At 48.0% G+C, this 72,089-nt stretch overlaps 2 protein-coding genes across 3 annotated transcripts; one reads left to right on the forward strand and one right to left on the reverse strand.

The window, feature by feature from the left end:
- Positions 1–7,501: 7,501 nt before the first annotated feature.
- Positions 7,502–25,506, reverse strand: LOC116970181 (UDP-glucuronosyltransferase 3A1-like). The gene is given in 8 exon segments (XM_033016887.1): positions 7,502–8,068; positions 8,070–8,103; positions 11,007–11,226; positions 12,903–13,134; positions 18,287–18,818; positions 20,142–20,262; positions 23,817–23,918; positions 25,246–25,506. Coding segments are annotated over 8 exon segments (1,554 nt in total). The 5' UTR covers positions 25,328–25,506; the 3' UTR covers positions 7,502–7,837.
- A 3,756-nt stretch (positions 25,507–29,262) lies between these two features.
- capsl (calcyphosine like) lies at positions 29,263–44,263 on the forward strand. Of its 2 annotated transcripts, XM_033016888.1 has the most exons (6): positions 29,263–29,367; positions 30,595–30,773; positions 31,420–31,597; positions 33,019–33,228; positions 37,116–37,238; positions 44,054–44,175. In XM_033016888.1, exons 2-5 carry the CDS (start codon positions 30,637–30,639, stop codon positions 37,215–37,217), a joined length of 627 nt encoding a protein of 208 aa, XP_032872779.1. In that variant the 5' UTR covers positions 29,263–29,367; positions 30,595–30,636; the 3' UTR covers positions 37,218–37,238; positions 44,054–44,175. The 2 variants fall into 2 exon arrangements, with proteins under 2 accessions (XP_032872779.1, XP_032872781.1); XM_033016890.1 differs by lacking the exon at positions 37,116–37,238 and having other exon boundaries at positions 44,054–44,263.
- The last annotated feature ends 27,826 nt before the right edge of the window (positions 44,264–72,089 follow it).

The following is a 72,089-nucleotide window of genomic DNA, read 5'->3' on the forward strand; positions in this document are numbered from 1 at the left end:
TCTCCCGCGGTCGGGGCAGTCGAACCAGGGCGATCGAAGCTCCCACAGTTGGCGATCGATGCCCCCGCGTCGGGGCGATTGATGCTCCTGCGGCTTGGAGTTTTCGAAGTCGGTCTCTTAACCAGAGCTCCGCGATGTTAAAGTCCGCAGAGCACCCCCCCATTCCCTGCATAACCATGTGCTTATCTAAAAGCCTCATAAATGCCACCGTTTCATCTGCCTCCACCACCACTCCTGGCAGCATGTGCCAGTCACAACCACCCTCTGTGTAAAAAAAACCTGTCCTGCGCATCTCCTTTAAACTTGCCGTATCTGACCTCAAAGCAATGCCTTCTAGTCTTTGACATCCCCACCGTCGGAAAAATGTTGTGATCGGCTACCCTATCCATGCATTTTATAATTTTATAAACATCTATCAGGTCGCTCCTTAACCTCCAACATCCCAGCGAAAACAATCCAAGTTTGTCCAACCTCTCCTTATCGTTAATACCCAATAATCCAGGCAACATGCTGGTAAACCTCCTCTGCACCCTCTCTATACCCCTCCACAACCTTCCTGTAATGGGGCAACTAGAAACACTACAAATGCGGCCTAAGCACAGCCCTATAAAGCTGCATCAGGGCTATCTGACTGAACCTCAATGCCATCACCGATGAAGCTAAGCACGCCATGTGTGAAGAAGGATCTCGACCCGAAATATCGTCCATTCCTTCTATCCAGAGATGCTGCCTGGCCCGCTGAGTTACTCCAGCATTTTCTGTCTATCTTCAATGTAAACCAGCATCTGCAGTTCCTTCCTACACACCTCATGTCTTCATTATCACTCTACCTACTTGTGTTGCCACTTTCGGGAAGCTGTGGACTTAGACCCCACGAATCTTCTGCATTGTGACGTCCAGGCACAGCCTCTCACCACTTTCACGACAGCACCCTTCCAAGTCCAATCACCTCCGTGCTCTCTGACATACAGTGACTGTTTTTAAGCAATTAATCCGTTCCTAACATCTCCTCCAATCCCTCAGTAGTCTTGTGTAGGAAGGAATTACAGATGCTAGCTTAAACTGAAGATAGATGCAAAAAGCTGGAGTAACTCAGCGGGTCAGACAGCATCTCTGGGGAAAAGGAATAGGTGACGTTTTGGGTCGAGACCCTTCTTCAGACTGAGAGCAACACCTGTCGCTATACCTCCTCCCTCGACTCTGTCCAGGGACCCCGACAGTCCTTTTAGGTTAGGCAGAGATTAACTTGTATCTCCTCCAACCTCATCTACTGTATCTGTTGTTCAAGGTGTGGACTCTTATGCATCGGCGAGACCAAAAGTAAACTGGGCGATCGTTTCGCTGAACACCTTCACTCAGTCAGCCTGGGCCTACCTGATCTCCCAGTTGCCAAGCACTTTAATTCCCCTTCCCATTCCCACACTGACCTTTCTGTCCTAGGCCTCTTCCATTGTCAGAGTGAGGCCAAACACAAATTGTCGGAACAGCACCTGATATTTCGCTTGGGCAGCTTACACCCCAGCGGTATGAATATTGATTTTCTAACTTCAAATAACCCTTACATCCCCTCTCTCTCTGTCCCTATACAATCCAAGTCGTACCAGTTTTAAAGTCATCTTGTTGAGTCTCATGCTTAAGAAAGAACTGCCATTGCTGGAAAAATCGAAGGTAGACAAAAATGCTGGGGAAACTCAGCGGGTGAGGCAGCATCAATAGAGAGAAGGAATAGGTGACGTTTCGGATCGAGACCCTTCTTAGACTGATGTTGAGTCTCATTGTCTGTACTCATTCTCACCTAGCCCACAATAGCCTATTTTCTTTATTATCGTTACTTTTTTTGTATATCTTTCATTCCTTTGTTCTATATCTCCCGATATCACTGTTTATATCTCTCGTTTCCCTTTCCCGTGACTCTCAGTCTGAAGAAGGGTCTCAACCCGATGTCACCTATTCCTTCTCTCCAGAGATGCTGTCTGACCTGCTGAGTTACTCCAGCATTTTGCGTATACCCTCAGTAGTCTTGCTGTGTACTCCAATAGCTCAGTGTGGGCGGCCGTACCTCTCTGGTGAAGGTATCATGTTCTCGTGTAGACAATATACCTGGAAGAGTGTCAGTTTCACAACTGCGCTTCAGATTTCACGCTTGGTAATGACGCCCTGTTGAAGGGACCTCTTCGCCGATCTGTAGCAAGTTTCAACTATGTCTCTGGATCATTAGCCCAACCTTCTGCGAAGGATTAGCTATGAGAAGAGTTTGGACAGGCATGGATTGTTTTCTCTGGAACGTCAGAGGCTGAGGGGAGACCGGATAGAAATATATAAAATTATGAGAGGGTAGACAGTCTGATCTTTTCCCCATGCAATAGGTGCAGGAGGAGGCCATTCAGCCCTTCGAGCCAGCACCGCCATTCAATGTGATCATGGCTGATTATCCTCAATCAGTACCCCGTTCCTGCCTTCTCCCCATATCCCCTGACTCCGCTATCTTTAAGAGCCGTCTCTTGAAAGTATCTAGAGAACTGGCCTAGAGAATTCCACACTCACAACTCTCTGTGAGAAAAAGTGTTTCCTCGTCTCCGTTCTAAATGGCTTTCCTCTTATTCTTAAATTGTAGCCCCTGTTCTGGACTTCCTCAACATCGGGAACATGTTTCCTGCCTCTAGCATGTCCAACCCCTTAACAATCTTATATATTTCAATAAGATTCCCTCTCATCCTTCTAAACTCCAGAGTGTACAAGCCCAGCCGCTCCATTCTCTCAGCCATATGACAGTCCCGCCATCCCTTGTAAACCTACGCTGCACTCCCTCAATAGCAAGAATGTCCTTCCTCAAATTAGGGGACCAAAACCAGAGGGCATAGTGTTAAGGTGAGAGGAACAAAGTTTCAAGGAGATGTGCGGGGCAAGTTTTTTACAATACATGGTGGGTGCCTGCATTGCACTGCCAGGGGTGGTAGTGGAGGCAGATATGAAGGTGGCATTTAAGAGGTTTTTAGACAGGTACTTGGATATGTAGGGAATAGAGGGATATGGATCACATGTAGGTAGAGATTAGTTTACTTGGCACGATTACTGGCACAGACAATGTTCCTGAGCTGTACATGTTCAATTACTATCCGATGCTTCAATCAGTAGTAACTACCGTAACTAGGACGGCACAGTGGTGCAGTGGTAGAGCTGCTGCCTCACTGTGCCAGAGACCCCAGTTTGATCCTGACTACGGGTGCTGGCTGTACGGAGTTTGTACGTTCTCGCCATGACTGCATGTTTTTTCCCCCGGGTGCTCGTTTCCTCCCACACTCCAAAGATGTACCGGTTTGTAGGTTAATTTGGCTTCAGTAAAAATGATAAATTGTCCCCAGTGTGTAAGATGCTGCTAGTGTACGGAGATCGCTGGGCGGCGTGGACACGGTGGGTCGAAGGGCCTGTTTCCGCGCCGTATCTCTAAACTAAACTAAAAACATCCCAAATATGCGCAGGTTTGTCACTTGTCCCCAGTGTGTAGGGAATTGATGAAAAAGTGGGATAACATAGAACTTGGATGAACGGGTGATTGAGGGTCGGCATGCCTCGGTGGGCCGAAGGGCCTGTTTCCACGCTGCATCTATAAACTACCAGTCGCTAACAACGTTGCAGGCTGGTGTGTGGTCGGTTGGATGGATGAATCCTCCGCTGAACCCTCTAACCTCTCGCACTGTCCACACTGTAGCAGGAGCAGGCCACTGGCACAAGCTCCCACACATAGACTTGCCTTGCCAATGCTGACATCTGCTGCTTCACAGCTGCGGAGTGGTAGAGGTCTGTCGGCTTCCATTTGCATCTTCAAGTTGATGGGCCAGCCAGCAGGTGATATAGCAGGCACAACTAACTGTGGATGGCGAGAAAAAAACACATCTCCTAAGCCAAGGATGAATTCCAGATCTTCCAGTCAACCTCATTGTGGTCCTTGCAGTTTTTAATCTGCATTTCTCTGCGGTTGTGTCACTATATTCTGTACTCTGTACATTTGCCAACTGAATCCGCACTAAATGCAGAATATCGTGCCACAGCTAACGAAAAGTACAGATTAAAAGTGCAAGGTCTGCAATGAGGTAGACTGGAAGATCAGGATTTCATCTTTTTTTTCTCCAGCATCCGCAGGTAGTTAGGGGAAAGGGAATGGATACAGGTAGTTCTACACAGATACAGGTGGCGCAGCGGTATCGTTGCTGCCTCACAGCGCCAGAGACCAGGGTTCGATTCTGACTACGGGGCCTGTCTGTACAGAGTTTGTACGCTCTCCCCGTGAACATGTGGCTTTTCTCAAGGTAGACAAAAATGCTGGAGAAACTCAGCAGGTGCGGCAGCATCTATGGAGCGAAGGAAATAGGCAACGTTTCGGGCCGAAACCCTTCTTCTGACCTTTTCTCAAGGTGACTTTAGACTTTAGAAACACAGCGCGGAAACAGACCCTTTTGGCCCACTGGGTCCATGGCAACCAGCAATCACCCGATACACTAATACTATCCTACACACTAAAAACAATTTAATTTTTTTTTACCAAAGCCAATGAACCTACAAACCTTTGGAGTGTGAGAGGAAACTGGAGCACCCGGAGAAAACCCACGTGGTCTTAGAAAGAAACACATACGGCACCTGTAGTCAGGATTGAACCCGGGTCTTTGGCGCTGTAAGGCAGCAACTCTACTGCTGGACCGAAGTGTTGGCACTGAATAACATTGTGAACCAGCCCAGACACAGGCCCAAAATGTACCTCAGCGGGACAGGCAGCATCTCTGGAGAGAAGGAATGGGCAACGTTTTGGGTCGAGATCCTCTTCAGACCCAAAGAGACGTCTCAATCCGAAACGTCACCCATTCCTTCTCTCCAGAGATGGTGCCTGTCCTGCTGAGTTACTCCAGCATTTTGTGTCTATCTTTGATTTAAACCAGCATCTGCAGTTCTTTCCTACACAGCCACAGGTCCACTATGCCACCCATAGTGATGGTCCAGTTTCCTCCTACATGCCACGGTGTATGGGTTTGTAGGTTAATTGCCCTCAGCGGCTTACCACCAGGGGCGCCGTACAATGGCTGCTCCGCCAGCAGTCTGTTCATTTTTTCATATTTTTTCTTATTTTTAGTGTTTGTTAAATGTTTGTTTTAATGTTCCCCGGTTTGTTTTGTGTGGGGGGAGGGGGAGGGGATCAGGGGATACTTTTTTGCAGGTTCTTACCTTACCTTGATTTTTTCATCGCATTTCTCTGGGTGCTCTGCGGCCTACCATCGATGGAGCTGGAGGCCTCCTCCTGGCGTGAGCCCCACCGCGGGGCGCGGACTTACATCGGAGCTGATCCCTGCCTGGGATCGCTCCAACTGTGCCTGTGGACTTTACCATCAAGAGCTCGCAGTCTCGGGAGAAGCCGAGTCGGGAGCTCCAACGTCGCGGAAGGTTTGATGCGAGGTTCGAGTCGCCCGGCGCGGGGGAGCTGACCTCCCTCCGATGCAGGAGCTGATCGCCTCGTCGTGGAGGGCCCAAACGCCGCCGGCTACGGGAGTCAAGATCGTCCCGTCACGGAGGGCTCGAGTCCCCCGACCGCGGGAGAACAAAGGGAAGAGACTTGAACATTATTCGCCTTCCATCACAGTGAGGAATGTGGAGGAGTCACTGTGGTGGATGTTCATGTTAGAATGTGTTTTGGATGATCTGTGAATTTTTATTGTAATGACTGACTTGGCAAATGAAATTCCTCGTATGTTGCAAAACATACTTGGCTAATAAAGTATTCTGATTCTCTGTAAATTGTCCCTAGTGTGTAGGTAGTTAAGGTGGGATAACATAAAAGTAATGTACGGTGATTGATGGCTGGCATGGGCCCAGTGGGCCGAAAGGCCTGGAAATCATTCTATAATAATAATAATAGTGGCAATGAGGGAAAGTGGTTAGGAGCTAGAGGGTTTCAAACGCCCAATAACAAAGTTATTTATCCCACAGCATTTAAAAAAAAAGATCTCTTTAATAATTTTATTTTTGTTTTTGCACAATAAAAAAGCTATAGGCTGCATGTTACATTGTTTAATTACATTGCATTGTAATTTGGCTCAATAGAAACAATTGCAAAGAGGTTGTACATTTGGTCAAAAAGAAAAATAATACAATAGGTTTACGAGGATGGAACCAGACAGGGCCTTCAAGGAATACAGAGAAAAAGTCCTGCCCCACGGTACGAGTTCATTCCAAGAGCTCTCCCGAGTTTAAAAAAACCAAACTCGTGGTAAACACGGAGAATGAACGTAACGGGTACGTTGGAGCTCGGGGACGTCTCTTAACGGCTCATAAAGCTAACGGCAGGTACTCAGGAAGACTCGCTAACGGCAGGTAAGCACGGGAAGACTCGTGAAGATTTTTCAACGTTCAACAAGAGCCCCGAGTACCGACGAGTAGCCATTACGGTAAACCTCCGAGTTCGAATCAGGGCAAACTCGGGAGAGGTTTTGGAATGAACTCGGACCGGGGGACGGGTTAAAGGAGGAAAGAACTCAAGTGAGCGATCAGAAGGGACAAAAGTGGCTACAAAATTACTTTGGCGAGTCAGATTAAAGAAAATCCCCAAGGCTTTTTAAACGTGCATTAAAAACAAGAGAGGTAACCTATGGAGGTGTTAGGGCTGCTCAAAATATAAAGGAGGGAACTTATGCTTGGAGTCTGGGGATGTAGGCGAGGTACTGAACAAGTACTCTTCATCTGTTTTCACCAAGGAGAAGGACATGGTGGACGCAAAACGCTGGAGTAATTCAGCGGGTCAGGCAGCAACTCTGGAGAGAAGGAACGGGTGACGTTTTTCGGGTTGAGACCCTTCTTCAGACTGAAGAACAATGAGATCAGTGTGGAGAATCCAGGGAATTAGAGGCCGGAGAGCTTCACATTAGTGGGAGGGAAACTGTGGAAGAAGATTCCAATGGATAGGATTTGCTTCCATTTGATAGAGAATGGATTATTTAGGGACAGTCAGCATGGCCTTGTACACAACAGGTCTTGGCTTACTAACTTGATTGAGTTTTTTGAGGAAGTGACGAAGGTCCTTGCATATTGCCTGCACATATAAAAGCCTCTAAAACACCAGTGTAGGATCTGCCTCCACCACCACCCTTGGTAGTTTCAGGCCAAACAAAATGCCCTGCACATCTCCTTTAAACTTTCTTCCTCTCACCTTAAAGCTATTCCTTCGAGACTTTGACATTTCCACCCGGGAAAATGGTCCTGACTGTCTACCATGTCCACGCCTCTTATAATTTTGTAAACTTCCATCACGTCTCCCTTCCGCCTCCGACACTCCAGAGAAAACAAGAACCTGCTCCAATGAGCTGTCCAAAAGAATATTTTAACTGAATTCAATCAAGTCAGACAGTAACCAGAAAATCTATGTGTATATATTCCACGATTTAAATGCAATATGGAGCTGGAATGAACTAAAAATGGTGGAGTAACTCGAATGACGCAAAAAGGTGGAGTAACTCGGGCAGCATCTCTGGAGAGAAGAAACCGCTCATATTTCAGGTCAGGACCCTTCCCCAGACTGAGGGCCCGTCTAAAGATGTGTCTCGACCCGAGATGTCACCAATTCCTTCTCTCCGGAGATGCTGCCTGTCCTGGTGAGTCACTCCAGCATTTTTGTGTCTATCTTCAGGTAAACCAGCATCTGCAGTTCCCTCCTACATGTTACTGGTCGTACACACAATATAATCCGAATCCAGTGTAATCTTCAACCCACTCACGGTGGCTTTAACTAAATCACGATGCTCTGGCAAATTGGGCAAGTCCTTGAGACGTGAGCAACACAGTCCTCTTCACTCCGCTTTCACTTTCCCTGCCCGACACAGGCTGCCACACAAGCCCTCAGAATGCTGATCAGGAGGTACGTCAGCACGGACGCCGCGAGCAGTAGGGCGAGGATGACATCCAGCAGGTAGTACTGATACCAGGGCAGCTGCGTGCCGAAGGGCCTCAGGTGCTCCCCTCCCCCGAGCTGCAACAGATGCTCCATCCACTGCACCAGCCGCTGGCGCGGGGGGAAAGGGAAGGAGCGGTGCAATGCGGCTCAGGGTCAGCGCAGAGGCTTTGTACCTGCGGAGAAACACAAACCGCATTCACTCTGGCAGCAGGTTACATGAGGCAACAGTGCTGCTCTATTGCCATGTGTCCCAGAGGCAACAATGACATTCTTACTTGTAGCAGCACAACACAATATGCAGTGGCGGAACTGGCCAGGGTGTCAGCTTGCCCGATGGCAAGTGGGCCCCTGATGAAGTGATAGCAAGTGATGGCAAGTGGGCCCCTGTTAAATGATAGCATTGTAGTTGTGGGTGGGCCCCCTTTGTCTCCTGGCAACCAATATTTTTAGACCCAGTCCGCCACTGACAATATGTAAACATAGTTTAAAGCAGCATCTCCAGCTCCTTCCCACACATGTAAATATAGTTCACTGCAAACTATATAATAAACGAGAAAAAAGTTCAGAATCTATATATACACACACACATATACGTACATGCATACACACCCACACACACACGCATATATATGTACATCCATTCACACACACATGAACACAAACAATAATAGTGCAAAAAGACAAAACCAATGCCCCAAAGTCTATGTCGTCCAGCACTTACTTGGAGGTTGTGGTGTATAATAGCCTAATGGCTGTATGGACTCTGTGTAGGGTACGTTGAACAATCCCTGTACAGCCTCCCATACCTTCTTCCTAATGGCAAGGGTGAAATGAATGTGGGGTCAGGGTGGTGTGGGTCTCTGATGATGCCGGCTGCCTTTTTGAGGCAGCGCTTCCTGTGGATCCCTTCGATGGTGGGGAGGTCAGTACCCGTGATGGACTGGGCAGTGTCCACCACCTTCTCTTTATGGGTCAGGACCAGAGTCGTGGCACAAGTCGTGGCCCAAGAGAAACAATTGCTTGTCAATTTCAATGTACTCCAGTGTCATAGATTCTTACAGTGTGGAAACAGGCCCTTCGGCCCAACTTGCCCACCCGACCAACGTCCCATCCATATTAGTTCCACCTGCCTGCATTTGGCCCATTACCCTCCAAACCTGTCCTATCCATGTACCTGTCTAATTGTTTCTTAAGCATTGCGATAGTCCCAGCCTCAACTACCTCCTCTGGCAGCTTGTTCCATACACCCACTACACTTTGTGTAAAAACGTTACACCTCAGATCCCTATATAATCTATCGCCCCCTTACCTTAATGTCATCTAGTTCTCTATTCCCCCACTCTGGGAAGAGACTATGTGCATCTACCTGATCTATTCCTCTCATGATTTTACACACATCTATAAGATCACCCCTCCTCTTCCTGCGCTCCAAGAAATAGTCCCAGCTTACTCAACCTCTCCCTGTAGCTCAGACCCTCTAGTCCTGGCAACATCCTTGCAAATCTTCTCTGGACCTATTGCAGCTTGACAACATCTTTCCTATACATGGTGCCCAAAGCTGAACACAATACATGTCAAAATAATAATCAGCTGAGAGAATGACAGATTTGGCCTTTGAAATGAGGATTCCCACACACTAGGTGGCACACTCTCCAGAGATGCTGCCTGACCCGCTGAGTTACCCCAGCACCCTGTGAAACATCACCTATCCATGTTCTCCAAAGATGCTGCCTAACCCGCTGAGTTACTCCAGCACTCTGTGAAACGTCACCTATCCATGTTCTCCAGAGATGCTGCCTGACCCGCTGAGTTACTCCAGCACTCTGTGAAAACGTCACCTATCCATGTTCTCCAGGGATGCTGCCTGACCCGCTGAGTTACTCCAGCACTCTGTGAAACGTCACCTATCCATGTTCTCCAGAGATGCTGCCTGACCCGCTGAGTTACTCCAGCACTCTGTGAAACGTCACCTATCCATGTTCTCCAGGGATGCTGCCTGACCTGCTGAGTTACTCCAGCACTTTTGTGAACCAGCATCTGCTTGTGTCTACAAAATATTATGGGCCACCACTTGCACTAATGTTTTCTGACTGTAGATTATTTCACCAATGTCTTGTGTTTTAGCAGTCTTTTGTGCTGTGGAATTTGTGTAATGTGCATATTATTTGTCTGTGTTGTCTAAACCTACCTGCCTGCTGCAAACAAGGTTGTCAGTGTACCAGTAATCTCACCATACTTGTGCGTATGACAATTAACAACTACATCCACACAGTCCAAATCACATGGCAATGCACACATACACACAAAAGCACACCCCTAAACAGATACACACATAAAGATACACACACTCACAGATACACACAAACTGCCACACACAGATTGCTTACACTCTTACACTTGGATGCACACTCAATCAGATGCACACACACACTCAGACACACACATTCTCACACACACACACACACTCAGTCTCACACACACCCTGATACACACTCTCAGACGCACACTATCATAGATGCACACACACTCATAGACGCACACACACATACAGATGCACACACTCACAGACACACACTCACAGACACACGCTCACAGACACACGCAGACACAGACGCACACATGCTCTCTCATAAACACTCTCACAAACACACTCACACGCACTCTCACACACACACTCACACACACACTCTCACACTCTCATACACTTTCACACACTCTCACACATTCACACACGCACTCTCACACACATGCACTCTCACACACGCACTCTCACACACATTCTCACAGACACACACTCTCACAGCCACGCTCACTCTAACACACTCTCAGACATACACAGACACACACTCACACACACAGACGCACACATGCTCTCTCAAACACACACTCTCACAAACACACTTTCACACACGCACTCTCATGCAGACGCACACCCACCCACACCCACACACACACACTCTGACACACATATACTCAGACACACTCACCGACACACACTTACAGTTACACTCTCACACTCACAGACACACTCTCACACACATTTACACTTTCACAGTCAGTGGGACGTTGTACACACCTCGTGTCCCTGATGACAGTGTCCATGCTGTGGCTGAGATGCAGTGCCTGTATCTGGGTGACGTCCACAGTCAGCCCAAGTCCCTTGGCCTCCACCCTCACCATGTTATCGAACTGGTCTCCGAACAGTGGGACCCCGACCACAGGCACCCCATGATAGACGGCCTGCATCAGGCTGTTGTAGCCTCCGTGTGTCACCAGGAGACGAGCCTTCGGGTGACCTGTGGGCCCAGAGTAAGGCAGGGGGCAGAGGTGAATGATCCTGGCTACCCTGCAGAGAATCGCAAGCCCCTCTCATTCCCCAGTAGCCTCCCCCCCCCCCCCCACCTCCCTGCAATGCTCCCTCCCTCACCCTCCCCCCTCCCCACACCTCGCCTTCCCTATCCCCCCCCCTCCCCACACACCTTCGCCCAACCCCCACCTCTCCACAACCCCCTCCCTCCTTATCCCCACCCACCTCCCCATCGTCCCCTTCTCCAGTGCTGCTCTCTCCAGAGATGCCTCCTTCCCACCCCCCCCCCCCGCCCTCACTCTCCACACCTTCACCCCAACCCTTCCCCACACACACCCTCCCCATCCCCACCCCCTCCCTCCCCACTCACTATCCCAATCACCCCCCTCCCCACCACATCTCCCCACACCCCCCTTCCCACGGACCACAGTTATTTGACCAGGAAGAGGAAGAGGAAGGTACACAAAATTGCTGGGGAAACTCAGTGGGTGCAGCAGCATCTATGGAGCGAAGGAAATAGGCGACGTTTCGGGCCGAAACCCTTCTTCAGACTCAAGAGGAAGAGGAAGTTTTGCTAATAGTTTATCCCAAGAGAAAAAGAATGTGGATACGTGCCCTGTGTTTCTCCTCCCATTTCGGATGTCTCAAAAAAAAATTTTAAGCTAGGAAGTCGGAAAGTTTGTCAACATTTTACCAACCCCCACCCTTCCCCACGAGGCACTAGTCCATTTAACCCTTCCTCACCAACTCGCTGGAGTTTAGAAGGACGAGGGGGGACCTCATTGAGACTTACCGAATAGTGAAAGGCTTGGATAGAGTAGATGTGGAGAGGATGTTTCCAATAGAGGGGGAGTCTAGAACTGGAGGTCATAGCCTCAGAATTAAAGGACGTTCCTTTAGGAAGGAGAGGAGGAGGAATTTATTTAGTCAGAGGGTGGTGAATCTGTGGAATTTATTGCCACAGAAGGCTGTGGAGGGCGTCAATGGATATTTTTAAGGCAGAGATAGATTCTTGATTAGTACGGGTGCCAGGGGTTATGGGGAGAAGGCAGGAGAATGGGGTTAAGAGGGAGAGATAGATCAGCCATGATTGAATGGCAGCCGAATGGTCTAATTCTGCCTCTACCACTTATGAACTTATCTGTGTTACAGTATAAGGTTTCATTGTAATCATAGATAGACACAAAAAAGCTTGAGTAACTCAGTGGGTCAGACAGCATCTCTGGAGAAAAGAAATAGGTGACTTTACGGGTCGAGACTCTTCTTCAGACCCGACCCGAAACATCACCTCTTCCTTCTCTCCAGAGATGCTGCCTGATCCGCTGAGTTACTCCAGCTTTTTGTGTCTATCTTGGTTGTTACCCAGCATCTGCAGTTCCTTCCTACACACTTGACTGTAAGCATGTACAGTAAACCCTTGCAATAACAGACCACGGAGGAGGTGAGGGGGGGGGGGGGGGGGGGGGGGGGGGGGGGGGGGGGGGGGGGGGTGGGGGGAGGGGGGGGGGGGGTGTCTGTTGGTGCCGATATCACTTATGAACGTCCTTAACACTGGAGCCCAGAATCTCATTTAACACCATGCCCAGCACAGGCACAGTGGGCCGAAGGGCCTGTTTGACGTGAACCCACAGCAGACGTCCGCTGGAGGGTCAGCCCCGTCCTTACCGAGCAGATCGTTCTGGGGCAGCCAGTCAAACAGCCTGACGTTGGGGGCCGGGTGGAGGTCACTTGGCCAGTGACTGTGAAGGTGTCTCCAGATAACCAGCTGAGGTAGGCGGCTAAAGGCAGCGTTCATCTCCCTCAGCAGCCCCGGCAGATTGACGGAGGAGAGCATAGAACCGAAGCTCACCATCACAAAACCATCCTCCCCGGCGGCCTGCACGAGGTCCTCCAGCTCCTGGTGAGAGTCACACACACTACACATTGGAATACATAGTAGAAACAGGCTCACCGAGTCCGTACCGACCACCGATCACCCCGTAAACTTGCACGATTCTACACGCTCGGAACCATTTACAATGTACAGAAACCAATTAACCCACGAACCTGTATGGCCAGTTTAGTTTAGTCTAGAGATACAGCGCGGAAACAGCCCCTTCGGCCCACCGAGTCCGCGCTGACCAGCGATCCCTGCACACTAACACTATCGGACACACATTAGGGATGATTTTTTTACATTTAACCTACAAACCTGTACATCTTTGGAGTGTGGGAGAAAACCGGAGGAGCCAGAGGAACCCACATGGTCACAGGGAGAACGTACAAACTCTGTACAGACAGCGGCCATTGTCAGGATCGAACCCGGGTCTCAGGCACTGTGAGGCAGCAACTCTGTCACTGCTCAGTGATTCAAGTACAGCCCAACTCCTCTATGCTAGACCCTTCCATCTAAGCTAGACCCAATATAAAGTTCCCCTGCACTGATCACACACCTGAAGTCTCCCGTTTTCAATTCCCTGTAGAGTCACGGAGTTGCCCTTTGGCCCAACTCGTCCATGCTGGTACCATTAGCCTGCACCTGCCCCATATCCCTCTAAATCTTTTCTATCCATCTACCTGTCTAAATACCTTTTAAATGTTGTTTTAGTTTAGTTATAGAGATACAGCGCAGAAACAGGCCCTTTTGCCCACCGAGTCCACACCGACCGGCAATCCCTACACATTAACACTATCCGACACACCCTAGGGACAATTTATACCAAACCAATTAACCTACAAACCTGAAGAAGTCTAAAGAAGGGTTTCGACCCAAAACATTGCCTATTTCCTTCGCTCCGTAGATGCTGCCTCACCCGCTGAGTTTCTCCAGCATTTTTGTCTACCTTCGATTTTCCAGCATCTGCAGTTCCTTCTTAAACCTACAAACCTGTACATCTTTGGAATATGGGAGGAAACCGACGAACTCGGAGAAAACCCACGCAGGTCACGGAAAGATCGTACTGTACAAACTCCGTACAGACAAGCACCCGTAGTCAGGATCTAACCCAAGTCTCTGGCGTTGTAAGGCAGCAACTCTAACTCTGTGCCACCATGCCGCCTAGTGTTATTGTACCTGCCTTAACTACTTCCTCTGGCAGCTCATTCCATACACCCTCCACCGTCTGTGTGAATGGTGTCAAGTTGGGAAAACGGGAAGTACAACAGGATCTGGGGGTCCTTGTTAATCATTCACTGAAAGTAAACATGCAGGTACAGCAGGCAGTGAAGAAAGCAATTGGCATGTTGGCCTTCATAACAAGAGGAGTTGAGTATAGGAGCAAAGAGGTCCTTCTGCAGTTGTACAGGGCCCTGGTGAGACCACACCTGGAGTATTGTGTGCAGTTTTGAGGAAGGACATTCTTGCTATTGAGGGAGTGCAACATAGGTTCACAATGTTAATTCCTGGGATGGTGGGACTGTCGTATGTTGATAGAATGGAGCGACTGGGCTTGTATACTTTGGAATTTAGAAGGATGAGAGGGTATCGTATTGACACATATTAGATTATTCCGTGTTTGGACACGCTCGAGGCAGAAAACATGTTCCTGATGTTGGGGGAGTCCAGAACCAGGGGTCACAGTTTAAGAATAAAGAGTAAGTTATTTAGAACGGAGATGAGGAAATACTTTTTCACACAGAGTTGTGAGTCTGTGGAATTCTCTGCCCCAGAGGGTGGTGGAGGCTGGTTCTCTGGATGCTTTCAAGAGAGAGTAAGATAGAGCTCTTAAAGATAGCGGAGTCAGGGAATATGGGGAGAAGGCAGGAACGGGGTACTGATTGTGGATGATCAGCCATGATCCCATTGAATGGCAGTGCTGGCTCGAAGGGCTGAATGATGTACTCCTGCACCTATTGTCTATTGTCTAAAAAGTTACCCCACAGGTTCCTATTAAATCTTTCCCCTCTCACCTTAAACCTCTGTCCTCTAGTTCTTACTGTAACTCCCCTACACTGGATAAAAGACTGATTTCACTCTCTCTATTCCCCTCATGATTTAATACACCTCTATTGCCCGTTACAAGATTACCTCTCAGCCTCCTGTACTCCAAGGAAAATAAAATGCTAGTCTGTGCAACCTCTCCCTCAAGTCCTGGCAATGTCCTTGCAAATCTTCTCTGCACTCTTTTCCAGCTTAATGACATGTATCCTGCAGCAGGGTGACCAAAGCTGAACACAATACCCTGAGTGTGGCCTCACCGATGTGAAGGCAGCTCAACATCCTAAACCCCAGCGAAACAAAGCAGGCACAAGGCTGAGTGTCACCGTGACCAGAGGCCAAGTATCGCAGCCCATTGACATAAGGAAATGCTGATGACAGCCTGAGCTGTTTGTGAGTTCAGGGTGGTGGGCAAGGATGAAGTAACATAACTGGCGACATTGCTGACTCCGACTACGTTTTATCTCTGTTTGCTTTGTTGTGACATTCTCCCAGCTAACAATGATCTATTCTACATTTTCCTTGAGCCTGTTCTCACACCTTACACTTCCTATCTATGTATCTCTCTCTCTCTCCCCTGACATCAGTCTGAAGAAGGGTCTCGGCCCGATACGTCACCCATTCCTTCTCTCCAGAGATGCTGCCCATCCCACTGAGTTACTCCAGCATTTTGTGTCTCGAACCGGTGATGTTGGTGGGTAGAGGAGGCACAGAGCAAACCCACCCCATTGAAGATGCCTGCTTTGGAGGGTAATTAGCTGCATCAGAGGCTGAGGGGGAGACGGAAGTTTATAAAGTTATGCGAGGCGTAGTGCTTTTCACCCAGGGTGAAATATCAAAGACTGGGAAAGTCGCACTAGCTTCTCATTTTAACCCTACAAACAGCTAAAAATGGCCTGTTTCCTTATCATTGTGACTTTTTTTGCATATCTTTCATTCATTGTTCTTTATCTCACCACATCACCGTCTATAGGAAAGGGGAAGGCAGAGGTTCACTTCTTAGTTTAGTTTAGAGTTACAGCGTGGAAACAGGCCCTTTCGGCCCACCGGATCCGTGCTGTCCCTGCACACTAACACTATCCTATACTCACTAGGGACAAAGCTTTAAGGTGGAACGCGCGGCCACGGGTGGTGGTGGAAGGAGATATGATCGTGGTGTTTAAGAGGCTTCGAAATAGGCACATACATATGCAGGGAATGGAGGGAGATGGATCACGTGCAGACAGGAGATTAATTTAATGGTAGATAAGATAATTAAACATTCTTGACTCTTGACTCGTCACGATTGGCAAAGACCTTGTGGGCCAAATGTCCTGTTCCTGTGCTATATTGTTCTATGTGTAGGCAGCAAATGCAGATGATGGTTTAAACCAAAGATGGACAAAAAAAACTGGAGTAACTCAGCGGGTCACGCAGCATCTCTGGAGAGAAGGAATAGGTGACGCATCGGGTCGAGACCCTTCTTCAGACGACCCGAAATGTCACTAATTACTTCTCCCCAGAGATGCTGCCTGACCCGCTGAGTTACTCCAGTTTTTTTGTGTCTATCATTGTTCTATGATGTGTACCTTACATTTTATTGGTCACAAGCAGTAACTTCTTCAGCTGAAACTTTGCCAGCTAGTAAATTTTAGACAGAGCACAGTTTCTGCCAAATGTGGTACCTTAAAAGGGCCCCTGTAATTGCAACCGTTTAAATCAAAGTCCATAAATATCAGCAGGCTGGCCTTATGTCTACAGGAGACCAGCAGAGAAATGATCAGCTGCTCATATTCATGTTCATAAGTGATAGGAGCAGAATTAGGCCATTCGGCCCTTCAAGTCTATTCCGCTATTCATTAATTTCTGATCTATCTCTCCCTCCTAACCCCATTCTCCCCATAGCCCCTGACACCCGTACTAATCAAGAATCTCTCTATCTCTGCCTCAAAAATATCCATTGATTTGGCCTCCACAGCCATCTGTGGCAATGAATTCCACAGATTCACCACCCTCAGATTAAAGAAATTCCTGCTCCTCTCATTCCTATCTCCATAACCCCTGACACCTGTACAAATCAATGTATTGTGGAGCGTGATCGGAGACGAGGGAGTTTCTAACGGCCTTTCCATAAGTAAAGGTGGGGTCTTCAGATGCAAGTAGATGTAGTTGGGTATCAAGCCTCTTATGGAATTTAAATAAAGGAACAAAGGAAATTCAAAAGAAATCTGTGGGAAATTCAAGGAAATTCTCCTTCCCATTCCTGCACAGACCTTTCTGTTCTCAGTCTCCTCCATTGTCAGAGTGAGGCTAAATACAATTGGAGGAACAGCATCTCATATTTCGCTTGGGCAGCTTATGGCCCAGTGGTATGAATATTGATTTCTCTCACATCAGGTAGCCCTGGCATTCATTCTCTCTCTATCCCTCCCCCACCCAAGTTGCACTAGCTTCTCATTTTCGCCCTACAAACAGCTAAAAATGGCCTGTTTCCTTATCATCGTGACTTTTTTGCGTATCTTTCATTTATTGTTCTTTATCTCACCACATCACCGTCTATATTCTAGTTTAGTTTCGAGTTACAGCGTGGAAACAGGCCCTTTCGGCCCACCGGATCCATGCCGTCCCTGCACATTAACACTATCCTATACTCACTAGGGACAATTTTTACATTTACCAAAGCTAATTAACCTACAAACCTGTACGTCTTTGGAGTGTGGAAGGAACCCGAAGATATCGGGGAAAACCCACGCAGGTCACGGGGTGAACATACAACCTCCGTACAGACAGCACCCGTGGTCAGGATCGAACCCAGGTCACCGGCGCTGCATTCGCTGTAAGGCAGCAACTCTACCGCTGCGCCACCATTTCCCTTATCCCTGACCCGTCTGAAGAAGGGTCATGACTTGAAACATCACCCATTCCTTCTCTCCAGTGATGCTGCCTGTCCCGCTGAGTTACTCCAACTTTTTGTGTCTACCTTTGGTTTAAACCAGCATCTGCAGTTCCTTCTTACACATAGATTGTATTTATGTTCAGTATAATCTGATCTGTTTGGTTTGCTTGCAAAGCAAAGCTTTTCACTGTGCCTCGGTACCCGTGATGCTAATAAACACGACCCTAAACCTGCAAACAGAGTGAGCTCCATGCCTACCTGTGGGAGTGCTTTTGCTGGTTTTGCAAGCAATCCTCCAATACAAACCACGTTGGGGGGCAGTGGTCTGGGGAATTCCAAGGTGAAATCAGTGTTGTAGATAGCCAGCTGGGCCTTCCGGTAGAGTTGGGGGAGACTGACGTTGTCGGCAGGGAAGTGGGTCAGGATGGCTTTCTCAAACCGGGCTTGGATCCTCCTCTCCGCCTCAAAAGAGCCCAGGAACATGAGGACGTTTTTCATCCGTCCCCAGAAGCCCATGCGGTCGGAGAGCTGCGAGCGGTGGACGGGGACATAGGAGAGCGGGATCCTCATCCCTCCCTGGTGCACGTTCCAGAAGTTGCCCCCGTGGACGGTCACCACCTGGAGCCCCAGCTTCTCCGCCACCAGGTAGGAGCAAGGGTTGAAGGTGTCGATCATCGCAATGTCATAGTCCTCGCCCCTCAAAGTGTCCATGAGCTCAACGTCATTCATCATCCACTCGCACTGCTGTGCAAAGTGACCCATTAGATCCAGGAACATGTCGAACGTTTCTCTGAGGAACAGGAAGAAATTATTAGCTCACAAATTCACAAATTGATTGGAGCAGAATTAAGCCATTTTACCCATCAAGTCTACTCCGCCATTCAATCATGGCTGATCTATCTCTCCCTCTCAACCCCATTCTCTTGACTTCTCCCCATAACCCCTGACACCCGTAATAATCAAGAACCTATCTCTGCCTTAAAAATATCTGCTGACTTGTCCTTTTGTGTCAGTGGATTCCACAGATTCACTACCCCATGACTAAAGAAATTCCTCCTCATCTCCGTCATAAAGAGTCCTTTAATTCTGAGGGTATGATCTCTGGTGCTAGACTCTCCCACTAATGGAAACATCCTCTCTAGATCCACTCCAGAGCCCGCCCATAACGCACGCGGTGCGATTATCAACCCATCGACAACTCAACAGCCCAGGAATGAAAGAGGCTACACAGAGTGTGGGACACTGCCCAGTCCATCACGGGTACTGACCTCCCCACCATCAAAGGGATCTACAGGAGACCCTGCCTCAAAAAAGGCAGCCAGCATCATCATCGACCACACCACCCTGGCCACACTCTCATCTCACTGCTCACATCGGGAAGAAGGTACATGAGCCTGAAAACCTTGATTTCCAAGTTCAAGCACAATTTCTATATCCCACTTTGACTATGACAGTCTTCCTCACTGTCTGTGGCTTTAGCAACCTTGGTGTCACAAGCAAACTTACTAATCAACCCGTCTACGTTTACGCCCAAGTTATTTACATATATCACAAACAGCAGAGGTCCCAGTACAGATCCCTGCAGAACTCCACTGGTCACAGACCTCCAGCCTGAATATTGTCCTTCCACCACAACCCTCTGTCTTATGTCAGAAAGCAAGTGTATACAGTAGGAAGGAACAGCAGATGCTGGTTTACACCAAAGATAGACCCAAAGTGTTGGAGTAACTCAGCGGGACAGGCAGTAACTCTGGAGAGAAGGAATGGGTGATATGTTGGCTCATGATCCTTCTTCAGTCTGAATGCTGGAGTAATTCAGTCTGAGCCTTCTTAGTCTCGAAACGTCACCTATTCCTTCTCTCCAGAAATGCTGCCTGTCCCGCTGAGTTACTCCAGTATTTTGTGTCTATTTTAAGTGTATACCGTATGTCCAGTAATAGACCATGTGTACATTCAGGAATAACATGTCTTTGAATATCGAAGATAGACACAAAATGTTGGAGTAACTCAGCGGGACAGGCAGCATCTCTGGAGAGAGGGAATGGGTGACATTTCAGGTTAAGACCCTTCTCCACACTCTTCAGCCTTAGAATATGAAGGGTAACAGCCTTACCTGCCCAGGAAGAACTCTCTCTGCTGCTCCAGGAACCACTGATTGAATCTGGACACATATTGATCACTTGCAGACCACGTGGTCAATCGGTAGCTGTCCTTTCTCCCAGCATAGCTCAAGCCTGCAGTAATGGGAATATGGTGGTGTATCCTTGAGATGGAATGACAGTAGGCCAGAGGAGCAGGTACCAGCCACAGCAAGGTTTGGCCAACACTGGGATGAGGCTCCTTCCACCCCACACCCTTTGGATTGCTTTTCCCTGTACATGGACGCACGTGACAATAAAATAAACTGAACTGAACTGGGTCTTTGACCCCTGTCAATTGCCCAGATTGTGAAGGGAAACCAGGAGGGAATGTTAGGGGGTCTGTGTAGGAAGGTCCTGCAGATGCTGGTTTAAACCGAAGAGAGACACAAAAAAGAGGAAGTAACTCAGCGGGTCAGACAGCATCTCTGGGAAAAAGGAATATGTGACGTTATATCGAGACCCTTCTTCAGACTGAGAGTCAGGAGGAAGGGAACCGAGACATAGAATGGATGAAAGATGTGCAAAAAAGTAACGATCATAAAGGAGACAGGCCATTGTTAGCTGTGGTCTAGGTGCAAATGGGTTGCAGACAATGAGACTCAACAAGACGACTTTGAAGCAAGGATAACCACTCAGGTGGAGGAGGGATGGAGAGAGAGGGTTGCTGGGGTTACCTGAAGTTAGAGAAATCTATATTCATACCGCTGGGGTGCAAGCTGTCCAAGTGAAATATCAGGTGCTGTTCTTTGGAATGATGTTCTTGTGTGGAATGAGCTTCCTGTGCTGCGATTTCCGAGAGAACAGCGCCACCTACGGCCGTCATTTTTGGCCGCCTCGCTCAGAGCCCCCCTCCGCCTTCCGGGACCGGAGGATTTTTCCCATTGATGACAAATCAGAGAGATATTAATGTTTTTTTTTAAATCACCATTCTCTCTGCTGCCCCTGCTGGAGGGAGGGGGAGGGACTATAAAACCAAGAAGTGGTGTGCCTCACTCAGTCTCTGCAAGATGGATGAAGCCAAAGAGTCACGTCTCTCTGAGCTCTGAATAACACTGAACACATGTCTAATCAACTGTGAGTCCCCTTAATGTGGTTTGAAAATGAAAATATGGTTTGTTTGAAGTAAAAAGGCACTGCCTGCAAATGGTGGCTTGGGTGCTTTGGCTTGAAGTTGAAAGGCACTACTTACTGCAAATGGTGGCTTGGGTGCTTTGGCTTAAAGTTGAAAGGCACTACTTACTGGAAATGGTGGCTCGGGTGCTTTGGCTTGAAGTTGAAAGGCACTGCTTACTGCAAATGGTGGCTTGGGTGCTTTGGCTTGAAGTTGAAAGGCACTGCTTACTGCAAATGGTGGCTTGGGTGCTTTGGCTTGAAGTTGAAAGGCACTACTTACTGCAAATGGTGGCTTGGGTGCGTTGGCTTGAATTTGAAAGGCACTACTTACTGCAAATGGTGGCTTGGGTGCTTTGGCTTGAAGTTGAAAGGCACTACTTACTGCAAATGGTGGCTTGGGTGCGTTGGCTTGAGGTTGAAAGGCACTACTTACTGCAAATGGTGACTTGGGTGCTTTGGCTTGAAGTTGAAAGGCACAACTTACTGCAAATGGTGGCTTGGGTGCTTTGGCTTGAAGTTGAAAGGCACTACTTACTGCAAATGGCGGCTTGGGTGCTTTGGCTTGAAGTTGAAAGGCACTACTTGCTGCAAATGGAGGCTTGGGTGCTTTGGCTTGAAATTAAAAGGCACTACTGCAAATGCACTTACTTCCTGTTTGCACTGTATATTGATTTTAGATAAAACGCTACCACTTAAGGCTATGATTTTTGGCCATCTTACTCAGTAGTCTCCCTCCGCTGAGCAGGTGCAGAAAATTCTTCCCATCAATGAAAAATAAAACTGTTATTAGTGTTTAAAAAATGTTGAGAATCTCTCTCCTGTCAATCACGCCATGAAGGCCACACCTTTTCCGGTGGGAGGGGGAGTGGTTATAAAACCCGGAAGTGTGGGTGTGGCTCAGTCTCTGCATGATGAGGGAGGGAGAGGTCACGACTCTGTCTGAGCTGTGAATCAACTGAACACACTGAATGTCTACTGAACTGTAAGTTTGGTGTTATGTGTGGTTTTATGGTGGTTTCACCCTGCATGAAATGGTATCAAGCTGCATTTGAATTTGGTGGCCTTGCACCCTGCTTGAAGTGGAATGAAACTGCACTTGAATTTGGTGGCCTTGCACCCTGCTTGAAGTGGAATGAAACTGCACTTGAATTTGGCAGCCTTGCACCCTACTTGAAGTGGTATGAAACTGCACTGAATTTGGTGGCCTTGCACACTGCTGAAAGAGGTATGAAACTGCACCTGAATTTGGTGGCCTTGGATCCAGCTTGAAGTGGTAGGAAACTGCACTTGAATTTGGTGGCCTTGCACCCTGCTCAAAGTGGTAAGAAACTGCACTTGAATTTGGTGGCCTTGCACCCTGCTTGAAATGGTAGGAAAATTGATTTGAATTTGGTGGCCTTGCACCCTGCTTGAAATGGAATTTCAAAGAATAGCCATGAGTCAACTGCCAGCCCCCCAGCCGTGAGTGAGCTGCCAGCAGATCAGGCTTGATGCCACCCCAAGAACCCATACCAGCGCTCCAGAAAGCCCCCCCACTGGCCACCAATATTGGAATTGGTGGAGAGGTGGAATATTGCATCGGGGGACCAGCCCTCCTGTGTGAACACGGGACCCAACGGGTCCCACTTAGTCTAGTATGGTTATATGGTTCCTCCAATTTGCATTTGGCCTCACTCTGACAATGGAGGATGCCCAGGACAGAAAGGTCAGTGTGGGAATGGGAAGGAGAGTTAGAGTGTTTGGCAACCGGGATATCAGGTAGGTCCGGGCGGTCTGAGCCAATCAAATGGGGTCAGCAGGTGTAGGTGGGCTCCCAGGGTCAGCAGGGACTTGATGGGCCTGTTCCTGTGCTGTCTAAGTTGAACAGTCTGTTCCATGATGTACCACATTTACCGGGGCTGGGGAAAGAGGGCAGCCACAGCTCATTCAGGAGCTCCTGACACCGTCCCCTTTCAAACATTGATCTGTTTTGACTTAGAATGATGGCTGATCTCATTGGAGTTCTGGTCACCCAACTATGGAAGCATACCATTCAGTAGGAACGGGTGCAAAAGAGGTTCACCGCGACCTTACCTAGGTTTGTGGATGAGTTACTGGAAGGGGTTGAATAGGCTGGGATGTTTTAGTTTAGTTTGGTTTTGAGATACTGCACAGAAACAGGCCCTTAGGCCCACCAAGTAGGCACTGACCAGCAATCTCCGCACATTAATACCACCCTACTCACACAAGGGACAATTTTACATTTATACCAAGCCAATTAACCTATATACCTGTACGACTTTGGAGTGTGTAAGGAAACTGAAGATCTCGGAGAAAACCCACGCAGGTCACGGAGAAAACGTACAAACTCCATACAGACAGCACCCGCAGTCGGGACCGAACCCGGGTCCCTAACGCTGTAAGGCAGCAACTCTACCACTGCGCCACCGCGCCCCCCTTTAGCCACATTCAATGTGACGTCATGCTTGGCACAGACTCTGCGGGCCGAATGGCCTGTTGTGCGCCGTAGAGCAGGGATGAAGGAAGAAAGGTACCTGGAATCTGTGGGATGCCGAGTAGCAGCAGCATATTGACCTCCTGCCCACTCTCGTAAAGCACGTGAGAAATCTCATCGAACAGCAGGTAGTGGCTTCCCCCTGTAAACAGAGATGTGACAGGTCAGGGCCACTGAGTCCTCCTCCGGCTCCCGGGGCCAGGCTGAGTACAGAGGAGAGAATGCCCAACACAAGGAAGGCACGGGCAGTCCGTGGAGAGAGAACCCCAGTTAATCATTCAGCTCACCCCTGCCATCAACCCCAAAATCCCCGATGGAGGGAAGCAGGTCTGATTGGTCGAGGACAATGCTGGCAGATATAGTCGAACAATGGGCAGTCCGCAGGATGCAAGACCACAGTGAACTTCCATAGAGTCATAGTGTCTTACAGTGTGAAAACATGCCCTTCGGCCCAACGCCCACGCCGACCAACATGCCCCATCTATACCATTCTCACCAGCCTGCATTTGGCCCATATCCCTCTAAACCTATCCTATCCTGTCCTGGCTAGCATGCAACAACAGCTTTTCACTATACCTCGGTACACGTGACAATAAACTAAACTAACGATGTACCATGTACAATTGTTTCTTAAACGTTGCAATAGTCCCTGCCTCAACTACTTCCTCCAGCAGCTTGTTCCATACACCCACCACCCCTTGTGTGAAAAAGCTACCACTCAGATCCCTATTAAATATTTCCCCCCTGCACCTTACACCAATGACCTCTGGTTCTCAATTCTAGCCTGGGCAAGAGACACCGTTTATTTACCTGATCTATTCCTCTCATGATTTTGTACACCTCTATAAGATCACCCCTCATCATCCTGCGCTCCAGGGAATAGAGTCCCAGCCCACTCAACCTCTCCCCATAGCACAGAACCTTGGGTCCTGGCAACTTTCTCATAAATCTTCTCTGTACCCTTTCCATCTTGACATATTTCCTGCAATACGGTGCCCAGAACTGAACACTATACTCTAAATGTGGTCACACCCACGCCTTATACAACTGCAACATGACCTCCCAACTTCTATACTCAATACTTTAACTGATGAAGGCCAATGTGCCAAAAAAGACCAATGTGCCCACATCCCTCCCCCCCCCCCCCCCCCCCCCCCCTCACCCACTAACTCTGTTACTACATCAGACAACTCTGCCCTCCACCCCACACTGGTCAGGCAACTGAACCATCCTACCAAGTACAACTAGAGAGCAGTCCTGAACTAGTATCTACCTCATCGGAGTCCCTTGGTCTATCTTTGATCTGACTTTATCTTGCACTAAACGTTATGTCCTTATCATGCGGGAGCCTGTTGGACTTAACATCGTGGAGCTGGCGATTTTGAGATGAAAGTGGGTCGAGGAGAGCGAGGCAGGGAGTGGTTGTTGGTGGAAGTTGGGAGTTGTTTGCAGGACTTTCTCTGACTTACCGATCATGACGATGGTGAGGATTTTGGCGGAGTGCGCCGAGGCCAGCAGCAGGAAGGCGCAGAGCAAAGGGAGGGCGGGCATGCCGGCACCGTGCCACAGTCACAGGGTGAAACTGGGGGAGAGCTCGCTCGGCGACTCCGGACCAAACAAGCAAGGGAATCGCATTCCCAATCTCTGTGTGAATAGGGAGGAGGAGCGGCCTCTGCCGGAAAACGCTGCGGCCCCGGGGCGGGTCAGGAGGAAGGAACGGTGGGAAGGGAGAGGGGAAGGGGATTGAGAGAGAGGAGGGGAGGGAGAGAGGACGGGAGAGGGGAGGAGAGGGAAAGGAGCGCAGGGGGAAGAGGAGGAGGAGGAGGGAATGGAGAAGAGGAGGGAGGGGATGGGGAAGAGGAGGGGCGGAGAGAGGGATGTGGGGGGGGGGGGGGGGGGAGGGGGAGGGTGTAGGTGAGTGAGGGGAGAGGGCGGGTACCGGTTAGGACGCTCTGGACCCCACCCCTTCCTTTGGGAATCAGTAGGGGCTCAGTCCCTCGGCCCCACTTGAACACTTCCCAACATCCGACTACCTCTCATTATCCCAGTCTTAATCCATCCATATCCATGTTTCAGATTCATCACTTTGGAATTCCATACTCCTGTTGAAGTGTGAGTGTTGAATGGGTGGGGGGACTTTTGTGAAGCGTACAGAATAGTGAAAGGCTTGGATAGAGTGGATGTGGAGAGGATGTTTCTACCAGTGGGAGAGTCTAGGACTAGAGGGCACAGCCTCAGAATTAAAGGACGTTCTTTCAGGAAGGAGATGAGGAGAAATTTATTTTCTCAGAGTTTGCAGAATCTGTGGAATTCATTGCCACAGAAGGCTGTGGAGGCAAAGTCAGTGGACATATTTAAGGCAGAGTTAGATAGATTATTGATTAGTATGGGTGTCAGGTTATGGGGAGAAGGCAGGAGAATGGGGTTAAGAGGGAGAAATAGATCAGCCATGACTGGACATCGGTGGCGCTGTTACCAGCTGCCTCCGCCCATGGTCTGGTTGTCTTTTTTTATTTTGTTATGTTATAAGTGTTTTTTTCCGTATTTTATGTGTGGGGAAGCGGATAGGGTAAGGGGGGAACCATCCTTCAGTCGCTTCCTGACGAGGATGCTGCTATTATTCGAGTCACGTCCTCGTCCCCCTCCTCGCGGCCTACCAACTGGATTGGCGCTGGCTTTCCTGCCGGAACCAGGCCAGAGCTTCAGGAGTGGCGGTGCTGTGTTTGATACATCGCGGAGCGGGCGAGACCTTACCTGGGATCGCCGTTTGGAGCTCCAGAGTGCTTGTCCGCTGCTCCAACATCGCGGGGCTGTGGGTGCGGAGCTCCCAACGTGGGCGGCGCTGACTTTAACATCGCGGAGTCCTGGGACCCTTTGCCGGGGGTCGCCAGCGCGAATCTCCGCCCAGCGCGGCCTGTGGACATCGGGAGCCGCGGACTCCGGTGGAAGGTGGCCGATTCAGAGATCCAGACCGCTGAGGATGTTCTCCCATTCGACGTCGGGGTTCCATCATTCCAGGCAAGAGGGCCTGAACATCGGGCCGCCCGTGGCGGCGACTACGGGGTGCTCGGGAGGCCCCGACCACGGGTGAACATTGGTGAACATCAGCGAGGAGGTTGACTGGACTTTGGTTCCTTGCCTCACAGTGGGGAACTTTTGTGCCGCTGTGGGGATGTTTGTGTTGTGGACTGCTGTGTTTTGTGTTTTTGTCGTTTTTTTTAATTTTATATTTTTGTATGGCAGTAAGGGAAAAATTATTTTGTTGTCTCTTAATTGAAGACAATGACAATAAATTAAATCAAATCAAATCAAATCGAATGAGGGTGTAAACTTGACGGGCCGAATGGCCTAATTCTATCCTATCACATGATCTTATGAAGTTGGCAGCTCATCCTATTTTCTTCAGGGCAATTGGGGAAAGACAATAAATGTTGGCTTTGCCATCAATCACAGACTCTGTACACTAACGCCTCTACATCCACAGGATGCCATATCGAGAATAATCCTGGGGATGATTGGGTTAACATATGAGGAGTGTTTGTCGGCACTGGGCCTGTACTCGCTGGAGTATAGAAGGGTGAGGAGGAGCCTCATTGAAACTTCCCGAATAATTAAAGGCCTGAATGGAGTGGATGTGGAGAGGATGTTTCCACTAAGTGAGAGAGTCTGGGACTGGAGGGAACAGCCTCAGAATAAAAGGATGTATCTTTAGAAAGGAGATGGGAGGAATTTATTTAGCCAGAAGATGGTGAATCTGTGGAATTCATTGCCACAGATGGCTGTGGGGGCCAAGTCTTTAGGTATTATTAAAGCAGAGATTAATATGTTCTTGATTACGTTCACGTTACAAGTTATAGGAGTAGATTAGGCCATTCTGCCCATCGATTCTACTCCACCATTCAATCGTGGCTAATCCCATTTTCCTGCCTCCTCCCCATAACCCTTGATACCTGTTCGGGTGACTAGTAAGGGTGTCAAAGGTTACAGGGAGAAGGCAGGAGAATGGGGTTGAGAGGGGCAGATAGATCAGCCATGATTGAATGGTGAATTAGACTCGATGGGCCAAATGGTCTAATTCGATTCTTCTTTCTTATTAACATGTCTCCACTGACTCTTACAAACTTCAACAGATATATCACAAACAGCAATCTGTTGCGTTGCATCACATCTTAGTTTGGGAATGCTCTGCCCAGGTCCGTAAAAAATTGAAGAGTTGTGGATGTAGCCCAGTCCATCACACAGACCACACTCCCCACCATTGCTGCGGCGTTGAACTTTACATCCCGGAGCCTGGGATCTCTCGCCGAGATCGCCAGTGTGTGGAGCTCCGTCAAACGCGGTCTGTTGGCTTGGAAGCCGCGGTCTCCGGTAAGAAGGCGGCCGTTCCTGGCACCCCAAGCCGCTGAGGGTTCTCCCGACGCCGGAGCACCATCACCCGGCGAGAACATCGGGCGCCGTGGCGGCGACTGTGGAGGCCTCAATAGGCCCGACTCTGGGTGGACAAGAGGATGGGGACTGGACTTTGTGCCTTCCCCCACAGTGGGAACCACTGTGGGGGGATGTTTTTGTGTTTTGGTGTTGAACTTCTTGAATGCTATGTTGTATTTTTATTAGTGTGCTGCAAGGACATCTGAATTTCCCCTGAATAAGGGGATTAATAAAGTAAATCTAATCTAAGTCTCCATCTACACTTCACGCTGCCTCAGGAGAGCCCAATATCAGTGCAAAAAGCCCAAAATACTTGGTTCAACAAAGACAGCCCACGGTTCATATTTCCCACCCATCCTGCCTTTCCCTTCCAAGCGCTCGCTCCACAAACCCGCCTCCCCCCCCCCCTTCTCCCTCACTGCCCCCCCCCCCCCCCCCCCCCCAGCGCTCCCTCCACCTCCCCGGGCGCTCCCTCACTGCCCCACCCCCCCCCCCCCCCGGCGCTCCCTCAATGCCCCCCTCCCCCCCCCCCCCCCCCCCCCCCGGGCGCACCCTCCACCCCCCGGGCGCTCCCTCACTGCCCCCCCCCCCCCCCCCTCACCGGGCGCTCCCTCTCGGTGTTTATGCTCCACACCTGTAGAACAAGCTCCCTGAACACCTGAGGTACGCACAAACTGTAAGCGCATTTAAATCAGGCCTAAAAACACTGTTGTCTACTATAGCTTTTCCATAACCCGACATGCAGGTAATCTTAACCGTCTAATTTTAACCCTTTTATGTGCTTTTTTAAAATCGTTTTATTGTTTCATTGACGTTGTTTTATTATTCATACATTTGTCGTATTGCTTATTTTGCAATTTTTAATTATTGACTATTTTATTTTTTCTTTCCTGTAAAGCACCTTGAATTGCAGTTTGCACGAATGGTGCTATACAAATAAATTTGCCTTGCCTTGCCTCTCCCCCCCTCCCCGGGACCAACGCTTCCTCGCTGCCCGTTGTCCGTTTCCATGGCAGCGGCGGCGGGGGGGCGGGACCGGGGGAGTGACGGGCGCGGCGACCATTCAGCGGCGGGGTGCGGTGACGAGGCGACGGGGGGAGACCAATAGGACTCGGCGGGGCGGGACCAACGGCAGCTGCAGACACAGAGAGACAGAGACACAGGTGAGTGAAGGACAGAGACACACAGGGACACACACACACCCCACACACACACACACACCCCCCACCCACACACACACCCCACACACACACACACACCCCCCACACACACACACACACACACACACACACACACACACACACACACACACACACACACACACACACACACACACACACACCCCACACACACCCCACACACACACACCCCACACACACACCCCACACACCCCACACACCCCACACACACACACCACTCACACACACCCCACCCACACACACACACACACACACACACACACCACACACACACACACACACACACACACACACACACACCACACACACACACACCACACACACACACACACACAACAAACACACACACAAAACACACACAAACACACACACACACACACACACACACAGACACACACACACACACACACACACAGTCCATAGAGACACACAGAGACACAGGATCCACAGGTGAGTGAAGGATAGAGACACACAGAGACAGAGAGACACACACAGACACACAGAGACATGCTCGCACACACACACACACAGACACAGGAAGACACAGAGACACAGAGAGAGAGAGAGAGCGAGAGAGACGCACAGAGAGGGATGAGATTGAGTCGTGAGGGAGGGGGAGGGGAGATGGAGCATGTGGTTACAGGGAGGGTGAGGGAAGAGGGTGGGTGAGGGGAAAAGGAGGGAGGGTGAGGGGAAAGGAGGGGGTTGAAGGGAGATGGGGGTGAGATGAGAATTGTGGGTGGAGCAATGTGGGCAGCCTTAGCATGCAGGTCTCTCAAGAACATAGACAATAGGTGCAGGAGTAAGCCATTCGGCCCTTCGAGGCAGCACCGCCATTCAATATGACCATGGCTAGAATCAGTACACTTTTCCCTATATCCCTTGATTCCTTTAGCCCGAAGAGCTAAATCTAACTCTCTTGAAAACATCCAATGAATTGGTTTGAAGAAGGGTTTCGGCCCGAAACGTTGCCTATTTCCTTCGCTCCATAAATGCTGCTGCACCCGCTGAGTTTCTCCAGCACCTTTGTCCCCCAATGAATTGGCCTCCACTGCCTTCTGTGGCAGAGAATTCCACAGATTCACAACTCTCGGGGTGAATTTTTTTTTGTCCTAAATGGCCTACCCTTTATTCTTCATTCCATGCTGAGAGTGTTCTGACAGGTTTAACTTTTGTTTATTGGATCACCAGAGGGCAGACCAGAGGGGATTATTTTGGGTACGGAGCGTGACTATGGCGGGGACGGCGAGGCATGACCGTGAGATGGCAATGGATGCCAAGAAGAAGCTGCAGCAGTGCTCGGACCCCATCGAGAAACTCCGATTGCAGTGCCTGTCCCGGGGCTCTGCTGGCATCAAGGGGCTGGGCAGGTAAACATGCGGAGACTCTCTCACCTTGTGCACTCTACACCCTCTCTCACCAGGACTCTCCCCCCTCTCTCACTCGGAGACTCTACCCCCTTCTCACCGGGACTCTCTTCCACTGGGACTCTTCCCTCTCTCACTGCGACACTCTCCCCCCTCTCTCACAGGGAGAAAGTGATGTGCTCGACAATGCATTGGAGGAGTCAGAGAATCGCAGCACAGAAACAGGCCCTTCAGCCCAACTCGTCCATGCCGCCCAAGATGCCCCAAGTACACTGGTCCCATTTGCCCGCATTTGGCCCATATCCCTCTAAACCTTTACAATCCATGTATCTGTGCAGAACAGCACAACAATAGGCCCTTCAGCCCACAATGTGTGTGTTGAACATGATGCCAATTCTTATCTGCCTGCACGTGACCTGTACCCCTCCATTCCCTACCTATCTGTGTGTTTGTTTAAAAGCCTCTTAAACACCACTATCGTATCTGCCTCCACCCCCACCCCTGGAAGAACATTCCAGGCACCCACCACCCTCTGTGCAAAATACTTGCCCTTTAAGTGTTGTCTGTCCCACCTGCAAGATGTGGCGTGTGATCTCTGCAACGTCCACTGCAGGGAAGAGGTTGTGACTGCGTGTTGTGTGTACTGCAGGGTGTTCCACATCATGGACGATGACCGGAGCCGCACGCTGGACTACAAGGAGTTTGTGAAGGGTCTGAATGACTATGGTGTGCTGCTGGAGAAGGAGGACGTGGAAGCTGCCTTCAAACGCTTCGACAAGGACGCCAGTGGGACCATCGACTACGACGAGTTTCTCCTAACCTTGCGGGTGAGTGACAGACTCTGGCAGCGAGAGTCTGGCCTGTAGCCCAGTGATGTGTTGTGGTCCTCACCACAAGTTGAGTATACTTAGAGTTAACCACCTCTGCCCACCACCCCACCCACCGCTCATCCCACCCACCCACTCACCCACTGCCCATTCACCCATCCCACTCACAGCCCAGATCCATCACACTCACCCACTGCCCAAACGCATCAAACCGCTCAGACCCATCCCACCCACAGCTCAGACCCATCCCTTAAAATCTAGTGCACTGCATCAAATTCGCCAAGTATGATATGTCATCTAAATGGTGAGAGTGTGCAGAGCACTGAGATGCAGAGAGTTCTGTGTGTCTGGATCAGGAAACATCTCTGGAGAACATGGAGCGGTGACGTTTCACAGAGTCCTGGAGTAACTCAGCGGGTCAGGCAGCATCTCTGGAAAACATGGATAGGTGACGTTTCGGGGTCAGGAGCCTTCTTCAGAACCTTTCTCCTGGGTGTCCAACCATATGGTTCATTGAAGGCCAGTAATTATCAACACTAAGAGAATGCTAATGTGTGAGGAGGAACTAAATACAAGAGTCAAGAGGTATGATTCAAGTTATCCAGGGCACATGTGTGCCCAGATCTGAATTAGTGTGCAGAGTGTTGGTCTCCTTGTTAAAGGAAGGTTGTTCTGTATTGCAGGCAGTTCAGAGAGGGTCCCTTTGTCAAACTGTAGAAGGGGGAGAGGGGTAGGTCGGAAGATCTGAAGAAGGGTCCCGACTCGAAACATTGTCTGTCCATTCCCTCCACAGATGCTGCCTGACCCACTGAGTTCCTATAGCACCTCTTGCTTCAGACACAAAATACTAGAGTAACTCAGTCCCGACAGGCAGAATCTCTGGAGAGAAGGAATGGGTGACGTTACCTTCTATCCAGAGTTGTTGCCCATCCCGCTGAGTTATTCCAACATTTTGTGTATATCTTTGGTTTAAACCAGCATCTGCATTTTTCTTCCTACCCACCTCTTGCTTTAGTACTGGTATCAGATAGGTATTGGTATTAACACAAGAGCATGTTCACACTCTCTCCCCTCCTCCATCCTTCTCCCCACTCCCCCCTCTCAACACCTCTCCTCTCCCACCACTTTCCCCTCTTCAACTCCCACCACCTCTCCCTGCTACCTTTCTCCCACCTCCACAATCCCCCCATCTCTATCCCACCTACTCCCACCTCCTCTCTCCTCCCACCCCCTCTTCCCACCTTCCCACCCCCCCCTCCCCTCCCACCACCTCTCCACTCCTACCCCCTCTCACCTCCCACCACCGTTCTTTCCCACACTCCCACCACCTCTCCCCTCATACCCTGTCTTCCCTCCCCCCCCACCTCTCACTCACCTCACCTCTCTCCCCGCACTCCCTCACCTCTCTCTCTCCCTCGCAGCCTGCAATGTCCAATGCCAGAAAGGAGATCATTGCGCAGGCCTTCCGCAAGCTGGACAAGACGGGGGACGGTGTGATCACCATTGAGGACCTGCGTGGAGTCTACAATGCCAAGCACCATCCCAAGTACCAGAACGGAGAGATGACCGAAGAGCAGATCTTCCGAATATTCCTCGACAACTTCGACTCGCCCAACGAGAAGGACGGGATTGTAAGTGGGGAGTGGGGGGCGGGAAGTGACTGGGAACTCAGTGATCCGGGGACTGAGTCATAGTGCAGCGGTTAACATAGAAACATAGAAAATAGGTGCAGGAGTAGGCCATTCGGCCCTTCGAGCCTGCACCACCATTCAATATGATCATGGCTGATCATCCAACTCAGTATCCTGTACCTGCCTTCTCTCCATACCCCCTGATCCCTTTAGCCACAAGGGCCACATCTAACTCCCTCTTAAATATAGCAAATGAACTGGCCTCAACTACCTTCTGTGGCAGAGAATTCCAGAGATTCACCACTCTCTGTGTGAAAAATGTTTTCCTCATCTCGGTCCTAAAAGATTTCCCCCTTATCCTTAAACTGTGACCCCTTGTTCTGGACTTCCCCAACATCGGGAACAATCTTCCTACATCTAGCCTGTCCAACCCCTTAAGAATTTTGTACGTTTCTATAAGATCCCCCCTCAATCTTCTGAATTCTAGCGAGTACAAACCGAGTCTATCCAGTCTTTCTTCATATGAAAGTCCTGACATCCCAGGAATCAGTCTGGTGAATCTTCTCTGTACTCCCTCTACGGCAAGAATGTCTTTCCTCAGATTAGGAGACCAAAACTGTACGCAATACTCCAGGTGTGGTCTCACCAAGACCCTGTACAACTGCAGTAGAACCTCCCTGCTCCTATACCAGGGACTGAGTCACGGTGCCGCGGTTACCGGGGGCTGATGCGGAGTCTCGTTGGCCTGTCTCTGGGAGCTGCCCTACATTCAGCCACGGGTAGGGTGGGATGGTGCCAGCTCTCTCTCTGTATCCACTGCCCAGACTCTGTCGCTGGCTCCAAGCCAAGGCAAATGCTTGAGTGAAATGCAAAGTGTGTGGGGCGATCTCAGCGGCTCAGGCAGCATCTTTAATTTAGTTTAGTTTAAAGATACAGCGCGGAAACAGGCCCATCGGCCCTCCGAGTGCAAGTCGACCAACGATCACCTATTCAACACTAGTTTGGTTTAGAGATACAGCGCGAAAGGAGGCCCCTCGGCCTACCGAGTCGGCACCGACTGCCGATCCCCGCACAACTGTACACCCTTGAGGCAGTTTACAATGACATCAAACCAATTAACCTACAAACCTGTACGAAAGCAGAGCACCTGGAGAAAAACCCACGCTGGGGAGGGAATGGATAGACAACACATCTGCCGATCACCTGTACCCACCTGTAACTTGCAAGGCTTTGTCCTGCCCCAACTCTCTCTTCTTGCTTTCTTCCCCCCTACATCAGTCTGAAGGAGGGTCTCGCATGGTGAGGTGTGTTTTCCTTCTTCACACCGGTGGACTAGTGGGGAGAAAGCTGAGAAGAGAGGTGGGGGTGGGACAAAGCCTGGCAAGTGAAGGGTGGATACAGGCGAGGGAGTGGGGGAAGGGGTGGTTGTCAGATGGGTGGAGGTAGTGACCAAGGCTGGAGGTGAAATGTAGACAAAACAATGTAAAGCCCGGGGGAGGGATATACAGTGGGTGGAAGAGGACGGACGGGGAGGGGAAAGAGGGGGATTGAAAGGAAATGCAGGACTCTGGGGATGGGAGATGAGAATACAGAAGAGGGGAGAGGAGCAGGGTGACTGGGGTGGAGGGAGTTGGTGGGAAAATGGTGGTGCTGGGAAAGAGAGGGGAGATGGGGAGCATTCCTTGAATTGGGAAAATTCAGTGTTCATAATGTGTAGGAAGGAACTTCAGATGCTGGTTTAAACCAAAGATAGACACAAAAAGCTGTAGTAACTCAGCGGGACAGGCAGCATCTCTGGAGATGAGGAATGGGTGACGTTTTGGGCCGAGAGCCTAGACCCGAAACGTCACCTATTCCTTTTCTCTCAGAGATGCTGCCTGTCCCGCTGAGTTACTCCAGCTTTTTGTGTCTGTCGGTGATCATACTGTCGGGTTTAACCTTTGCCCAGTGAACTTTCACTGCTCGTGATAGCAGCCTATTCCTGCTCCGGGCAGCGCTTAATATTTACACAGCAAAATAAACATGAGGTGATATGGTTCTCAACAAAGGCATTAACTCTATGTTCAGACAGCTCCTTAGTTACTTTCCCACAGCTTTCTTCCATGCAGGTTGAGTCATAGAGTCATACAGCATGGAACCAGGTCCTTCGGCCCAACCTGTCCATGCCCACCAAGATGCCCCGTCCATGCTTGTCCCACCTGCCCACGTTTGGCCCACATCTCTCAAAACCCCCTTTAATCAGAGGGTGGTATACTGTTTCTGTGGAATTCATTGCCGTAAAAGACAGTGGTCAGGGTCAATGGATATTTTTAAGGCAAGAGATAGGTAGATTCTTGATTTTCTGGGGTTATGTGGAGAAGGCTGGAGAATAGGATTGAGAGGGAGAGATAGATCAGCCATGACTGAATGGTGGAGTGGACATGATGGGTCGAATGGCCTAATTCTGCCCCTATCACTTATGAACTTATGAAACCTTTCCAATGCATAAATGCACTTGTGTGCAGTTGTGTGATTGAGGACGTTTCTCATTAGGTTTCAGGCTGCAAATTGGAGGTCGTGATTAAAGGACTCTCATGAATTTCACCGGTTTTAGGGCACCTTTACTACCTGGCAGAGAAGACCTGTGCTTTTGAGGGATGGCAATGCATACGGGGGGTGGGGGGGAGTGATGGAGGGGAAAATACTGGTCAGGGATGTATGGGATAACTTTACACTAGACTTTATTTTAGACGTTAGAGATAAAGCTCGGAAACAGGCCCTTCGGCCCACCATGCCCACACTGACCAGTGATCCCCGCACACTAACACTATCCTGCACGCTTGGGACAATTTACTATTTTGTACCAAAGCCAATTAACCTACAAACATGAACATCTTTGGAGTGTGGGAGTAAACCCACGCGGATCACAGGAAGAACGTACAAACTCCGTACAGACAGCATCCGTAGTCAGGATGGAACCCGGGTCTTTGGCTCTGTAAGGCAGCTACTCTACCGCTGCCCTACCGCTGCCGCCTATACTTGTGATTTCAATCTGTAGTGGGTAGGGTTAGGGTTACGGAGGGGCGGTGTACCGACAAGCAGATAGGTAACTGCAGTATTAAAGCCACGTGACTGCAGCAGAGGGTCTGGGTCTTTCACCCCACTTCACCTGAAGCCTCTCGAGATTGTGGTTCTGCCGCACACTGCAAGCAGTGGCCAGGAGGGTGCGGCAGTGACATTGGGTGGACCTGGACTGGAGGGTGGGTGGACCTGGACTGGAGCGGTGGGTGGGAGGTGGGGGGTGTAGTTAGGCCTGGAGGGGGGGGGCGAGGGTATTTGGAATGTGTGGTGGTGTGTGGGGGGGGGGGGGAATGGCGATTGGGGTTGACCCAGAAGAGGGGAGGGCTGTGGGATGTGTGGAATGGGAGTGGGGTTGGGCCTGGGGGATGTCGGGTTGGATTGTCGAGGCTGAGGGAGGGGCAGTGGGCAATGAGATTGGGACTGGGCTTGGGATGGGATGAGTGAGATTGGAAATGGTGTGTGTCGGGTCAGGATTGTGGTTGAGGGTCGGGAGTGGGATTGGGAATGGGGTTGTGTGTCGGGTGGGAATGGGATTGGGAATGGGGTTGTGTGTCGGGTCGGGGGTGGGATTGGGAATGGGGTTGTGTGTCGGGTGGGAATGGGATTGGGAATGGGGTTGTGTGTCGGGTCGGGGGTGGGTTTGGGAATGGGGTTGTGTGTCGGGTCGGTATTGGGGTTGTGTGTCGGGAGTGGGATTGGGAATGGGGTTGTGTGTCGGGTCGGGGCTGGGAGTGGGGTTGGGGTAACATCCCTCCAGCAGAGCTGTGCGTGGTGTGAAGGTGGCGGGAGATGTGAGCCACGGTAACGGCCATGTGATGTGACTGTAGGTGACGATGGAGGAGTTTCTAAATTACTACGCGGGGGTCAGTGCATCCATCGACACCGATGTCTACTTCATCGTCATGATGAGAAATGCCTGGAAACTGTGAGGGGCGCCGCAGGGCCGGGGGGTAAACAGCCTTCTCTTCCTCACTCTCTCTCTCTCTCTGGTGCACCGGGCCAGAATCATTGGCCACGCTGCACTCTGGAGATAATAACCTGCCCCAAATACATCCCGCTAACTCAGTCCCACGCTGGGAACGGTCCTTGCCATTGGAATCCGGCATTCCCGACAAATGGTAAACCGCCCTGCGCTCACTGCATGGGAGAGGAGCCACAGGTTATTTCCCCCAGAGTGTTCACTGTGTTTCCCTGCCCCTGCCTCTGTCTGTGTGTGTGCTACCCTCCGTTATACAGGTGAGTCTCTCCTGCTTCCTGCTCTGTGTACACGCGGCCTCTCCATTCCGATTCTGCCACAGGTTCGTGCCGCCACCCTTACCCTCCCCGTTCCCTGCTACTGTCTCGACCCACGAGGAACAGGAGGGAGAAGCAGCCAGTGTCACAAGTGGTCCCTCCATTACACCCCATCCCCTCCTTTCCTACTCACTTCTCCCCCCCCCCCCCCCCGCCCCCTTTCCTCCTCACCACAGTTCCGCACCCAAATTCTAGAAACACACAAATAACCCCCCCCCTCCCCTCCCCACCCCCCTAGGCTAATCTCTTCCTCCATATCATTCTCTCTCAACCTCGACCTCTCCCACCCAGTGACCTCAATTAAAGGCCTAATTTCTTGTTCCTCCTAAAGTCATGGAGTCATAGAGTGATACAGCGTGGAAACAGGCCCTTCAGCTCAACTTGCCCACACTGGCCAACATGTCCCAGCTACACTAGTCCCACCTGCCTGCGTTTGGTCCATATCCCTCCAAACCTGTTCTATCCATGTACCTGTCTGTTTCTTAAACGTTGGGATAGTCCCAGCCTCAACTACATCCTCTGGCAGCTCGTTCTGTACATCCTCCACCCTTTGTGTGCACAAGGTACCCCTCAGATTTCTATTGTCCAAATTCAGCATCAAATTCTTTTGTCTTTTCACATGAAAACCTTCTTTCTGAATCAAGGTTCACGCTGCCTTGTGAATCGAGCTCTTCCGGAGTTGAAACAAAGCCAGCTACTGGTTTATAATAACCGCAAGGGAATGCATCTGTAAAGGCAATGCACGCTGAACTCCATAGTAGGCACATTTTGGATCAGCATTAATCCTCTCCCACCTCGGGAGGTTTGAATGATTTCCACAACCTGTTCAGTTCGACCTGTGTTTCAATGCCACAAACTAGCACATCTTTACACTAAGACTCTACCATGGGTTTGAAGAGAACCTTTTATCTTTTATCCCAGCCACTAAGGTCAACTGCTGATGATGAACAGGGAACATGATTCACCAGTTCTGTCACTCTGCCACGGCACCAAAGAAAAATCTGAATGTGGACTGTTTAGTAAATATTCACCCAAAGTCTGGAAATCGCTCTGAACCAAAATTGTTTTTTCAAATAAATAAAAGCAGGAGATGCTGGCAACACTCGGCAGGTCAGGCAGTATCTGTGGAAGGAAGGAGTTAATGTTTCAGATTTAAGACCTTCAACAGGAGTCACCTATCCATGCTGCCTGACCCGCTGAGTTACTCCAGCACTCCTTGAAACGTCACCTATCCATATTCTCCAGAGATGCTGCCTGCCCCGCTGAGTTACTCCAGCACACTTGTGTCCTTTTGAGTATCAACCAGCATCTGTAGTTCCTTGTTTCTGTACTTTCTCACAACAACCTCCCACCTGCAGAAGGCTGCAGAACTGCCAAGGTCCTGAATCTGGTTGTCCAGATGCTGAGTTTTATGATGCTCCACACAGCCAACATTAAACTGGCTGGAATAAGAAGGCTGGGTGTAAGTTTCTCGTATAGTACGGGGCTGCCCGTGATCCCAACAAGTGAGGTGACCTTCCTCAGGACAGTCACTACTCCACCAGCCTCCTCCTCCTATTTCCTTCACTCACACCCTCTCTCTCCTCCTCTCTCTTACATAGAAACTAGGAGCAGGAGGAGGTCATTCGGCCCTTCGAGCCAGCACCGCCATTCATTGTGATCATGGTTGATCGTCCCCTATCAATAACCTGTGCCTGCCTTCCCCCCATATCTCTTGACTCCACTAGCCCTTAGAGCTCTATCTAACTCTCTCTTAAATCCAACCAGTGACTTGGCCTCCACTGCCCTCTGTGGCAGGGAATTCCATAAATTCACAACTCTCTGGGTGAAAAAGTTTTTTCTCTCCTCAGTCTTAAATGACCTCCCCTTTATTCTAAGACTGGCCCCTGGTTCTGGACTCGAACAACATTGGGAAAAATGTTCCTGCATCTAGCTTGTCCAGTCCTTTTTATAATTTTATAGGTATCTATAAGATCCTCCCTCATCCTTCTAAACTCCAGTGAATACAAGCCTGGTCTTTTCAATCTTTCCTCATATGACAGTCCCGCCATCCCAGGGATCAATCTCGTGAACCTACGCTGCACTGCCTCAATCACAAGGATGCCCTTCCTCAAATTAGGAGACCAAAACTACACAATACTCCAGATGTGGTCTCACCAGAGCCCTATACAACTGCAGAAGAACCTCTTTACTCCTAACTCCTATACTACTATATACTCCCTCCCATTACTCCCTTAAACATGGCACAGGATGGCCACAGGTGCTTCGGCCCATCGTGTCAGCACTGACCACCACACCAATCAGCCTTCACATTGTCTACATACCTCCACCCGCTTGCCTGTTCATGTGTGTCAGGCCCTTCGGCCCACTAAGTCCGTGCTGACCATTAGACACTTACCCAGACCCCATTCATTCTCCCCGCATTCCCATCATCTCCCGCAGATCCTATCACCCACGCACCCTCTCCCGGCCAATGAACCTACAAACCCGCACATCTTTGTGATGTGGGAGGAGACCAGAGCACCCGGAGAAAACCCACGCGGTAACGGGGAGAACGTGCAAACCCCACTCACAGACCCCACCCCAGGTCAGGATCGAACCCGGGCCTCTGGCGCTGTGAGGCAGCAGCATTACCTGCTGCGCCGCCGTTCCCGCTGTACGAACTTCTCCCGCTGCGCCTCGCTCTGTGTGCGCTGCATTTCCCACTAACCCGAGTTACAGAATAAATTATTTGCCCAGCTTCCGATGTGTTGAAGGGGTTCTGCCATCCTGTTCCGTCCCCATCCTAAAATGTTTCAAGAAATGTTTCAGCCCGGGGGGAGGAGAGGTGGTGGGGGTCAGGGGGGAGTCTGACAACTAGCCCACACACTGATCTCACAGCAGATCAACTCCATGAGCCAGCATCACCACATAACGCCACCTTAGGGCAGGAGATGATGGAAACACTGCGGGTCAGGCAGCATCTGTGGTGAAAAGAGAGCTGAGTTGTGTTTCAGGATTGGGACCTTCCATCCGAAGTGGGCAAAGTTGTGTTGTAGTGAGAGTTGGGGGTGGAGGGAGAGGGAGCGAGGGAGGATGGCGATGCCTGCTATGGGAGGAGAGGCTGAGGGGAGACCTGATGTTGTACAAGATTATGAGAGGCACAGACAGGGTAGATAATCAGAACCTATTCCCCAGGGTAGAAATGTCAGAGACTAGAGGGCATACCATAAGGTGAGAGTGGGAAACTTTAATGGAGATGTGCGGGGCAAGTTTTCTTACACAGAGGGTGGTGGGTGCCTGGGTTGATGTTGGAGGCAGATACGATAGTGGTGTTTAAGAGGCTTTTAGACAGACACATGGATATGCAGGGGGTGGAGGGGTATGGATCATGTATAAGCAGCGGAGATTAGATTAATGGCATCAGCTATTGTCAGCCGAAGGCCCTGTTTCTGTGCCGTTCTGATTTGTTCTTCATTGCTAGGGTCTTGGTTGGGAGGGGTTTCGGGTAGTTGAGGTGGGAGGGAGTGAGAGGAGGTTAGGGTGACGGGGGTGGGGGGAGGCGAGGTCAGGTTGAGAGATGTTTCAGGTAGTTGGGTGGGTGGGGGTGAGAGGGAGTCTGGGTGGGAGGGCTTCATGGAATTGAGCTGGGAGGAAGTGAGAGGAGGTTAGGGTGATGGGGGGGGGGGGGGGGTCGAATGGGTGAAGTTTCAGGGAGTTGGGTGGGAAGGGTGTCAGGAAGTGGATGTTAGGGTGACGGACAGTCGATACCCCACTGGGTTTAGATGGTCGCTGCTGCTCCCTGATTGAGGAGATAGTGGGCTGAGTCTGCAGCCTGGGGCAGGGTCCCGCTCCAAGTGATGGCAGATCCTTGAAACACTGCAGGAAGAGGGTACGTGCGTGGACAATGATGGACTGCGGGGCCTTCACGCTGCCACTGCCGGAGCTGTGCGTGACCTACCCGACAAATCCATCATTGTGGTTCAATGATGCCTCCATGTCCCTCCCTCCCTCCCACCCCCCAGCTCCCCGGCCTGGTGTCATTGAACAGTGAATTTCAAATCCCGATTTTGAAATTCTTACTAACCCCCCCGCTGACTGGGTGAAGGTTGTTGTGACGGGTCCACAGCGGTGGTGAGGTCAGCAGACCAACACCAAACAGACAGGCGGTCAGGAACAAGCGCGGACAGCTGGTCATCACAGTGCTGAGGGGTGGAGGTGTGTCAGGGTAAGGTTTCCACACCCCTGCCATACTCTGTAACAGGCGGCAGGGGGAGAGGCAGTGTCCACTGGGCAAGTCTCTGGGTGGGCAGCGACAACGTCTATAAGTGGGTATGTCAGAAAGCCCTTGTTCAACAAAGTGTCTCAGAGTGTCTGTTCAATAAAATGTGTGGGTGTGTCGAGTTCAACATGCAGTTTATGCAGAGTGTCCCAGCCTATAACTCAAGCCCACAAGCCCAGGTAACATCCTGGTGAATCTCTTCACAACCCTTTCCAACTGAATGACATCCTTCCTGTAGCTGGGCGAGCAGAACTGCACACAGTCGGTGGGAGGAGTGGGTGGGTTCTGCAGAGAAGGTGGAAAATCACGTATGTTCCCCAGTGTGTGTGAGGTGAGGAGATGGTGTTCCCTAGAGAGAAGGCACATGTTCCTCAGGGTGGGTGGGACTGCCCGTTTCCATAGGTGGTGGATCAAAGATTGTCATAGTCATAGCGTGGAAACAGGCCCTTCGGCCCAACTTGCCCACGCCACCCAACATGTCCCAGCTACACTAGTCCCACCTCATAGTCATAGAGTGATACAGCATGGAAACAGGCCCTTCGGCCCAACTTGCCCACACCACCCAACATGTCGCAGCTACACTAGTCCCACCTCATAGTCATAGAGTGATACAGCGTGGAAACAGGCCCATCAGCCCAACTTGCCCACGCCACCCAACATGTCCCAGCTACACTAGTCCCACCTCATAGTCATAGTGATACAGCATGGAAACAGGCCCTTCAGCCCAACTTGTCCACACTGGTGTATGCTGAGGGTGTTGCACTATGTGTGTGTGACGTATGGTCTTGTATAAATGTGTGTGTTCTGCAGAGGGTTTAGACTGTGTGTGTTGTGTGTGGCCCTGTATAAATGTTCTGCAAATTGTGTAGGACTGTGTGTGTGGTGTATAGTCCTATACTACAGAGAGCGTAGAAACCTTGATTACAGAGCAGTGCAGCAGTGCCAGTGTTCTGCAGAGTGTGGTATTGCATGTGGAGTTTAATTTAGTTTCAGTTGAGTTTTTTGTCACGTGTACCGAGGTACAATGAAAAGCTTTTGTTGCATGCTAACCAGTCAGCGAGAAGACAATGCATGATTTCAATTGAGCCATTAACACTATAGATACATGATAAGGGAATAACGTTTAGTGTAAGGTAAAGCCACTAAAGTATGATCAAAGATAATAATAATAATAATGGATGGGATTGATATAGCGCCTTTCTAATACTCAAGGCGCTTTACATCGCATTATTCATTCACTCCTCAGTCACACTCGGTGGTGGTAAGCTACTTCTGTAGCCACAGCTGCCCTGGGGCAGACTGACGGAAGCGTGGCTGCCATTCTGCGCCTACGGCCCCTCCGACCACCACCAATCACTCACACACATTCACACACATTCACACACAGGCAAAGGTGGGTGAAGTGTCTTGCCCAAGGACACAACGACAGTATGCACTCCAAGCGGGATTCGAACCGGCTACCTTCCGGTCGCCAACCGAACACTTAGCCCATTGTGCCATCTGTCGTCCAAAGATAGTCCGAGGGTCACCAACCAGGCAGACAGTAGTTCAGGACTGCTCTCTGGTTCTTGTAGGATGGTTCAGTTGCCTGATAACAGCTGGAAAGAAACTGTCTCTGAATCTGGTGCTGTGCGTTTTCACACTTCTATTATCCAGATGCATCACACTTTGTTTAGGAACAGCTCCATCCATGACCACATGAAATTGCAGCGAATTGTGGACGCAGCCCCGACCATCACACAAACCAACCTCCCTTCCATTGACTCCATTTACACCGCACGCTGCCTGGGCAAGGCCTGCAGCATTATCAAGGACAACTCGCACCCTGGCCACTCCCTCTTCTCCCCTCTCCCATCGGGCAAAAAGTATCGAAATTGTGAAAATGCACACCTCCAGATTCAGGGACAGTTTCTTCCCAGCTGTTATCAGGCAACTGAATCATCCCACCACAACCAGAGAGCTGTCCTGAACTACTATCCATCTCGTTGTTGACATTTGATTGGACATTACTGGCTTTACCTTGCACTAAGCGTTATTCCCTTATCATGTATCTGTACACTGTGAATGGCTCGATTATGATCATGTATTGCCTTTCCACAACAAAAGCTTTTCACTGTACCTCGGTACACGTGACAATAAATAAACTAAAACTGGGGAGGTTACACGGCCGGTGTCTCTCTGCCTCTTGCTCACCTCCTTCTGTATTTGCAGGTGACCAGATTTGAGTTTATAAATTACTACTCTGGAGTGAGTGCCTCGATCGACCTTGATGCCTACTTCATCCTGATGATGCAATCGAGCTGGCGCCTCTGATGGTTCACGGGTGGCGAGAGAGGAGTCCATCACTGTGTCCCGGTGTCTCTGTCTGACTGCCTCCCACTAGCCCTCCCCTGCGGCTGCACCACTCCCTCACTCACTCACTCACTCACAACCACCCACCGTCTCTCACTCCCCCCTTCCTCTCTCACTCACTCCCCCCTCGCTCCCTCCCCCTCACTCTCTCCCTCCCTCACTGCCCTCTCCCACACTCCCCCTCACTCCCTCGCTCCCTCCCTAACCCTCTATTCCTGCTTCACTTCCTCCTCCCTCCGCTCTTTCCTCGCTCTCTCCCTCTCTCCTCGCTCTCTCCCTCCCGCTCTCCCCCTCCCTCCATCACTCCCCCCTCACTCTCTCCACCTGCTCCTTCCCTCACTCCCTCCATGCTCTCTCCTCACTCCCTCACACTCCCTCCTCGCACTCCCAACCCCTCCCTCCCTCACTCCCTCCTCGCCTTTTCCCTCTCCCTTCCCTTCCTCTTCACTCTCTGCCTCCCCCTCACTCCCATCTCACCCTCTCCCTCCCCAACCTCTCCATCCCCTCCTCCCCCCTCCCTCACTCACACTCCGCCTCCCTCCCTCCCTCCCTCTGTCTGGGCCACGGCTGCCGACTCTCCACCCACCCGCTGCCACCTGGGCTGATGGCTCTGAGACGGCCCTGCCCTGCATCACTGAACCGACCAAAACATCGCACCCGAACCCATCCTGCAGTGGGACTGCCCGGCGCTCACCCAGACTCTGTGTCTGTGACGCTGGCCCAGACTGTCTGTGTCTGTGACAGCCCAGACAGTCCGGGGCACTGTCTGTGTATGTGACGCCCCAGACTGTCTAGGACAGGGTGTGTGTCTGTGCCAGCCTAGACCGTTCCATCCCCAGCAGTGGCCGTGTGACCCAGTGCAGTGCCTGGTGCTCAGTGTGTGTGTGTCCAGGCTGGGCGATGTGGTGACTGGTATCTGCTCTCTGAGATGGTGAGTCACTGTGACATAGGGAATGTGGACCCAGGACTCACACACCCTGAGCTAACCCACACCAAGGACAACCGTGCAGTAATGCAGGACCAGGGAATGTGCGTACAATCAGCAGGCCCTTCGGCCCATCGTGCCCAGCACCCGTCCACATCAATCCCATTCACCAGCATGGCTCACAGCCGTTGATGACTGGTCATTCCAACGGTGGCATAGTGGCGCAGCGGTAGAGTTGCTGCCTCACAGCGCCAGAGACCCTGGTTCGATCCTGACTACGGGTGCAGTCTGTATGCTGTTTGCACGGTCTCCCCGTGACCTGCAAGGGTTTTCTCCGGGTGCTCTGGTTTCCTCCCACACTCCAAAGACGTACAGGTTTGTAGGTTAATTGGCTTGGTATAAATGTAAATTGTCCCCAGTGTATGTAGGATAGTGTTTGTGTGCGGGGATCGCTGGTCGGTACGGACTCGGTGGGCCGAAGGGCCTGTTTCCGTGCTGTATCTCTAAACTAAACTACACACACTTGCTATACTTCATTTATTTCATGGAATAATCACCCAAGCACTACATAGAATTCAACTTAAATTTCAAGAATGTATCGAGACACACTTTGTGGGATTTCTGCCCCACCACCCCCTCGGGCAGTGTGTTCCAGATTCCACCCCCCTCTGGGTAGGATGTTCTTCCTCGGATCCCCTCTCGGCCATACCCCTGACCCCTGCGGTAGGAGACACTGCTGCTCAGCAGAGAAGTTTCCCTCTCTCCACCCTCTCCATAAAACACATTGTTTTGTCCACCTCTACCAGGAACCCACCCACCCCTCTGCTACCTCCGCTCCAATGAAAACCAAGCCTAGCCTCTCCTGAAACACTCTATCCCAGACAACATCCCGGTGAAACATTCAACAGTGTGGGAAGCACTCTGAAGGCCAAGGACAGCACCTCTGGAAACAGCAGAGGTGACTTTCCTGGTGGAAGACCATCAGCTGCTGCGACTTTTCACTGTCAGAGTTGAACAACACAGGGACAGGCCCTTCAGCCCACCATGTCCGTGCCGACCATCAGCTACCCATCGATACTAATCCCATTTGCCAGCGCTTGGCCCATCATCTTCTATGTCTCCATGACTCAAATGCTCGTCTAGAAACTTCAATGTTGTGAGTCTCTAACTCCACCAACCCCTCAGGCAGCGCTCTCCATCTCCACTCTCCATCCTCCCCACACTCCATCCTCGCCACATCCACTCTATCCAGGCCTTTCACTATTCGGTATATTTCAATGAGGTTACCCCTCATCCTTCTAAACTCCAGCGAGTACAAGCCCAGTGCCGTCAAATGCTGCACCCTTTCTACCCTCAGTACATGGTGCCCCGTCTGTGCACTAACCAAAGTTTTATAATGCTGTATCACAAGTGCTCTTAAATTATATTCTGCTCCCCAGCTAATGAAGGCAAGTATTTGGACCCATACACCCAGTTCCTCAGTATATCCCAGGGTTCTACAAGTCGTGGTGCATGCTCGAAGATAGACACAAAATGCTGGAGTAACTCAGCGGGTCAGACGGCATCTCTGGAGAAAAGGAAGAGGTGACGTTTCACTTTGGGATCCTTCTTCAGACTCAGGGTCTGATGAAGGGTCTGAATCTGAAATGTCACCTATTCATTTTCTTCATAGATGCTGTCTGACCCAGAGTTACTGGAGTATGCTGTCCATGTGCTAAATCCTTCCATAATCTATCTTCTCACTGTTTTGAGATGCCATTCTGTTTTGCTATTCTTCTCCCCATCTTTTCAACCTTCCTTCCCTAGGGTATGGCAGGAGAACAGACAACAGAATCAAGTTCCACTCAAACCCCGGTCATTCCCTCATCTCCCCTCTCCCGTTGCACAAAGATACAAAAGCTTGAAAGCGCGTACCACCAGATTCAGGAAAAGGCTCTCAACCTACTGTCTATTGTAACCCAAAACATCACCTATTCCTTCACTCCAGATATGCTTCCTGTCCCGCTGAGATATTCCAGCATTTTGTGTCTATCTTTGGTGTAAACCAGCATTCCTTCCTACACACAGCATCTTCTTCACCGTTTTCGGACTACTGGATGGACCTGTCATGAGATTGGGATGAATTTCAATCTTCCAATCTACCTCGCTGGGACTCTTGCATTTTTTATCGGGCACTTTCTCTGTAGCTATGTGCTGCACTGTGTTTTATTCTCCCTTTTGCATTACCTGTTGTACTTATGTATGGTTTGATTGCACTTATGTATTGTATGATCTGTCTGGATAGTAAGCAAAACAACGTTTTTGTTACTGTATCTCAGAATACGTGACGATAATAAACTAATACCATAAACAGGAAGCTTGATAGCTGTGTTCCATATCATGGAAGCAGCGGCCTAGGAGAAACTTCGCTACACAGTGTTAATAACATGAGAGCATGGATTCACCTGCTGATGGATCATTCTTTTATATCTATCCCATGCTGCCCTTGTCCTGAGAGTATCATAAGGTCATGTGATAGGAATAGAATTAGGCCATTCAGCCCATCAAGTCTACTCCGCCATTCAATCATGGATGATCTATCTCCCCCTCTCAATCACATTCTCCTGCCTTCTCCCCATAACCCCTGACACCCGTACTAATCAAGAATCTATCAATCTCCGCCTTACAAAATATCCACTGACTTGGCCTCCACAGCCTTTTGTGGCAATGAACTCCACGTATTCTCCACTCTCTGACAAAATAAATTTATCCTCATCTTCCTAGTAGAACATCCTTTAGTTCTGGGACAATGAAGAGAGAACTTTATTCTGCATCGACACTACACTGTCCCATGTCATGGGAGTGTGTGATGAGAGTATCAAGGAAATGTTACTCTGTGCCCTTTTATTTTAATACAAATACTTTTATTCAGAAATAAAACAAACATACAAAAAGTAACACGATCAAAACAAGTCATCAATTTTATAATAACGTTGTCATCATCAGTATTACAATCCGTGACACCCCGTGGCGACCAGCGTTCACAGAAGGCCTCCAGAGTCCCCGTGGACACCAAAGATCTTATAGCAGAGCTCCTTATAGCAGAGCTCCTCTATAATCTTTGGTGGACACCGCATGCTCCCTCTCCAGGCTCACGCGAGAATTACACCTGGAATAACATACTGGATAGCTAGGTAGCTAGCTAGACTGAGCTACATATTAGATAGCTAGCAAGACTGGGCTAAATACCGGATAGCTAGGTAGCTGGCTAGATCAAGAGTCAAGAGTGTCAAGAGAGTTTTATTGGCATGTGTCCCAGATAGGACAATTCTTACTTGCTGCAGCACAACAGTATTATGTAAACATAATACAAAACGGAAGATAAAAGTTCAGCGTGTCTATAGACAATAGACCATATAAATACATTAAATAAACGGATATAGTGCAAATAAACAGATATATTGCTAAATAACTGGATAGATAGGTAGACGGAGCTACATACTGGATAGCTAGATGGCCAGCTAGACTGAGATACATGTGTTCAAAAGGGAACTGCAGATGCTGGAATATCGAAGGTACACAAAATTGCTGGGGAAACTCAGCGGGTGCAGCAGCATCTATGGAGCGAAGGAAATAGGCGACGTTTCGGGCCGAAACCCTTCTTCAGACTGATGGGGGGTGGGGGGGGGGGGGGAAAGAAAGAAGGAAAAGGGGGGGAGGAGGAGGAGCCCGAGGGCGGGCGGATGGGAGGGTGGGAGGAGACAGCTAGAGGGTTAAGGAAGGGGAGGAGACAGCAAGGGCTAGCCAAATTGGGAGAATTCAATGTTAATGCCATAAGGACGCAAGGTCCCCAGACGGAATATGAGGTGCTGTTCCTCCAATTTCCGCTGTTGCTCACTCTGGCAATGGAGGAGACCCAGGACAGAGAGGTCGGATTGGGAATGGGAGGGGGAGTTGAAGTGCTGAGCCACCGGGAGGTCAGGTAGGTTATTGCGGAGACTGAGATACATATTTGGATAGCTTGATAGTAACCATATGGCTACATACTGGATAGCAAGGTAGCTAGCTAGACCGAGCTACATAATGGATAACTAGATATCTAGCGAGAATGAGCTACATACTGGATAACTAGATAGCTAGCAAGACTGAACTACATACTGGATGGCTAGATCAAGAGTCAATAGTGTCAAGAGAGTTTTATCGTCATGTGTTCCAGATGTGTCTAAGGGGCAACTGTGGCTGACAAGAGAAGTTAGGGATAGAATAAAACTAAAAGAAAAGATGTATAACACAGCAAAGAGTTGCCAGAAGCCAGAGGATTGGGAAACCTTTATAGGACAACAGAAGGAAACAAAACGGGCAATACGGGCTGAAAAGATGAAGTACGAGGTCAAGCTGGCCAAGAATATAAAGAAGGACAGTAAAAGCTTCTTTAGATATGTGATGGGTGAAATTATTATGGGGAACAAGGAAATGGCAGAAGAGTTGAACACGTACTTCGGATCTGTCTTCACTAAGGAAGACACAAACAATCTCCCAGAAGTACTGGAGGACAGAGGATCTAAGGGGGTAGAGGAACTGAAATAAATGTTCATTAGGCAAGAAATAGTATTGGGTAGGGTAATGGGACTGAAGGATGATAAATCCCCTGGGCCTGATGGTCTGCATCCCAGGGTCCTCAGGGAGGTGGCTCGAGAAATAGTGGACACATTGGTGATCATTTTCCAATGTTCAATCGATTCAGGATCAGTTCCTGTGGATTAGAGGATAGCTAAAGTTATCCCGCTTTTCAAGAAAGGAGCGAGAGAGAAAATGGGGAATTACAGACCAGTTAGCCTGACCGGTGGTGGGAAAGATGTCAATTATTAAAGAGGCAAAAATGGGGCATTTAGATAGCAGTAAAAGGATTAGTCCAAGACAGCATGGATTTATGAAAGGAAAATCATGCTTGACTAATCTTCTGGAATTTTTTGAGGATGTGACAAGTAAAATGGATGAAGGGGAGCCAGTGGATGTAGTCTATCTAGACTTTCCGAAAGCCTTTGATAAGGTCCCATACGGGAGACTGGCGACTAAAATTAGAGCACATGGTGTTGGGGGTAGGGCGTTGACATGGATAGAAAATTGGTTGGCAGACAGGAAGCAAAGAGTAGGAGTGAACGGGTCCTTTTCAGAATGGCAGGCAGTGGCGAATGGAGTGCCGCAAGGCTCGGTGTTGGGGCCGCAACTGTTTACCATATATATTAATGATTTGGAAGAGGGAATTAGGAGCAACACTAGCAAGTTTACGGATAACACAAAGCTGGGTGGCAGTGTGAACTGTGAAGAGGATGTTAGGAGGTTGTAGGGTGACCTGGACAGGTTTAGTGAGTGGGCAGATGCGTGGTAGATGCAGCATAATATCGATAAATGTGAGGTTATCCACTTTGGTGGCAAAAACAAGGGGGCAGATTATTATCTCAATGGGGTTAGGTTAGGTAAGGGGGAGGTACAGCGAGACCTGGGTGTCCTTGTACACTGGTCACTGAAAGTTGGCTTGCAGGTACAGCAGGCAGTGAAGAAAGCTAATGGAATGTTGGCCTTCATAACAAGAGGATTTCAGTATACGAGTAGAGAGGTTCTTCTGCAGTTGTATGGGCTCTGGTAAGACCACATCTGGAGTATTGTGTACAGTTTTGGTCTCCTAATTTAAGGAAGGACATCCTTGTGATTGAGGCAGTGCAACGCAGGTTCACGAGATTGATCCCTAGGATGGCTCACATGAGGAAAGAGTGAAAAGACTAGGCTTGTATTCACTGGAGTTTAGAAGGATGAGGGAGATCTTATAGAAACATATAAAATTATAAAAGGACTGGTCAGGCTAGATGCAGGAAAAATGGTCCCAATGTTGGGCGACTCCAGAACCAGGGGCAACAGTCTTAGAATAAAGGAGAGGCTATTTAGGACTGAGGTGAGAAAGAACATTTTCACCCAGAGAGTTGTGAATTTGTGGAATTACTCAACAGCCAACTATCTGTAGCCTTCCTTTGATCTGGTATTTTGTTGGTTCACATGCTTGATCAATGGTGTTTTATCATTAATGTTTTATTATTATTAATGTTTAGTGTTTTCTGAGTCATTCATAACTGTCACTGGATATCATGTTGTTACTTGTGGGCGGAGCACCATGGCAAATTCCTTGTATGTGAATACTTGGCCAATAAACTTACTTACTTAGTTACTTAAATGTTCACCCACGGAGCTCTGAGAATGTGATAGCTGGTGATAGTCTCCCCAGTGCTGTTTCTTTTACTCCTCCTAACATAATGTGAGGGAATTGTAGATATAGTCAATGACACAGGGAGAGGGATCACTGAGAAACTGTGTAGGGAGCTAGATTAACAGTGGAGATACAGCCAGTGCTACTGGGCACTGTGGGAAAGGGCTCCTGAGGGAGTGTGAGGGAGGTGGATATATCAGGTGAACATAGAAGAGTACAACACAATAACATGCCCTTCAGCCCACAATGTTTCTGCTGAACATTCTGCCAAGTGGAGATAGTGTCAGTGAGCAGTGAAGTATTGGATGTGGTTCTAGTTGCCACATTATAGGATGATTATAGAGGTTTTGGACAAGGTGCTGAAGAGGACAGGTTGGTGTCTGAGTAGTTTGTACGTTCTCCCCGTGACCACATGCCATTTCTCCCACATTCCAAAGACGTACAGATATGTAGGTTATTTCGCTTGGTGTATGTGTAAATTGTCCCGAGTGTGTGGGATAATGTTAATGTGGGGGATCGCTGGTTGGTACGGACTCGATGGGCTGTTTCCGTGCTGTATCTCTAAACTAAACTACTATCTACCTCATTGGATACGCTCAAACTATTTTTGATTGGATTTTACAAGATTGTTTCTTGCAATAAAGGTTATTCAAGTTATTCCCTTTATAAATGTATCTGTACACTGGGTGGCTCGATTGTAACCATGTATTGTTTTTCCTGCTGACTGGTCAGCAAGCAACAAAAGCTTTTCACTATTCCTTGGTACACGTGACAACAAACTAAACTCAAACTCAGACAGAACATGAGCAAAAGAATAGCAAAACTCTGAAAAGGTTGCATTTAAAATAAATAGTCAATGTTTTCTGTTTCCCTTCTTAACTTAGATAAGACGTTGACCGGTATTACTTGTTCTCCCACAATGATGTCTGTTAGCTATCTCATCCTCGATAAGACGTTGACTTCTTCAAATTGTTCCCCTTTGGTGATTTCTGATTTCCTTCAAATCTTCGATAAAATGTTGACTAAAATTCACTTAGAGAAATATGAAGTATCAGAGTGGATGAAGTGGCTGAAATTTTACTTTTCCACAAGGTTTCACATCGGAGAACATCTAGAATTTGGGAAAAATAGTCATAGAATAGCCTCTTCAGCCAGTTGTATCCGTTCCCATGTCCAACATCCTGTGTCCATCTATACTAAAGCTATTTACCAGCAACTAGAATCATAGTCATACAGCACAGATATAGGCCCTTTGATTCAAATCATCCACGCCGACCTAGATGCCCCCAAACTAGTTCCATTTGCTGCATTTGACATATTCCCCATATCCTTTCCTATCCATGTATCTTTCCAAATGTTTTTAAAAGTTGTTATTGTACAAGCCACAATCGCTTTCTCTGGAGCTCATTCAGTAAAGCACATTCCCTTCTGTCAAAAAGTTGCCCTCAATTCCTAATACATTTTTCCTCTCACATTTAACATTATGGGTGAGAGTTAAGACTGATCATTGCATATGGGGAGGTGCTGGAAGAGTGGAGGGTGGATGGAGACACAAGTATTGTGTGTCTATTCAAGAAGGGCTGCAGGGAAAAGCCTGGATATTACAGGTCAGTGAGCCTAACACATGTGGTCAGTGTTACTGGGGGGTAAGATATACATGCATTTAGATGGACAGAGCTGATTAGGGATAGTTAGCACAGCTATGTACACGGGAGGTTGGGTTTCACGAAAACTGAATGAGTTTTTTGAAGATGTGGCCAAAAAGGTTGACGAGGCAGAACTGTAGACATTGTATATATTGATTTCAGCAAGCCATTTGTCCGCATGGTAGGCTGTTCAGGAAGGTTAGACCGTATGGGATAGACAATAGACAATAGGTGCAGGAGTAGGTCATTCGGCCCTTCGAGCCAGCACCGCCATTCAATGTGATAATGGCCGATCATCCCCAATCAGTACCCCGTTCCTGTCTCCTCCACATATCCCCTGACTCCACTATTTTTAAGAGCCCAATCTTGCTCTCTCTTGAAAGCATCCAGAGAACCCGCCTCCATCGCCCTCTGAGGCAGAGAATTCCACAGACTCACCACTCTCTTGGAGAAAAAGTGTTTCCTCGTCTCCATTCTAAATGGCTTACTCCTTATTCTTAAACTGTGGCCCCTGGTTCTGGACTCACCCAACAGCGGGAACATGTTTCCTGCCTCTAGTGTGTCCAAACCCTTAACAATCTTATATGTTTCAATGAGATACCCTCTCATCCTTCTAAACTCCAGCGTGTACAAACCCAGCTGCTCCATTCTCTCAGCATATGACAGTCCCGCCAACCCGGATCAAAGGAGCGATAGCTGATTGGAAAGAAAATTGGTTACATGAAAGAAAACAGAGGGTGATGGTGGAAGGTTACTTCTCAGACTGGAGGCCTGTGACTAGTGTTGTGCCTCAGGGTTCAGTTCTGGGCCCATTACTGTTTGTCATCTATATCAATGATTTGGATGAGAACGTAGAAGGAATGATTAGCAAATTAACCGATGACACTAAAGTGGGTGGTATTGTAGATAGTGTAGATGGTTGTCAAAAATTGCAGCAGGATCTTGATCGTTTGAGCATGTGGGCTGAGGAATGGTTGATGGAATTTAAAGCTGGGAAATGTGAGCAGTTGCATTTTAGGAAGTCTAGAATGGGCACCACTTACACAGTGAATGGTGGAGCTCTGGGGAGTGTTGTAGAGTAGAGGGATCTAGAAGTGCAAGTATATAATTCCTTGTGAGGTGTCACAGGTAGATAGGGCTGTCAAAAAATGCCTTTGGCACATTTACGTTCATCAGAGAGAGTTTTGAGTAGAGGTTGGGATGTCATGTTACAGTTATATAAGTCATTGGTGCGGCCACAATGAGTGGTGTGATTTGCAGGTGGATGGAGTAAGTGACAAAGGTCAGAGGTAAAAAAGAGACAAAAGGAGTGTCAGATAAGGAAAGAAGAGGAGGAATGAAAATAAACCCAGCGGAGAGACATATGTGGAATAAAGGATGGGAAAGTGATGGGTTAAAAGGGAAATATGGGATTTGGGGATAGCAGATTAGAGTATGGAGACATGGAAGAAGCAGGATGACTAGCTGTGAGAGAAGGTGGGGAGCAATATATATGTACCAACATGGGGTGAGGGTGCAGGGGAAAGGAAGGGATGGGTGTGTTTGGCATTACTTGAGGTTGGAGAATTCAATTTTCAAACTGTTGGGTTGTAATCTACCCAAGCACAATGTGAGATTTTGTTCTTCTAATTTGTACATGACTTTCTTTTGGCATTGGAGGGCAGAAATGTTGGTCTGGGAATGGGAAAAGAAGTACCAATTTATAGCAACCATGAGCTATGGATTTTTGGAAGGCCTTTGACAAGGTTTCACATGGTGGGTTAGTCGAGAAGGTTTGATCACATGGAATCCAAGGTGAACAGCAATTGCATTCAAAATTGGCTTGGAGGAAGGCGTCAAAAGATAGTTGTGGAGGGGTGTTTATATGAATAGAGGCCTGTGACCAGTGGTTGCTGCAGGGGGACGTGCTGGGCCCACTGTTGTTTGTTATCCATATTAACAATTTATAGTTAACATTGTTAGTAATATTTGTAGTAACATTGTACATGACACCAAAATTAGTGGTATAGTGGACTGTGAGGAAAGATATCTAAGGAATCTTGTGTTGACATGACCTTGGTGAGACCCAGGCAATTCTGGTCGCCTGGCTATAGGAGGGACATCATTAAATTGGAAAGGATGCGATAAAGATTTGCCATAATTTGACTGGGATTTGCGGGCTTAAATTATAGTTTGAGGCAGAGACTTTATTCTTTGGAACATAGGAGGCTAAGGAGTGACCTATTGAAGTGCCCAACATCATGAGTGGCATGGATAAAGTGAACATGCATTGTTTTTTTCCCAGGACAGAGTATTCTAAAAGTAGATTACAAAGGCTTAACATGAGAGGGAGAGATTTGAGAGGAACCTTAGGGGCAACTTTTCGCTCAGATGGTGACCCTTATCAGGAACGTGCCACCACTTTGTACTTTGAGACTTGCTGAATTCATACAGAATAATGAGTGTCCACAGGCCCAGCGGATCACAGAAATGTTCACCCACGGAGCTCTGAGAATGTGATAGCTGGTGATAGTCTCCCCAGTGCTGTTTCTTTTACTCCTCCTAACATAATGTGAGGGAATTGTAGATATAGTCAATGACACAGGGAGAGGGATCACTGAGAAACTGTGTAGGGAGCTAGATTAACAGTGGAGATACAGCCAGTGCTACTGGGCACTGTGGGAAAGGGCTACTGAGGGAAAGGGCTACTGAGGGAGTGTGAGGGAGGTGGATATATCAGGTGAACATAGATGAGTACAACACAATAACATGCCCTTTAGCCCACAATGTTTCTGCTGAACATTCTGCCAAGTGGAGATAGTGTCAGTGAGTAGTGAAGTATTGGACATGGTTCTAGTTGTCAAATTATAGGAAGATTATGGAGGTTTTGGACAAGGTACTGAAGAGGACAGGTTGGTGTCTATATGCAGCTTGTACGTTCTCCCCGTGACCACATGGCTTTTATCCTACACTCCAAAGACGTAGAGATATGTAGGTTATTTGGCTTGGTGTATGTGTAAATTGTCCCGAGTGTGTGGGATAATGTTAATAGAAACATAGAAAATAGGTGCAGGAGGATGCCATTCGGCCCTTCGAGCCAGCACCGCCATTCCTTGTGATCATGGCTGATCGTCCCCTATCAATAACCCGTGCCTGCCTTCTCCCCATATCCCTTGACTCCACTAGCCCCTAGAGCTCTATCTAACTCTCTCTTAAATCCATCCAGTGACTTGGCCTCCTCTGCCCTCTGTGGCAGGGAATTCCATAAATTCACAACTCTCTGGGTGAAAAAGTTTTTTCTCACCTCAGTCTTAAATTACGTCCCCTTTATTCTAAGACTGTGGCCCCTGGTTCTGGACTCGCCCAACATTGGGAACATTTTTCCTGCATCTAGCTTGTCCGGTCCTTTGATAATTGTATATTTTTATATAAGGTCCCACCTCATCCTTCTAAACTCCAGTGAATACAAGCTTAGTCTTTTCAATCTTTCCTCATATAACAGTCCCGCTATCCCAGGGATCAATCTCGTGAACCTACGCTGCACTGCCTCAATCACAAAGATGTCCTTCCTCAAATTAGGAGACCAAAACTGAACATAATACTCCAGATGTGGTTTCACCAGAGCCCTATACAACTGCAGAAGAACCTCTTTTCTCCTATACTGAAATCCTCTTGTTATGAAGGCCAACATTCCATTAGCTTTCTTCACTGCCTGCTGTACCTGTAAGCCAACTTTCAGTGACCGGTGTACAAGGACGCGCAGGTCTCGCTGCACCTCCTCCTTACCTAACCTAACCCCATTGAGATAAGAACCTGCCCCCTTGTTTTTGCTGCCAAAGTGGATAACCTCACATTTATCTATATTATAATGCATCTGCCACGCATCTGCCCACTCACTCAACCTGTCCAGTTCATCCTGCAACCTTCTAACATCCTCTTCACAGTTCACACTGCCACCCAGCTTTGTGTCATCTGCAAACTTGCTAGTGTTGCTCCTAGTTCCCTCTTCCAAATCATTAATATATATGGTAAACAGTTGCGGCCCCAACACCGAGCCTTGGGGCACTCCACTCGCCATTGCCTGCCATTCTGAAAATGACCCGTTCACTCCTACTCTTTGTTTCCGGTCTGCCAACCAATTTTCTATCCATGTCAACACCCTACCCCCAATACCATGTGCTCTAATTTTAGTCACCAGTCTCCCGTGCGGGACCTTATCAAAGCCTTTCTGAAAGTCTAGATACACTATATCCACTGGCACCCCTTCATCCATTTTCCTCAAAAAATTCCTGAAGATTAGTCAAGCATGATTTCCCTTTCATAAATCCATGTTGACTTGGACTAATCCATTGACTGCTATCCAAAGGCCCCATTATTACCTCTTTAATAATTGACTCCAGCATCTTTCCCACCACCGAAGTCAGGCTAACTGGTCTGTAATTCCCCGTTTTCTCTCTCGTTCCTTTCTTGAAAAGTGGGATAACATTAGCTATCCTCCAATCCACAGGAACTGATCCTGAATATATTGAACGTTGGAAAATGATCACCAATGCGTCCACTATTTCTAGAGCCACCTTCCTGAGGACCCTGGGATGCAGACCATCAGGCCCAAGGGATTTATCATCTTTCAGTCCCATTAGCCTACCCAATACTATTTCTCGCCTCATGAACATTCCTTTTGGTTCCTTTACCCCCTCTGTCCTCCAGTACATCTGGGAAATTGTTTCTGTCTTCCTTAGTGGACAGATCCGAAGCGCATATTCAACTCTTCTGCCATTTCCTTGTTGCCCATAATAATTTCACCCGTGTCTGCCTTCAAGGGACCCACATTTGACTTTGCTACTCTTTTTCCCTTAACATATCTAAAGAAGCTTTTACTGTCCTTCTTTATATTCATGGCCAGCTTCCCTTCGTACTTCATCTTTTCAGCCCGTATTGCCCGTTTTGTTTCCTTCTCAAAGGTCAAAAGGTCAAAAACTTTATTTGCCATTTGTGCTTACACACATAGGAACTCTTGTGCGGCTATTCAGAGAGTCAAGTCAAGTCAAGTTAAAAATTAAAGATTAAAAATTAAAACATTTAAAAAAAATTTAAAAGACACACAGAAGACACATAATCCATAAAAAACAAAAAAAAACAAAAAGAAAAAAAAAAAAAAAAAAATACCACTCCAGAAAAAAAAAAAAAAGAAAATGCCTAAAACCCTATACAAAGGGGAAAGTGAGAGCATTGTAACTTGCACAAACCCTATATCAGGACATCAGTTCATTTTGTTTTGTTTTGGCCAAGAGTCTCACTGTTGCAGGGAAGAAGCTCTTAAAAAAGCGTGTTCTATTTGTGGCGATACTGTCCGCTCGTCTGTGCCTGAGGTTGTATGTGCAGTTTTTGTGTTTGAGCAGGGAGTGAGCTGGATGTAGTGTGTCTCTAATGATTCTCTCTGCTCTTTTTTGACAGCGCTGTGTGTAGATTGTGTCCATGGAGGGGAGTTCAGTTCTGATGATCCTCTCTGCAGTCTTTATGACTCTTTGCAGAGCCTTCCTCTCTGTCTGTGTGGTGTTTCCATACCACACCGTGATGCCTGTGGTGAGGATGCTCTCTACCAGTCCTTTGTAGACATGGGTGAGAGGGCAACAGTGCAGACCAGCTTTTCTGAGCAGCCTGATGAAGTACAGTCTCTGCTGGGCTTTTTTCACTGTGGCTGCAGTGTTCAAAGTCCAGTTCAGATCTGATGTTACTTGTAGTCCCAGGTATCTGTAACTGTCAGCCCTCTCCACCACAGTCCCCTTGATGAAGAGGGGCTGCAGGGGGGGTGGATTTTTTCTGAAGTCCATTATTATTTCTCTTGTCTTGTCTGTGTTGAGGCTTAGGTCGTTCACCTCACCATAGGCAAGAATGTCGTTCACCAGACTCCTGTAGCCCGACTCGTCCCCCCCCTTGATGAGGCCCAGGATGGTGGTATCATCCGCATACTTAATAATGATGGTGTTTTCCTGGGTGGAGACACAGTCGTGTGTGTACAGGGTGAAAAGTTTGGGACTGAGACAGCAGCCTTGTGGTGATCCTGTGCTGACGGTGAGCCCTGCAGACACCCTCCTTCCCATCCTCACCACCTGTGGTCTTTCAGTCAGGAAATCCAAGATCCAGTTGCAGGTGGGAGTCGGGACGCCGAGGTCTGTCAGCTTCTCAGTCAGCCTGCCCGGGCGAATGGTGTTAAAGGCCGAGCTGTAATCCAGGAACAGCGTTCTGACGTATGTTCCTCTGCTGTACAGGTGTTGCAGGATATGGTGTAAAGCAATGGCCACTGCGTCGTCCACTGAGCGGTTGGGGCGGTAGGTGAACTGGAGGGGGTCAATCGTGCCCGGGGCAATGTGATTGATATGTGTGAGAACCAGTTTTTCTAGACACTTCATGGCAACTGGCGTGAGTGCCACTGGCCTGAAGTCATTCAGGGTGGATGGGTATGTTTTTTTTGGAACTGGTACAATGGTGGAATATTTAAAAATACGGGGGACCACTGCTTGGTTTAAAGACAGATTGAAGATGTCTACATACACTCCCGTGAGTTGTTCTGCACAGGCCTTCAGAACTTTAGGAGGGACGCCATCTGGTCCCACAGCCTTGTGGGGGTTCACCTGCCTCAGAGCTTTCAGGACCTGTATGGGTGTCACCTGAAAAACAGTGTCCGTGGGGTTGCATGGGGCTTTTGAGGGGGTGTCTGTGTTCAGTCTGTCAAACCTGGTGTAGAAGGTATTAAGACTGTCTGGGAGGGTGACATCCTGGGGGTCTGTGGTTGGTACTGTTTTCTTGTAGTTTGTGACTGCTTGGATTCCCTGCCACATACTGCGTGTGTTGTTACTTAGGTAAAAGCTTTCAAGTTTTTGGGAATAACCCCTCTTTGCAGCTCTGATGGACTTCTGTAGCTCGTACCGGGCTTTCTTGTACTCCCTTTGATCTCCTGACTTAAAAGTTTCCTGCTTTTTCCTGATCTTCTGTTTTATGTTTCCATTGAACCAAGGTTTCTGGTTTGGAAACACACGCACAGTTCTGGGAGGGGCACATATAGATGTGCACCAACTGATGTAGTCACTCACAGCCTCTGTGTATTCATGAATGTCATCTGTGGCCACCTTAAAGATGTTCCAGTCTGTAGCCTCTAAACATCCCTGCAGGCTAGCCTGTGCACTGTCCGTCCAGGTGTTAACAGTTCTGACTGTGACTGGCTGTGCCTTAAGCCTCTTGGTGTAAGTGGGCTTGAGCCGAATTGCCAGGTGGGCAGACTTGCCGAAGTGGGGTATTGGTTCAGCTATAAAAGCATTTTTGATATTACTGTAGCAGTGGTCCAGTGTCTTATTGCCTCTAGTTGGGAAAGTCACAAACTGATACAGTTTTGGTATGTTTTTCTTGAGGTTGCAATGATTAAAGTCTCCCAGAATAATAAAAGCAGCATCAGGATATTTGTTTTCATGCTCATTGATCATGTTGTGTAGCTCCCTGAGTGCAGCCTCTTCTTTGGCAGAAGGGGGAATATACACGACACTCACAATAATACATTGCAGTTCTCTGGGTAGATAAAACGGCCGTAGCTTCACAGTTAGATACTCCACATTCTCAGAGCAAGATTTAGAAATAAGCTTACAGTCGGTACACCAGGTTTGTTTGACGAGGACGGCCGTTCCTCCGCCGCGGGTCTTGCCGCTGTCCGCTGCCCTCCGGTCCTCCCTGAAGGCCGTGTAGCCGTCAGGTGTTATCGCCTCGTCGGGTGTCCTTTCCCCCAGCCATGTTTCACAGAAGCACAGCATGGAGAAGTCCTGTAAGTACCTCTGCGTGGAGATCCGAGCATGGAGCTCATCCATCTTATTTACCAGAGACTGGACGTTAGCAAACAGTATAACCGGGAGGGCTAACCTTCCACTGCTAACCAAGCGCCGGAGTCGTCGTTCGGTCCCTCCCCGTCTGCCGCGTCTCCGCCTGGGCCTGTCGTTGTCCGGGTGTCGGCTTAGCGACGAGTCGCCGTAGCGTATTAGCTCAGGGTAGGGGTTAGACGTGCTCGGGTCTAAATGTCCAAAAGGACTGCACTCTCTCAGCCGTAGTAGGGTCGCCTGGTCATAGACGCCGTTTGCTGACCATGCTGTTACCGTAGTATGGCACAAAATAACAAGAAACAGACAAAAAAACAGGTTGACTCTGAGAGCTCCGCGACGTCGCCCTCTCAGGAGCGCCATCTTGACATCAAGTTCTGTTGTTCCTTCTGTTGTCATATGAAAGTTTCCCAATCCTCTGGCTTCCGGCTACTCTTTGCTGTGTTATACATCTTTTCTTGTATAGTGAGGGATCACTGGTCGGTGTGGACTCGGTGGGCCAAAGGGCCTGTTTCCACACAGTAGCTCTAAACAAAACTACTATCTGCCTCATTGGATACGCTCAAACTATTTTTGATTGGACTTTACAAGATTTAGTCTTGCACTAAAGGTTATTCACGTTATTATTTTTATTATGTATCTGTACACTGGGTGGCTCGATTGTAACATTGTATTGTTTTTCCTGCTGACTGGTCAGCAAGCAACAAAAGCTTTTCACTACACCTTGGTACACGTGACAATAAACTAAACTCAAACTCAGACAGAACATGAGCAAAAGAATAGCAAAACTCTGAAAAGGTTGCATTTAAAATAAATAGTCAATGTTTTCTGTTTCCCTTCTTAACTTAGATAAGATGTTGACCGTTATTACTTGTTCTCCCACAATGATGTCTGTTAGCTATCTCATCCTCGATAAGACGTTGACTTCTTCAATTTGTTCCCCTTTGGTGATTTCTGATTTCCTTCAAATCGTCGATAAAATGTTGACTAAAATTCACTTAGAGAAATATGAAGTATCCATCGGAGTGGGTGAAGTGGCTGAAATTTTACTTTTCCACGAGGTGTCACATCGGAGTACATCTAGAATTTGGGAAAAACAGTCATAGAAATAGCCCCTTCAGCGTGTTGTATCCATGCCCATGTCCAACATCCTGCGTCCATCTCTTCTAAAGCTATTTACCAGCAACTAGAATCTTCTGGAATAGTCATACAGCACAGAAATAGGCCCTTCGATTCAAATCATCCACGCCGACCAAGATGCCGCCAAACTAGTCCCATTTGCCTGCATTTGGCCAATATTCACCATATCCTTTCCTATCCATGTACCTTTCCAAATGATTTTAAAATTTGTTATTGTACATGCCACAATCGCTTTCTCTGGTAGCCCATTCAGTAAAGCACATTCCCTTCTGTCAAAAAGTTGCCCTCAACTCCTATTACATTTTTCCACTCACATTTAACCTCATGGGTAAAAGTTAAGAGTCATCATTAAATAAGTGGAGGTGCTGGAAGAGTGGAGGGTGGATGGAGACAGAAATATTGGGTCTCTATTCAAGAAGGGCTGCAGGGAAAAGCCTGGGTATTACAGGCCAGTGAGCCTAACACATGTGGTCAGTGTTACAGGAGTGTATTTTGCGGGATAAGATATACATGCATTTAGATGGACAGAGCTGATTAAGGATAGTCAGCACAGTTTTGTACATGGGAGGTTGGGTTTCACGAATACTGATTGAGTTTTTTGAAGATGTGACCAAAAAGGTTGACGAGGCAGAGCTGTAGACATTGTATATATGGATTTCAGCAAGCCATTGTTCCGCATGGTAGGCTGCTCAGGAAGGGTAGATCGCATGGGATCGAAGGTGCGGTAGCTGATTGGAAAGAAAATTGGTTTCATGAAATAAACCAGAGGGTGATGGTGGAAGGATACTTCTCAGACTGGAGGCCTGTGCCTCGTGGTGTGCCTCAGGGTTCAGTTCTGGGCCCATTACTGTTTGTCATCTATATCAATGATTTGGATGAGAACGTAGAAGGCATGATTATCAAATTAACCGACGACACTAAAGTGGGTGGTATTGTAGATAGTGAAGATGGTTGTCAAAAATTGCAACAGGTTCTTGATCGGTTGAGCATGTGGGCTGAGGAATGGTTGATGGAATTTAAAGCTGGGAAATGTGAGCTGTTACATTTTAGAAAGTCTAACATGGGTAAGTACACAGTGAATGGTGGAGCTCTGGGAAGTGTTGTAGAGTAGAGGGACCTAGAGGTGCAAGTATATAATTCCTTGAGAGGTGTCACAGGTAGAGAGGGCAGTCATAAAATTGACGTTCATCAGACAGTGTTTTGAGTAGAGAAGTTGGGATGTCATGTGACAGTTATATAAGGCATTGGTGCGGCCACAATGAGTGGTGTACTTGGCAGGTGGGTGGAGTAAGTGACAAAGGCCAGAGGTGAAAAGGAGTGTCAGATAAGGAAAGAAGAGAAGGAGTGAAAATAAAGCCAGCGGAGAGACATATGTGAAAGAAAGGAGGGGAAAGAGATGGGTTAAAAGGGACATGTGGGATTTGGGGATAGCAGATTAGAGTATGGAGACATGGAAGAAGCAGGATGACTAGCTGTGAGAGAAGTTGGGGGGCAATATATATGTACCAACATGGAGTGAGGGTGCAGGGGAAAGGAAGGGATGGGGGCGTTTGGCATTACTTCAAATTGGAGAATTCAATTTTTAAACAGTTGAATTGTAATCTACCCAAGCACAATATGAGATTTTATTCCTCCAGTTTGGACATGACTTTATTTTGGCATTGGAGGGCAGAAAAGTTGGTCTGGGAATGGGAAGAGAAGTTAAAATGGTTAGCAATCATGAGGTGTGGACATTTATAAGGTCTTTGAGAAGGTTTCACATGGTGGGTTAGTCCAGAAGGTTAGATCACATGGAATCCAAAATGAACAGCAATTGCATTCAAAATTGGTGTGGAGGAAGGCATCTAAAGATAGTTGTGAAGGGTTGCTTATATGAATTGAGGCCTGTGGTTGCTGCAGGGGGATGTGCTGGGCCCTCTGTTGTCTGTTATCCATATTAACAATTTATAGTGAACATTGTTAGTAATATTTGTAGTAACATTATAGATGACACCAAAATTAGTGGTGTAGTGGACTGTGAGGAAAATTATCTAAGGAATCTTGTGGTGGACATGACCTATGTGAGACCCAGGCAATTCTGGTCACCTGGCTATAGGAGGGATATCATTAAATTGGAAAGGATGCGATAAAGATTTTCCATAATTTAACTGGGATTTGCGGGCTTGAATTATAGATAGAGGCTGATACTTTATTCTTTGGAGCATTGGAGGCTAAGGAGTGATCTATTAAAGTGCCCACAATCATGAGTGGCATGGATAAAGTGAACATGCATTGTTTTTTTCCCTGGACAGAGTATTCTAAAAGTAGATGACAAAGGCTTAACATGAGAGGGAGAGATTTGATAGGAACCTCATGGGCAACTTTTCGTTCAGAGGATGACCCTTATCAGGAACGTGCCACCACTTTGCACTTTGAGACTTAGTGAATTCATACAGAATAATGAGTGTCCACAGGCCCATCGGATCACAGAAATGTTCACCCATGGAGCTCTGAGAATGTGATTGCTGGTGATAGTCTCCCCAGTGCTGTTTATTTTACTCCTCCTAACATAATGTGAGGGCATTGTAGATATAGTCAATGACACAGGGAGAGGGATCACTGAGAAACTGTGTGACGGAGCTAGATTAACAGTGGAGATACAGCCAGTGCTACTGGGCACTGTGGGAAAGGGTTCCTGAGGGAGTGTGAGGGAGGTGGATATATCAGGTGAACATAGATGAGTACAACACAATAACATGCCCTTCAGCCCACAATGTTTCTGCTGAACATTCTGCCAAGTGGAGATAGTGTCAGTGAGTAGTGAAGTATTGGACATGGTTCTAGTTGCCACATTATAGGAAGATTATGGAGGTTTTGGACAAGGTGCTGAAGAGGACAGGTTGGTGTCTATATGCAGCTTGTACGTTCTCCCCGTGACCACATGCCATTTCTCCCACATTCCAAATATGTACTGATTTGTAGGTTATTTCGCTTGGTGTATGTGTAAATTGTCCCGAGTGTGTTATGTGGAGAAATATGAAGTATCCGAATGGATGAAGTGGCTGAAATTTTACTTTTCCACAAGGTTTCACATCGGAGAACATCTAGAATTTAGGGAAAATAGTCATAGAATAGCCTCTTCAGCCGGTTGTATCCATTCCCATGTCCAACATCCTGTGTCCATCTATACTAAAGCTATTTACCAGCAACTAGAATCATAGTCATACAGCACAGATGTAGGCCCTTTGATTCAAATCATCCACGCCGACCAAGATCCCCCCAAACTTGTTCCATTTGTCTGCATTTGACTCATATTCCCCATATCCTTTCCTATCCATGTACCTTTCCAAATGTTTTTAAAAGTTGTTATTGTACAAGCCACAATCACTTTCTCTGGAGCTCATTCAGTAAAGCACATTCCCTTCTGTCAAAAAGTTGCCCTCAATTCCTAATACATTATTCCTCTCACATTTAACATTATGGGTGAGAGTTCAGACTGATCATTACATATGGGGAGGTGCTGGAAGAGTGGAGGGTGGATGGAGACACAAGTATTGTGTGTCTATTCAAGAAGGGCTGCAGGGAAAAGCCTGGATATTACAGGTCAGTGAGCCTAACACATGTGGTCAGTGTTACTGGGGGGAAGATATACATGCATTTAGATGGACAGAGCTGATTAGGGATAGTTAGCACAGTTATGTACACGGGAGGTTGGGTTTCACGAATACCGAATGAGTTTTTTGAAGATGTGACCAAAAAGGTTGACGAGGCAGAGCTGTAGACATTGTATATATTGATTTCAGCAAGCCATTTGTCCGCATGGTAGGCTGTTCAGGAAGGTTGGATCGCATGGCATAGACAATAGACAATAGGTGCAGGAGTAGGTCATTCGGCCCTTTGAGCCAGCACCGCCATTCAATGTGATAATGGCTGAACATCTCCAATCAGTGCCCGTTGCTGCCTTCTCCCCATATCCCCTGACTCCGCTATTTTTAAGAGCCCTATCTATCTCTCTCTTGAAAGAGAGAGTTGGTCTAGGTATGGGAAAATAAGTTAAAATGGATAGCAACCATTAGCTGTGGACTTTTGGAAGGCCTTTGACAACGTTTCACATGGTGGGTTAGTCGAGAAAGTTAGATCACATGGAATCTTAAATGTTTTTTAAATGTTGCTTTTGTAAATGCCACAATCACTTTCTCTTGACAGCTCATTCCATATATAGGCCACCCCCTACATAAAAAAGATGCCCCTCAGTTCCTATTAATTATTTTCCTCTCACCTTAACCCAATGGCCTCTAGTTCTCAATTCCCCTTCACTGGGTAAAAAGACTTTGTGTAAACATGTGATTATTACCCTCCTGATTGAAGTCATGTCTATAAGAACACGCATTGGCCTCCTGTGATCGAACAATTAAAAACCTAGCCTGCCCTCCCTCTCTTTGTATTTATGCACTCAAGGCCTGGCAACATCCTTGTAATTTTTCGCTGCAATCTCTCCAGCTTGTAGGATGATTCATTTGTCTGACAGCAGCTTGGAAGAAACTGTCCCAGAATGTGCAGGTGTGCGTTTTTACACTTCTGTACCTTTTGCCCGATGGGAGAGGAGAGAAGAGGGAGTGGCCTGGATGCAACTTGCCCTTGATTATGCTGCTGGCCTTGCCAAGGCAGGGTGAGGTGTAAACAGAGTCAATACAAGCGAGGTAGAAAAAATGCTGGAGAAACTCAGCGGGTGCAGCAGCATCTATGGAGCGAAGGAAATAGGTAACGTTTCGGGCTGAAACCCTTCTTCAGACCCAATACAAGGGAGGTTAGTTTGTGTGATGATCTGGGCTGCTTCCACAATTCGCTACAATTTCTTGCAGCCTTGGAGCTGTTCCCAAACCAAGGTGTGATGCATCCTGATTAAATGCTTTCTATGGTGCATCTGTAGAAGATGCCCTGGCCCGGTCCTGCCCTGGTTTCACTTCCCAAAATGTACCACCTCACTCTTATCTGAATTGAACTCCATTTGCTATTCCTCGACCCATTTGTCCAGTCGACCAATATCCCGCCGTAATACTTGAGAAACATCTTCACTGTCTATGATATCACCTACTTTGGTATATTTTGAAAACTTACGAATCATACCTAGTACAGCTTCATTCACATCGTTGATGGAGATGACAAACAAGACAAAAAACAACCTTCCATCATCAGTTTCTGTTTCCTCTCTTCAAACCAATTGTGTCTCCAATTAGCCAACTGTCCTGTGCATTCTAACCAAGGACAGCCTGCCCTCTGGAACTTTATCAAAGACCTTGTGCAAACACCCAATATAGTCCCCTCATGATTTTATATTCCTCTATAAAATAATCTTTTGGTTATCTCTAGATAACCTTTCGGTTATCTAAGCTCTAGGGAATAAAATCCTAACCTGCCCTACCTCTCCCTCTAGCTCCGGCCAGATCAGTTGGAATCCATGTGCTACAACTGGGAGCTGAGTAAATCCGCTGAGGTACGATATGCAACCAGGGGAAAACCTAGGATCCATGAAGGAGTTGGAGACTCCTTCCAATTTCAATTTACATATTTCAAGCTACAATTCGCAGACGACACCACCTCTGTGGGCCGGATATCAATTAATAATGAGAAGGAGTACAGCAAGGAAGTTGAGAAGCTCGTGAACTGGTGGCTAGACAACAACCTTTCTCTTAATGTCAGGAAGACAGAGGAGATAGTGATTGACTTCAGGAAGCAAAGCGGGACACATGCCCCAGTTTGCACTGATGGTGCTGAAGTAGAGATGATTGAAAGCTTCAAATTCCCAGGAGTGAATATCACCAACAACTTGGTCTAGACGACCCAATTTGAATCAATGGCTGAGAAAGCACACCAATGCCTCTACTTCATTAGAATGTTTAGGAGGTTCGGCATGTCCCTAACAACTCTCAACAAATTATAAAGATGCTCCGTAGAAAGCATTTTATCAGGAAGTATCACAGCAATGTTTGGGAACAACTCCATCCAAGACCGCATGAAATTGCAGAGAATTATGGACGCAGCCCAGACCATCACACAAACCAACCTTCCCTTCCATTGACTCAATTTACACCTCACGCTGCCTCGGCAAGGCCACCAGCATAATCAAGGATAAATTGCTTCCGGGGCCACTCCCTCTTCTCGCCTCTCCCATTCGGAAAATGTATAGATGTGTGAAAACACACAACTCCAGATTCATGGACAGTTTCTTCCCCAGCTGTTATCAGGCAATTGAACCACCCCATCAACAACTAGAGAGCAGTCCTGAGCTACTATCTACATCATGAAGACCCTTGGACTATCTTTAATCAGTCTTTACTGGGCTTTATTTGCGCTAAATGTTATTGACGTTATTCCCTTTATCATTTATCTGTACACTGTGGATGGCTCGATGGTAAGCATACTGTATATGACCATCCTCTGACCGGTTAGAATGCAACGAGAGCTTTTCACTAATACCTGTGGTACATGTGACAATAAACTAAACTCAAACTCAGACAGAGGACATAGGAATATCAAAACTATCAAAATAGTGCATTTAGAAGAATTGTCTGTTTGCTATTTCATCTTCGATAGGACGTTTGACCTTTTCACCTTTTTCCACTTCATTGGATTCTGGTTTCGTTCTCATCTTCAATAAGATGTTGACTGAACACAATGCAGAAATTTGAAGTATCCATCGGAGTAGATGAAGTGGCCGAAGTTTCGACAAGGAGTCACATCGGAGAACATCTAGAATTTGGGAAAAAACAATCATAGAATAGCCCCTTCAGCCTGTTGTGTCCATGCCCATGGCCAACATCCTGTGTCCATTATACTGAAGCTATTTACCAGCAACTAGAATCATAGTCATACAGCACAGAAATAGGTCCTTCGACTCAAATCATCCACCCCGACCAAGATGCCCCAAACCAGTCCTATTTCAATATAATTATGCAGAGGGTCAGAACTGGACCTAGGGTTGAGATTTTTGATTGGAGAAAGGCTAACTTTGAGGAGATGCGAAAGGATTTAAAAGGTAAAAGGAGTAAATTGGGACAGTTTGTTTTATGGGAAAGATGTGGAAGAGAAATGGAGGACATTTAAAGGTGACATTTTAAGAGTACAGAATCTTTATGTCCCTGTTCGGTTGAAAGGAAATAGTAAAAATTGGAAAGAGCCATGGTTTTCAAGGGAAATTGGACACTTGGTTCGGAAAAAGAGAGAGATCTACAATAATTATAGGCAGCATGGAGTAAATGAGGTGCTTGAGGAGTATAAAGAATGTAAAAGAATCTTAAGAAATAAATTAGAAAAGCTAAAAGAGATATGAGGTTGCTTTGGCAAGTAAGGTGAAAGTAAATCCAAAGGGTTTTCTACAGCTATATTAATAGCAAAGGATAACGAGGGGAATAAAATTGGTCCATTAGAGAGTCAGAGTGGACAGCTATCTGCAGAGCCAAAGAGATGGGGAGATATTGAACAATTTCTTTTCTTCGGTATTCACCAAGGAGAAGGATATTGAATTATGTGAGGTAAGGGAACAAGTAGGGTAGCTATGGAAACTATGAGATTCAAAGAAGAGGAAGTACTGACACTTTGAGAAATATAAAAATGTGGATAAGTTCCAGGTCCGGACAGGATATTCCCTAGGACATTGAGGGAAGTTAGTGTAGAAATAGCAGGGGCTATGACAGAAATATTTCAAATGTCATTAGAAACGGGAATAGTACCGGAGGATTGGCGTACTGCGCATGTTGTTCCATTCTTTAAAAAGGGGCCTAGAGTAAACCTAGCAATTATAGACCTGTTAGTTTGACGTCAGTGGTGGGCAAATTAATGGAAAGGACACTTAGAGATAATATATATAAGCATCTGGATAAACAGGGTCTGATTAGGAACAGTCAACATGGATTTGTGCCTGGAAGGTCATGTTTGACTAATCTTCTTGAATTTTTTGAAGAGGTTACTCGGGAATTGATGAGGGTAAAGCAGTGGATGTTGTATATATGGACTTCAGTAAGACCTTTGACAAGGTTCCTCACGGAAGGTTGGTTAAGAAGGTTCAATGGTTGGGTATTAATGGTGGAGTAGCAAGATGGAGTCAACAGTGGCTGAATGGGAGATGCCAGAGAGTAATGGTGGATGGTTGTTTGTCAGGTTGGGGCCAGTGACTAGTGGGGTGCCACAGGGATCTGTGTTGGGTCCACTGTTGTTTGTCATGAACATCAATGGTCTGGATGATGGTGTGGTAATTGGATTAGTAGTATGCCGTGATACTAAGATAGTGGGGTTGTGGATAATGAAGTAGATTTTCAAAGTCTACAGAAAGATTTATGCCAGTTGGAAGAGTGGGCTGAAAGATGGCAGATGGAGATTAATGCTGATAAGTGTGAGGTGCTACATCTTGGCAGGACAAATCAAAATAGGACGTACATGGTAAATGGTAGGAATTGAAGAATGCAGGTGAACAGAGGGATCTGGGAATAACTGTGCACAGTTCCCTGAAAGTGGAATCTCATGTAGATAGGTGGTAAAGCAAGCTTTTGGTGTGCTGGCCTTTATAAATCAGAGCATTGAGTATAGAAGTTGGGATGTAATGTTAAAATTGTACAAGGCATTGATGAGGCCAATTCTGCAGTATGGTGTACAATTTTGGTCGCCTAATTATAGGAAGGATGTCAACAAAATAGAGAGTACAGAGGAGATTTACTAGAATGTTGCCTGGGTTTCAGCAACTAAGTTACAGAGAAAGGTGAACAAGTTAGGGCTTTATTCTTTGGAGCGCAGAAGGTTAAGGGGGGACTTGATAGAGGTCTTTAAAATGATGAGAGGGATAGACAGAGTTGACGTGGATAAGCTTTTCCCACTGAGAGTAGGGAAGATTCAAACAAGGGGACATGACTTGAGATTAAGGGACAGAATTTTAGGGGTAACATGAGGGGGAACTTCTTTACTCAGAGAGTGGTGGCTGTGTGGAATGAGCTTCCAGTGAAGGTGGTGGAGGCAGGTTTGTTTTTATCATTTAAAAATAAATTGGATAGTTATATGGACGGGAAAGGAATGGAGGGTTATGGTCTGAGTGCAGGTAGATGGGACTAGGGGAGAATACGTGTTCGGCACGGACTAGAAGGGTCGAGATGGCCTGTTTCCGTGCTGTAATTGTTATATGGTTATATTTGCCCGCGTTTTGACCCATATTCCCCCAACCCTTTCCTATCCATGTACCTTTCCCAATATCTTGTAAAAGTTGTTATTGTACGTGCCACAACCGTTTTCTCTGGTAGCTCATTCAATAAAAACATATTCCCCTCTGGGAAAAAGTTACCCTTTAATTCCGCTTACATTTTTTCCTCTCACTTTCTGTTTCTCCCTTCAAAGAAATTGTGTGTCTAATTAGCTAGCTGTCCCATGCATTCTAACCTTCAAGAACAGCCAATAAATAAATCCTAACTGCCCCTACCTCTCCTTGTAGCTCAGACCCCTTGAGTCCTGGCAACATCCTTGTAATCTTGCACTCTTTCCAGCTTAAAAACATATTTCCCATCCAACATAGTCCTCCCCTCCCCATCTAGAACTGCATTTCTCCTGTCTAGTTTCCTACATTAACAGGTCAGGGTGGTCACTATGATTGGCAGCTGTAATCCTGGCTGACCTCCCTCTCTGTAACCCAGTGTTAGTGGGCAGTGCTCAGGAGCAAGGACCATAGTAACCCCAACTTCACTCCCTACGTTGGGTGGGATGCGGAGAGAGTGGTCACTTGGGAGAACAGGTACCACGGATAATAGTTTCACTCACTAACACAGAGCATAGTGTGTGGGGTGGGGAGAGAGTGGTCACTGAGTAAGATTCGGCTCACAATGTCTGTGCAAACATGATGTTAATCTGAACTCATCTCTTGTGGCTGCATATGGCCCACATCCCTCCATAGCCTGCCTGCGTATGTGTCCTGTCTGAATGCCTCTTATACTTTGATATCGTATCTGGTTCCACCACCACCTCTGGGAGCACATTCCAGGAACCTACAACACTCTATATGTTTATTGTTTCTATCCCGAGAACAATATTCTTTCCACAGTATCTACACGTCTCATCATTGTATCTACTTCTATCCTGTCTTCTTCTCAAGGGT

The sequence above is a fragment of the Amblyraja radiata genome, unplaced genomic scaffold, assembly GCF_010909765.2.
Source record: "Amblyraja radiata isolate CabotCenter1 unplaced genomic scaffold, sAmbRad1.1.pri scaffold_609_ctg1, whole genome shotgun sequence".
Lineage (NCBI taxonomy): Eukaryota > Metazoa > Chordata > Chondrichthyes > Rajiformes > Rajidae > Amblyraja > Amblyraja radiata.

Bases quoted from the DNA above. Each gene is read 5' to 3' on its own strand.
- capsl (XM_033016890.1), top strand. From the start codon at position 30,637: ATGGCGGGGACGGCGAGGCATGACCGTGAGATGGCAATGGATGCCAAG. The intron at 31,598-33,018 runs GTGAGTGACAGA...TCTCCCTCGCAG, and splicing joins AGTTTCTCCTAACCTTGCGG to CCTGCAATGTCCAATGCCAG. The intron at 33,229-44,053 runs GTAAGTGGGGAG...CTGTATTTGCAG, and splicing joins CCAACGAGAAGGACGGGATT to GTGACCAGATTTGAGTTTAT.